This window comes from Cyprinus carpio, chromosome B7 (assembly GCF_018340385.1).
Source record: "Cyprinus carpio isolate SPL01 chromosome B7, ASM1834038v1, whole genome shotgun sequence".
In the NCBI taxonomy this organism is placed as follows: Eukaryota; Metazoa; Chordata; class Actinopteri; order Cypriniformes; family Cyprinidae; genus Cyprinus; species Cyprinus carpio.
Genome location: NC_056603.1, coordinates 4,719,400 through 4,791,488, shown reverse-complemented (window position 1 = coordinate 4,791,488; position 72,089 = coordinate 4,719,400). Strand labels below are relative to the sequence as shown.

Here is a 72,089-nt window from a genome sequence, read left to right as displayed (position 1 = left end):
CAATATGTCCATATATATAAATATATTTATACTTAAATATATTCAGACTTAGTGTAATGGCTGATTTCAGGTCAAAATGTCCACCTTATAGTGTCCACCCTGTTAAGTCAGAAAACAGGCTGGACACATTTAGTGTACACAGTGATAGTGACTGCAATTTATGTTTAAGTAGAAGAAGTCGTGCATTTAAACTTTTTTTAATTTTAAATATTAAATTTGACATATAAGTATTTAAAATTGTTGTTCATTTGTCCCTTACAGAGTGGACATTTTTTGTCCTCCTTCACATTTAATTTGGCTTATAACTGCTTGAATTTATATACCTAAGTTTGTATATACCATATATTTATATATCAAAAATATTTTTGACGTTTTTTTAACTCCCTATCATGATTACACAAGAGTTGATAAAAAAAGGTGTTTTGTTTTTTGAGTGTTATGATGTCAACAAGCTACTGAATATCAGGAATTACCCATATGTTGTTTTTTTTTTTTTTGCAACATATTTTAAATATATTGTTTCTATATACATGATCAACATCTTAAAACCATCTTAATCAAGTATCCATTATTTTTTTCGGAGTGTCTTTTTTCGCCTTGTTGGCAGAGACTATCTACACTGACTCCGCCCACCTCTGATTGGGATAGTCAATATTGCAAAATGGCATACAAATCATCAGTTTCAGTGGCGTAGATGGTAAGATGAGTGATTTTTGACGCAATTGACCAGAGTTTGAATCCGCCTTTTGCCAAACTTTTTTCCCCTCCCTTTTCAAATCTCATATCACATCAGAAAGGCATTTATTTTCAATAAAAAATGTATCTATCGCTAAGAAAATATGCTATTTGCACTTAGTGTAAATATAATCTAATTGCTATTGACACTTAGTGCAATTAGCTGCTGTCTATTTGTTTTTTATTTCTATTACTGTCTATCATTTGCAATGCTTCATGGGATTGTAGTTTTTTCCTTCATTAAAGTTATAGTGATAATTCCCCCAAGAAAAAGATGCCAATTCTGTCATCATTTACTTGTCATTCCAAACCTGTATAGTTTCTTTTTTTCTGTTGAACTTAAAAGAGCGTATTTTGAAGAATATGAGTAACCAAACAGCTGCTTGGTTACAGCTGTTTGGTCACTCATATTCTTTAAAATATGCTCTTTTAAGTTCAACAGAAGAAAGAAACTCATACAGGTTTGGAATGACACAAGGATGAGCGAACGTTTTTTGGGTGAACTTTCCCTTTAACGATCATTTAGCCAACACATTTAGTCTAAATCAGCTTTTCCAGCACAGCCCGTGACCTAAAATACCCCCGTGTTCTAGAAACATCGCCTCACAGAGAGAAATCCTTATCAAAATCAAAATAAAACTCCTTTTCCGGGCCAAACGTCTGCCCGCTGGGCTTCAAAGACGATGCCATAGAAACTGAGAAGTGTTTTCCTGAGTCCAGACCAGCTTGTGTGTGTTTGTGTTTGTGCACTCCTGCATTTATTGTGAGTAATTTTAGCCGGCGCTCACTGTGGTCTTTGGTGACGGGTCACATTGTTTGCTGTTTTCTATAGGGCACTTTAATTTAGTAGACGCTGTGTATGACTGAAATAGTGGCACACTGTAAACAGTCTTCAGGTTTGAGTCATACACTACATCTACAGTTCAACAAAGCCACTTTCTTTCTCATTAATTCCAGACATGTTAACACGAGGAAAAAAGTAGTTTATAAGATTTGAAACTGAGTCCCAAAAAAGAACGAGGTTGATATGAAATCAAAACCGATTATTAGTCTGATTCAAAGGAGAATCCGAAGGCCGAATCCTGTCTGAGCGAGAGGAGGAGCTGGGGATGGAGGAGGGTAATTAGTTATTAAGCAACATGAAAGCAGCTGATAATACTGAAGGAACGTATACGTATATGGGTGCTGAGAAAGGTTTCGGATTGTGTAGACGTGGATCAGCTTAGAGTTAGCTGATGCACACGTGACTCACGGGACCTGCCAAAACTAACACTACGCTACGCTTATTATTATTATTATTATTATTATTATTATTATTATTATTATTATTTTAAGTTTTATGATTATTTAAATCTCTACTATTATTATGATTAAAATATCAAATATTACTTATACCAAAAAAAAAGAATTAACACATAAAAAAAAAATAAAATTATATTATATTATTTTATATATATATATAAAGTGAAATTTTCATCTCTATATAAAGTGATTATCAGATATTTAACTAAAAATGCTCATATATTTGTTATTATATTGTATTAATAAAAAAAAATTAAATAAATAATAAAATATCAACAAACCAAAAAGAAAATGATAATTTTAATTCTAGAAATGATCTACAAACCAAAAAGAAATTACAAGTAAAAATGTAGATTTTTTTTCAAATTTATGAAATTTATTACATAATTGTTAATGTATAATTGAATGTTATAATAATCAGATACACATTAACATAATAATATATTATATATATATATATATATATATATATATATATATATATATATTATATACAATATATATATATATATATATATATATTATTTTTTTTTTTTTTTTTGTGACTTATTGTCATTATGATTAAATAAATAAATAAATACATAAAGCCACATAAGTTTGAATCAATGGGTGCCGCTGGTGTTTTAAACATCCATTTTTCACTATCCAATCGATTCCCAAAGGATAAAAGCAGGTTCCTGAAATGTTTTTAGTTGAATCATCTATTTCACACTGCCTTTACAACTCCACTGATTTCAGATGGCTGGTGATCATCCGTCTAAAGTTGAGATCAATTGAGCTTTGGCTGCGCTGACACTCTGACCTTCACATTTGCTGATTAATGATCATGTCAGAGCTTCAGCTGGGCTTTCAGAAAACCGACTTCATTCCTGCATGATTTCAGACTCTTTTCACTCCTACAAAGCTAATCTGTCGATCACCACTGCTCCAGCAGAGCGCAGATGTCACATTATGGAAATAAAAAGGGCTTCACGTTGATTCAAAATGTGCACAAGCAGCCATTTCGTCTTTTGCACGTCGAGTTAATCTTATTGATATGTTCAAGTGTGTTGGAAAAACAACTGCTTTCTGTTATCAGTTTTAACACGAGTCTACAGACTCTCGTAAGTCATGAAGAAAAGGCACATGGTGGATAGCAGATGTTGTTTTTCAGCACAAATCCTGAGGTCAGTTAAGTGTTATCTTCCGTAAAGGTTCACGTTGTGCAACAGGGAACGGAAGTTCCCATATAACTGCATTAAAGGGGGCCGTAAGACCCTGAATATTTCCCAACATGCTCCTGGACTGACTGAACCCACTGAACTGAGCTCTACACGTGGCTTAGTGCTTTTTGGGGGGGACTTTGCCTGTCGCTATATGGGCTGCAAATGATATCAAAGTTTACCATGATTTGACTACAGTAAGACTAACTGAAACTGCAATTTGAGAAGAAATGTAAATTTAGTGAGTGAGTGATGCCTTGATATTACACCTGGTAGCTGTAAAACTGATAATAGCAACACTTTGGGTTCAGTGTAGATTAATAACCATCTGGATGTGAATGCAATCTGATAGCATGACAAGAATCAAGTTTATAACTGTCTATACTATGGTATTTTATTTTATTTTATTTTTTACCTGACAAAAAAATGGTTCTAATAAAGTGTCTTTTTAAAGAGATTTGAATAATTCTGTACAAATATAGGCTACTCTCCATCAGTAGCTCTTCTGGACTGCCTGAGGCGAGCGTCCACTTTTCCATTCGTTTCTACAAATCACTCGTCGAACCCATTTTGCATATCCTGTGCATTTCTGCCAGAAATTAGAGATTAGTGTATTTATATCTTCTGACGCGGCCCGAATCACACGGAGCTCTTGCTCAAGACTGCGGCGCAGCAGTAACCAGAACCTTGGAATGCGAACGCGTTTTGTTCCACCAGGCGATTCAACAACGGGAGCGAACCATTGCCAAACACAGGGGGAGACGAATTTATAAGAGCGGGCTTTCATCGACATTTAGCGTCTGTTTATCGATATGTTGATCGGTTTGTGGCAGGAATAGATATCGTAACACATCCACCGCACAACAGACCTCAAAACACCTCAGCATCAGCGACTCGAGCTCCATAGCTGATTTTGCGCTCCCCATCCATAACTCCGGTCGACTTATTTGATTGACGGGTCCATATTTTTTTGTACGATTTTTTTCTGTGGCTCCAGAAAGGACAAAAACGGGGTAATACAGACAGAGAGGAAAAGAGGGAGAGAAAATAACAAACGCTGCTGGAAAGAAAGTGCGAGCTCAAGAGCGCTGGGAGCGTCCCAGGGTCAAGACTTTGAAAAATACATATATATTTCACAGACAAAGGAGTGTCGACTTTTGCTCATTTCTATATTTTAGGGAAATTGGGCACGCCGACATCATAATAATTTTGCATAAGAGGTAAGTGCAATTTCTTAAGGCTTTATAACTGCATATATATATATATATATATATATATATATATATATATATATATATATATATATATATATATATATATATATATATATATATATATGCATGCAATATTAAGTTACGCTTGCCTATGTGTCGCATTAATGTTTTTAATGCATGCAACAATGCCTATAACTGCCGGTTGCACAATGGAATAAAACGTAAATATTCATAGACCATAAATGCTGTTAGAGCCGTAAGTATCCGTTTTAAACGACCAACGAGACGTAATCTGTTCCAGCGGGAAACTTGTGAAAATAAAGCAGCATTAAATCCAGCTTGCTTAATATGAGCCATGAATGCATAAAGCCTGTCCTTTAGGTTGCGAGCATTGCAGAACCAGCCCACATTTCTCCAAGAGTTTTTGGTGGATTTATGGGCTGTGAGTGCGCAAACGTTACTTAACACGAGCTACTTAACACGAACTGTCAGTTTACTAGTGGTTTAACTCATGGTGGTCTTTGTTCGTGGATTGTGCAGATCTTGCGCAGGAGACATGCGTACGTGTTGCATTTTGTTGATGTGAAGTTGAATTTTAAATGCAAAGCGCTGGCTCACGTACCGGGCTGCGCCTCCAGCGGTGGGCTTTTCCGCGCTTCTGCAGAGCTCTGTTCATTTACGCGCCGTGGCTGTGGAGAATGTGTGCCAATGTCAAAGAGAGGTGTATGGAGTCAAAACAGGGCCACTTATACTTGCTAAAATAATAGAAGTTTTGCAAACAAAAATAAATAATTGCCAAAGGAAATGAAGTATTATATGTATTATAGAGTCATATAGCCTTTAAAGGGATAGTTTACCCCCCCCCCCAAAAAAAAAATAAATAAATGCAATGTTGCCATTTACTCTTCAAACTATTGAGCTCCAAAACGCACCATAAAACTAGTTTATATGACTATATTCCATGTCTTCTGAAGTCAAATGATAGCATTGTGAGAGTAACGTCAAATTTCACTCATATGTTTGCAGAAAATTTTCACAAGACTTAGTAATTAGTAAGGGTGCTCTAACCTTAAAATTATATATTAAATCTATATATATTAAAATTTTTGTGCCATGCATTGCTATGGCTCAAAGAGTGCTCCCTTTATAATTACTAAAAAGCTGTCATGTAAATTTTAATTAGCATGTTTCATCTCAATGGTAATTGTTTACATAATGACTTGCTCCGCCTCTGAAACAACTTTTCTTTTCAGTTGATGTCATCAATCCCTCTTGTTTTTCAGCCCCTCCCCCCTCCAACTACCTCTCATGCAACATCTGAGTTCTGGACGTAAAAAAACCCATTGATTTTCTCCATCGTGGTAGTGATTTTGAACTTACATAATCACTAAAGACAGACCTACTGTGAGCTACAAGCTTGTAGAAGCGTTTTACTTTTCAGTCTGGTCCTCACACAAAGCTGGCATATGGCTTCGAATGACTTGGAATATAGTGCCTAGTTGTATGGACTACTTTTTTGGTCTTTTTTGTGCTATTTCGAGCTTGACAGTGTGAATCACCTTCCATTTATGTCTCCTTTTATCCTCTGCAGAAAAGCAGAAAGACATACAGGCTTGTAACAACATGAGTGCGAGTAAGTTACATAACTTCACGTTTTAGGTGATCTGTCCCTTTAAAGACACCCAGTCTCTTAACATGAAGTCCCTGCTTTCTTTTAAAACATTTCAGCTGTTCAGACTGATGTACGAGCAGCTGGTCTCAGGACTCTAGCCACCCATTTTGAGTCTGGTATTCTAAGTTGTTTGGGTTCTTTTCATGGGTTGGGCTTGTAAGGTAAAGAGAATTTCAACTCCTCCTTCACAGACGCAGACCACACCAGTGCTGCACTCCAGTGTTGTTCTTGTGGTCTGTGCTGTGTATTGAGTGATTGTACAGCACTCTGTGTACAACACATATTTACTACATGAGCGATGATCAGAAGAAGAGATATTTTTAGACTGACTCAGTATAGTGTAATGACTGTAGGAAAACCATCTATCTGTCAGCAAACTTTCATTTATTACTGGTATTTATAATTTGCTTGTTCTTACTTTCTATCTAACGTTTTATCATTCCAACATTCATTATGTTAATGTCCGATCTATTGTTATTTCTATCTATCTATCTATCTATCTATCTATCTATCTATCTATCTATCTATCTATCTATCTATCTATCTATCTATCTATCTATCTATCTATCTGTAGTTCAATCGTTCAATCTATCTATCTATCTATCTATCTATCTATCTATCTATCTATCTATCTATCTATCTATCTGTCTGTCATCTGTCTGTCTGTTTGTCTGTCATCTGTCTGTCTGTCTGTCTGTCTGTCTGTCTGTCGGTCTGTCTGTCATCTGTCTCTTGGTTTGTCTGTCATCTGTCTGTCTGTCTGTCTGTCGGTCTGTCTGTCATCTGTCTCTTGGTTTGTCTGTCATCTGTCTGTCTGTCTGTCTGTCATCTGTCTGTCGGTCGGTCTGTCATCTATCTGTCTGTCTGTCATCTTTCTGTCTGTCTGTCATCTTTCTGTCTGTCTGTCTGTCATCTGTCTGTCTGTCTGTCTGTCATCTATCTGTCTGTTTGTCATCTGTCTGTCTGTGTCTGTCTGACTGTCATCTGTCTGTCTGTCTGTCAGTCTGTCTGTCTGTCATCTCTCTGTCTGTCATCTGTCTGTCTGTCAGTCTGTTGTCTGTCTGTCTGTCTGTCTGTCGGTCTGTCTGTCATCTGTCTGTCATCTGTCTGTCTGTCTGCCTGTCATCTGTCTCTCGGTTTGTCTGTCGTCTGTCTGTCTGTCATCTGTCTGTCATCTGTCTGTCTATCTGTCTGTCTGTCTGTCATCTGTCTCTCGGTTTGTCTGTCATCTGTCTGTCTGTCTGTCTGTCTGTCTGTCATCTGTCTGTCTGTCTGTCTGTCTGTCAATCTATCTGTCTGTCTGTCATCTTTCTGTCGGTCTGTCTGTCTGTCATCTGTCTGTCTGTCTGTCTGACTGTCTGTCATTGAATATGTGTATAAGAGTATAAAAGCACAAACACAGAATAAGTGTAATATTCCCAGGTGTCATTGCAGTGAGAGTGATGAGAAGAGTATGGGTGCAACAGACAAATGAACAGTCTCTGAGGTGACGCTGCAGACTTGTGTATTTTGTGGCTCTGCTCCTGGTGGTACAAAGCTCCCTCTGTTCCCACACATCCTCCAACCCTTCAACTCCAGCTATTTTTGCTCTCTGTGGGTTTCTCTCCCCATTCATTCACTCACCTCGCTCTGCCCTCTTTAGCTTATACATCTGAATGAAGAGGAGAAATACTGGTTTGTAGGTAGATTTGAACCTAGATTTGTAAGACCAGTATCTTGAGTGGGATGAAATGTTTTGGTATTTGAGATTCGGACTGTGTATTACAGGATATCCATGATATATTTGCTATGTTGTCAACATAAAATTAACAGTCATTGTAAATATCACAATCACTGAAATGGACTTTTAATTTTCCTAATTAGACTGGTTGTGTGATCCTCCCTTGTCTTGTGACTGGTGTCTATACGATTGATAAAGGTAGGGTAGGTGATTTCGGAAGGCTAGCAATAGGAAGCTTGCTTTCAAAGCATAAGATCCCTCCCTCCCTAGCATCTCTGACATAAACTTCAGGAACATAAAAATATATAAAGTTTGAAATTTTCATTAAAGGTGGGGTAAGCAATTTTCCAAAAACGCTTAAGAAAACTGATTCAGGCCAAGTAGCAAAACAAACTTGTAACCAATCAGCAGTAAGGGGCGTGTCTACTCATGATGTGGAGGAGAGAGCGTTCAGTGCACAGGACTGACATTAGCCGAGCCAAGTGACGGAAAGATAGAGATGGTGGATAAAAACAAAAGAGGAAAATGTCTGCGGAACGAAAGAAGGCTTAAGGCAAGAATTAGGACCTGTGTAAATATCGGATCAGCTTTCCAGCGCTGGAGAGAACTCAAGAAATTCTGTAAAAAATGGTCAACGGTAAAAAAAAAATTCAGTTGAGTGGTGCACACTATTACCAGCACCTCTTCTTTTCCACTTCAAGCATTGTTCATATCAATAAAAAAGATTTAGTGCCAGTCTGTGGAAAATATGCTTTGATTTTTACTTTTTTTTTTTTTTTAAATCTAATTGGTCACAATGAAATAAACAACCTGCTAATTGAAAACAGTCACCCATTTGAGCTAATTCAGAGTAAATATTTAATACTGATACACACTGATCAGTGGCTGAAAATAGACTGAAAATGTTATAATACTGTATATATATATATATATATATATATATATATATATATATATATATATATATATATATATATATATATATATATAAAACCCAGCCATATTTGAGAAATATTATGTAAATTAGTTGTCATGGCTTGTTGTAACCAGTCATTAATTAGTGCAACTGACTTAATAATGACAGTTTTGGGGTGATTTGACTCCGCCTACATGTTGCTTTTGGCTGTAGAGTTGTTTTGTGACTGTTATGCTGTGAAAGCAATTCCAAAAAATAATTTTGATGCAGCGTTAGCTTGAAAACACTTGCTTGTTTTGTCTTGCTTCTTGTGGACTGCGTGTTACGTTATGAAACACTGAAGCGATGCAGAATTCTGGGTAAACTGAGGGTTTACATAAGCGAAGGAGTTCGAGGCATTTCAGTGATGTCACATCCTCATGGCTGTGGTCATAGATTACATCTGCATAATAAGATCTGGAGTTTTTCTGTGTCGTGTCCAAATGGTGACGAGCCTCCAGCGTGAAGGTCGTTCCAGGAGTGAGTGTGTTGGTAAAAGAACATCTTGTCTTTCAGTGATGTGGCTCTTTAATGATGCACTTCAGCTACGCAAGGACACTTAATCACGTCGAATGTTTCATTCTTTGTAATGAGCCGAGTCATTGTGCTTTACTGAAGAATCACAAGTACACGCTGAGCCATAATGATAGAGAGAATGCCAGTTATTTGATGAAATTCACCAAGAGTGACGAGAGTGAGATTTCTTCATACTGCTGGAGAAAAAGACATGCATGATACAAATAGATATATGGGTGGATAGATAGATAGATAGATAGATAGATAGATAGATAGATAGATAGATAGATAGATAGATAGATAATAGTGGTTGTAGTGAATCCATCAGAGGTTTGGCTGCTCTTTTCCAGCTGGACTGATGAATGTGGCTCATCGCTGTGGGAAACACACGAGTGAAGGAGCAGCAAAACAACACTGAGCGCTTTGGCGTCTCTCCGCGTCTCCATGGTGGCTCCTGCAGCTCATTCTCTTTTCTTTGTCATTGAAACTTTGAAAATGAACAAACACAAAAACAAAGCCAAGAATAAACGGATAAACACACACACACACACACACCGCCCAGATCTGCTGCGAGCTGCAGCAGATGGGAGGTGATTACTTATTATTAATACTTTCTCATTTCAGGATGTGTCTGTGTTACCAATTCAGTCATGTCAGTGTGTGTGTGTGTGTGTGTTAGTGAGCCATTAAGTATTACAGTCAACACAGGTGCTCAGGTGTTTGTGCTCGATTCTTTACCAAAAACCAAAACTATAATGCACTAATAAATGTATTTGTTAATAGTATTGCATATTTTGCTTTATACAGAGAAGCTTAAAGATTTGAGTCTTTTTTTAAAGTCATAAGTTAAAGTATCTGAAAGTAAACAAAGTTGTGCTCATTTAATCAGAGCTGGAGATCAGAGCATTTCACACTGATGCTTGGTGTAGTTCATGGGGCTCTAAAGTCAGTAGTATCTGGTGTAACTGTGCTGTTTGTCCTCACAGCAGTGTCTAACGGCTCTTGCAGAGGTTTAGTTTAGTCAGCGCTGGTTTGACGATTTCTGCTTCTCATCGTCTGGCAGTGCATCATTAAAACAAGCAGGGCATTTTTAAAGTCAGACCAGTCCAAACTCTATCAGTTATTGAGTCTCTCAGCAGCAGAGAAAGATGATGAAAATGCATTTACAGTCTGGAGCCTATCTCTTTATAGCTCATTCAGAGTCATAGTATGAGCATACTTTCTTGTTTTGTATATATATATATATATATGTGGTCGCTGTGATTTTGCCAAGTCATGTTCCTGGATCAACATTATTGTCCAAAAATATAGACTTAACCCAATCCCTACCCCTAAACCTAACCCTACCCATAATCTATTCCTAAAATCAGTGGGAAATGATAGCTGATTAACAAGAGTGTGGAGCACCTAACCCTTCATGAAAATCCATCACCAAAAACTAAATTATTATAAATACCAATCCATTAACAACAAGTACATTAAGACAAATATCAATTATTAAAATTAATGATCCAGGAACATGTTGTACTTGATGCAATCACACTCGCCATATATATATATTTTTATTCATTAACAATTTTTACACTATTAAATTTTCAATATTTAATTTAACATTAACTTATCATTAATCTATTATATTTTTTTATTCATTAACAATTTTTACACTTTTAAAGGTTTTATTTTATTTTATTTTATTTTTTTTGCATTATTTTATTTAACTTTAAATTATTGTTTTACCTTTGAGGAGGTACCTTTACAGCTTTTTGAGCATTTTTGTCCCTAAAGCAGAGTAAACCCACACAAACATGCACTATTTCTATTGATTGATTGATTGATTGGCTGTACACCACATTAAACTCTAGATTTGACCTCTCCACACAAACTCTTTGCGGGTGTTTTCTGAAGCAGCTCGAGGTCTCTCAGGGCGTCTCAGCCCAACATGGCTGAACTCTTGAAATAGCACTCAGTTAACACACACTTAGCAGTAACGTCACACTACACCGTCCTCAGCTCTGGGTCTCAACAACAACAACGTTCCTCTAAACGCCCATGAGACTAACTGAAGTTGTTTCTCTTTTCTTTACATATAACATGCAATGAAATGCTTTCTTCATTGACAGTACGATGGTTGCATAAAATTGGCATGAAAATGTGATCATCAATCTCTGTCGTATTGTTTTTGTATGTTTTCCAAACATTGCTTGAGGTTTGCATTGGTGCTCGGCAGTCACATGTGGCCTGACATCTTGAGTAAAGTAATCCACACTGATATACAACTGCTGGCCCGAGAATAGCGCGTCGCAACATATCCCAGTGTCCTTTATCCTAACTCCTAAAAATACAGCCCAACCTCTAAACGTGTCCTGCCCTACTACCAAACTGAAACTCAACCTGCTGATTTCTAGAGACACTTGGTACTGTAGGTCTGCAACATGAGTTTCTTCCTCAGTATTTTTGTGTTTTTCAGTAAAATATCTAAACATTTTTCAATCAACATCCATTTTGTTGAGAAGGCATTTCCTGAGGAAGTTTCTGATTCAAATAAGCTTGTTTTCCCTTTGAATTGTGTTTATTTTTCTGACCCCACTGGAAGATATTTTTTTTTTCTTGTTTCAAGCATTCATTTAATTGAGTTTTTTTTTTTTTTTTTAGAAAACAATACTTTATAGCTTGTCATTTTGCTTCTCAGTACAAAAATGATAGATAGTTGGAAATAAAAGAAGGATTTATTGTACGGAGAGCTTAAACACTTTTATGGTGCAAACTGGATAAACAGAATAAAGAAAACATGCATTCAATACTTAAAAAAGAAGAAGAAGAAGAAGAAGAAGAAGAAAGTACAAACGTATTTGTTATTGAGATGCAGCCATTGTAAAATCAAGGTGAAATTGTGTGACCTATTATTAAGCTCTGGTAATTCTCATTTCTCTCTGCGATTATGTATGTAATCAGTGTAAAAACAATACACACCCTGCTCATATCGGTGTAATCCTGTAAATATTAGTTCTGGATACACCGAAGCACACAGCATCCTCAGCTCTTGCTGAATCATTGTTTGGGTCGACGACACACAATCCTCTTCCAGCCTCCTGTGCTCAGCTTTGATTGAAACCCTCAGTATCCGTGCATGCTACAGTCAGCTCCTCGCACCTGTACCCACAGCAAACTCAGAACTAATCTCAGATCAGCACAGAAGGACTGCATCTGATGTCAGTTTGCTTTAGTCATGACATGTCATCTTCTTTAGCTCTGTTTTCTTCACTGGATGTCAACTGTTGACTTGTTAGTGTTTGTTAAGTCAAGCATCTCTGTTAGTATTATATTACTATAATGATTTAATCAAATCCTCTCATTACAAAAGTGATTTCCATCCTCAGTTGCTTTCCAGAATCCAAAGATCTAAACTGTATAAATGAATAAAAAAAATATTAGGACGAAAAAAAAAAAAAAAAAAAGCCTTGTTAAACTATAATTATTATGTAAATGATGATGCACACATAATACTACAAAGTAAAAATTATTGCAAAGTCATTAGCAATTATTACATAAGTCATAATTATGGCAAAAATTCTAAATTTTGGCAATTACGTCATTATGAGATAAAATGTCATAATTACAAAAAAGTTGAGATAAAAGAAAAGAAAAATAAGTGACGTACAAAGCCATTACGAGATTTAAAAAAAGAAAAAAAAATCTAAATTGACAAAAACTCCCATTGTGACAAAAATTCATTATCAAATAAAAAGTCATAATTATGAGATAAAAAGCCTAAATAGGCATAATAAAAACACAAATATCCATTGTTTTTACATTTTTATCTAACTTTTTTTTTATCTCACAACCAATAATTATTATTTAACAAAAAACTAAAACAATCTCATAATTATGATTTATCAAAACATGATATTTTTCTTGCAGTATGTGGCAGAAATTGGCTTTCATACACAAGACGTAAATAATGCAAGATAAGACGCCTTGTTTTCTGAGAAATTGAAACGAGTTTATAATTAAATCAAGCGAAAATATCTGCCAGTAGGGTCAGAAAAATACACTTTTTTCCCTTTGATTTCTGCTGATTTTTCTGACCCTGTTGGCAGATATGTTTTCTTGTGTAAAGCTAAATCTTTAACTTTGCTGTCATGAGCGACGGAAGAGAAACACTTTCCTTTGGCATTCCTGCATTTATTGATGATGTGCTGGCACAAAAATGGAGAGAAAGACATGAAAACAGCAGCGTGCTTGCCAGCAGAGTTGTTTTTGAAGTCTGGCATAAGCAGGCCATGAGAGAGAGACAGTTCAGTAACAGGGCCAGTGATTGTGTAACCGCTAACATCTCCGCATATACCTTTTTTTCTTCCTGTGTGTCTGTGTTATTTCCTCAGCCATGATAAAGTGATTCAAAAATGATTTGCCCTTTTCTAAACTCTAGCATTGATGGTTTGGAGTGAAAATATAAGAGTCTTGAGTTATACAGCCATTCCGATGTTTGGGGTTGATAAGATTTAATGAAGAAGTCTCTTTTGCTTACGCTGCAGAAATACAGTTAAAACAGTAAAACTGTGAAATATTATTATAATTTCAAATAGCAATTTTCTATGTGAATATATGTGATGCACAGCTGTATTTTCAGCATCATTACTCCAGTCTTCAGTGTCACATGATCTTCAGAAATCATTCTAATATTTGCTGCTCAAGAAACATTTCTGATTATTATCAATGTTGAAAACTGCTTCATATTTTATAGCAAATTTAAACTTGAAATTATTTTTCAGGATTCACAGATACTAGAATGTTCAAAAGAACAGCATTTATTTGAAATGGAAATCTTTTTGTAACAGTATAAATGTCTGTTGCTTTTGATATATTTAATGTATCCTTGCTGAATAAAAGTATCAATATCTTAAAAAAAAAAAAAAAAAAATACACCCCAAACATTTGATCAGTTTCAGTCATTACAAGGTTGGCTTACACAGTTTAACTGCACAAACAAGCATTGTTTTTCATTCAACGTGCAGATGTAAATATACTGATATTCACAACTATAACATCTGTGAATGCTGTAAAATAATATTTAGTATGATTGTGCAACATTTCTGTCAAAACAGCAGCTTAGATGTGTGGATTGAAAGGCTTATTTATGTTTGTTCCTGGCACTGTTTTCCTCATCAGTGCTGTTTAATATGGTTTTAACTAACTCAGTCACGTCATTTGGGTCTCATAGGGCTTTGAAACAGAGAAATCTTTGTCAAAATCAAATGTGTTGCACAACTTCCCGCTGCTTTGGCCTGCGCGGTCAAAACCAATGAACTCGCTGTTTGTGCAGATATACTGTATGTGTGTTCTTCTTACATGCATTTAGTGTGATTTTGAAGTCCCATGCTAAATGATTAATTTGAATAGGCTGTTTTGATCAAAAATACACTACATGACAGAAGTAAAACAAGTTGTGGACGCTGTGAATGTCAACTTTTGAAACACTTTCAGCTGTTCACTGTTTTCCAGTCAGATTTCAGCATGAGAAACATTCAGCGTCTTTTACAGTGCAGGGCGTGATTTGAATATAATCTGCACATTCGGAGCGTATTAGAATGTCTGGTTTGCACTGGAGTCAGAAGAGAGACGGGCTGTGTGTCATAACTGAGCGGCTGGAGGCTCGTATCGATCCGTTTGCTCCTGCACATCATCCATTAGAGTCTGTCAATAGACTCGTGGCCTGCTTTCACTTCTCTTTCTCTCTCTAATCAACTCCAGCCGTCTCTTCAGAAGCAAACTGCATTTGGTTGGTGCTGTTTTCGTCACTGCTGATTGGAGTCATGAGACTTTGTGGCTTGGATTTTTAACAGTGTGTGTGTTCATGGAGTTCATTTTAACGGCTTCAAGGGTGAATTTTATTTCACCAAAAAAAAAATTTATAATAATAAAAATAATAATAATAATAATAATAATTAAAAACTACAGAAAAGTAGGAAATCATATTTAGCATTAATATATGAAAATTATTTAAAGTAATAAAATTTATAATATTTAATATTTTACAATTTTTCTGTGATGACTAAACCATTCTACAACTAAACCATTCCCTTATCACTTTTCTTCTTCTTTCCTTATTTCCGTCTTCTTTTTTTTCCTCTCCAATATTCTCAGTGCAATAACAGACTTAAAAAAGTCTTCATTATCGTTGAGCACATATTTTATTTGAATGATTTAAATATGTTCTCGGTTTTTGTGAGATTTATCTCAATCCTCCAGCAGTGCTTATTTTTCTTTAATACTGTTTTAATCATCTCTTGTAATGCTTCAAAGATGTGCAAACATTGCCAAAAATAGACACATTTTTTACAATTTACAAATATTTACAATTTCAAAATTAGAATATTTTATATTTTAAATATATTAATTACTATTTTTCTTTTGATTTAGTCAGAAATGGTGACATGGATTATTAAATTTTTTTTTACTTTTTTTTTTTTTCTAAAATTCATGTCATGCATCCTACGCTCCTTATTTTTTGTTTACTAATGTTTTATTAACTTTTTTATTTTTTTATTTGTTTTAATAATCTTGCCATGCTTTAAAGAAGCTCACTTATTTTCAAACCTTCCTAAAAATAAATTTTCTTTGAACAAAATATTTTATTCATTATTTTTATTCATTAGCTAATTTAAACATTTCAAATAATTTATATTTTAAACTTATTATAATTGTATTATAATTCTTATATTTTTCCTTAGATTTTGTCTCTAGATGTGACCTAGACATGTTTCTGGACAGGCTTTTGTGAGATTCATCTCAATCCTCCTACACTGCTTATTTTTCTTTCACACATTTTCTGTCATTTATTTCCATTCCATCCTCGACATTTCTTTTTCTGTCGTTCAGACTGTCTCCCGCCGGTTTAGCTGTTATGATGTGCTCTGACGTCTAAGAGGCTCATTCTGAGAGCAGCGAGAGACGAGAGGATGACGAGCGCTGAGGAGATGAAGAGAGCTGGATGTTAACGGCTCACATGACTAATGACCTCTCGACTCGTTTATGACACGTCATGCATCTGCGGCAGCGGCCCAAAGCTGATCAATAACACAGCATGATCAATAAATACTGTCTGAAAACATGGCATGAACTCTATTGATGTCTTACAAAAGCATGGTTTCTCAGCTTCGTGAAAAAGAAGGGCACTTCAGCATACTCAATAATATACTTTAAAAATATATACTTATTGCAAACTAAATGCAATGTTTTTGTTTTTTTTTACATTTATGTTATTTATAACCTGTTGTTGTTTAAATGTCATTTAAAAATATTTTTTATTAGTTAATAAAGTTGTTAATAAGTTTTAAAATACAGTTAATATTTTGTCAATGCATGACAAAAGATTAAAACAATGATTTAACGTAATGTAAAACATTTACTTTGACATTATTTAAAATTGTACTCAAGAAACAGTCATGAAAACAGTCTTTTTAAGTATACACTTAAGTAACATTTAATTTCATTAATATTTTATTGTCTGCAAGTAGAGTTTTAAAAAATATATGCAATTTAAAAAGTACTTTTATGTAAAACCTTTGGTTTTGCATTATTTAAAAGTGTGTTTAGAAACAGTAATACAAATTATTTAAACACTTAAGTAATCTATCATTTGGTTAATACTACAATGACTGCGAGTAGTTTTTTTTCTTATTCCTTTTTTGCCTCAGTATACAATTTTAAATGTACTTTAAAGTATGACTTTTATTTTGACTATGTAAAAGTGCTTAATTGTGTTAAGACATTATTTAAAAGTGTACTTAAGTGTTTTAAAACCAATATAAAAAAACAAGTCAGTATAAGTAACATTTTTATTATGTTGTCTGCAAGTAGAGTCTTATACAATTATGATTTAAAATGTACTTTAAAGTAATAAATAAATAAATAAATAAATTGACATTATTTAAGTTTATCTGTGTGTAAAGAAAGTCACAAAAACTTAAGTAACTTATTTCATTAATATTATACTGTCTGCAAGTAGTTTCAAATTATGTTTTAAAATGTGAGTTTTTTTAATGTCAGTTTTTTTAAAATATACTTTTCTTAGATTTAAAATACAAATTTAATAGAATTAAGTACACTTTCTTTGCACATTGTCAGCCTTTTTTGTCTTTTATTTTTATTCATGTTTTATTGTCATAATAAAGCGTATTTTAAGCCATATTTATAGTAGTTGTAAAGTAATTTTTGGGTCACTATTTTTGCAGTCACATTTGGTGACGCTAGAAACATCACTTTGCAGCTTTAACCCCATTACCGTGGTAAAATCACTGTAACATGTCTTGTACTGTATTTTTTCCCAGCGTGGGGTTAATGGATTGTAAAGGATTGTCCTCCTCGGAGACCTTTAATCTGTCACAGTTCTCACAGTTGGCGAATGTCTGTGTTGTGTTTGTGAAGGTTCGCTGGCGAGCGTCGTCCCCCGTCAGGAGTATTTGTATGTTTCTATGAGGACCAAATGTTCTGTTTGACATTAGCCACGAGTCTTGAGTTTGCATTATTACTGCATGTGGTTCATAGGAGTCGTTCCAAATGATTCAGTGAGTCATTAGATTGATTCAAAGTAACAACCCACTTAAAAACCTCCGTATTAATAAATTGTCATAGTCAGATCACCTGCATGCAGTGCAATATCCAGGTTTATCTACAAAATCAGGTTTAACATTTGTGTGGAAGAACTAATCGCTGTATTGGTGTGGTTTTTACAAAGTTTAGGGTTTCAGTGCTTTAAAGGAGGTCAGGGTTAGATTGAAGCAAATAAGTAGATATTTATAAGAACAAGTGTGTTTTGATTTTTTTTTTTCTTTTTTTTTTCACTCTCATTATTTTTGGAAAGTAATTAATTTTACTCAAATCAGTTTACGTACAAACGACTGCAAATAACTTTATGGTGTATTTTTTATTCATTTTTTATTTTAATGTATTGAATTTAGATACAGTGTAAGCACAGTTCACTTGTGTTTTAGGGTTACTTGCTTTACATACTGTATTGCTCAGACGGTCTCTTTCTGTTTCTTCTTGTCCAGAATAATTAACATTAATATTCTTTTCTTCATGCCTTAATCCTTGATGCCTACACCTACACAAACAAAAACAAATATAACAAAAACATAGTTTATCTCTATGTTAATTTGTTAGTGGTTTTCCTGCAGGAGTATTTATTAAAGTCATCTCTCTCTCTCTTTCTCTCTCTCTCTCTATGTTAATTTGTTCTTGCTGTAAATTTGTAATTAAGATGAGTAAAGCCTGGCGGAGTTGTGACGGTTCTGCTGGAATGTGTGTGTTCTCATTGTTAAGAGGTCATCTTTTGTCTCAATGTTTACGATGCATTCTTCTGTTTCAGGACAGTGTAACAGATCACCATGACGACTGAAATGCAGGAGATCGCCATCACGGAGGAGAAGCCTTTACTGCCGGGTCAATCAGACACTGTGAAGGTCATCAAACACACACAGACACACACACACACACACACACACACACACACACACACACACACACACACACACACACACACACACGTTTGTTTCTGTTAATTGAGGGGACATTTCATAGACTTCTATTACTTTTTATACTGACCAAACAATATTTTCTATCCCCTTCCCAACCCTAACCCTACCCCTTACAGAAAACCTGTTTGCATCGTTACACTTTCAGAAAAACATCTTTTACTATTTTTAGTAATTTGTTTGTCCGCAGGTCGGTCCCCACAATGTCAAAAATGTCAGGTTTTACTGTCTTTGGGGGGACATTCGGTCTCCACAATGTAGCATAAACAAGTACACACACACCACATTAACTTATGTTTTGCTGCCACCTGCTGCACATTTGAAGAACTTCAACATACTCATATATGTGTATGTGTATATATATATATATATATATATACTATATATATATATATATATATATATATATATATATATATATATATATGAGACATATGAACTATGATAGTGATTTGTACTGATCACACTGACAGGACAAGCGTCAACCGTAAAAAGCCTCTTGAGATCGGCAGGAATGCACAAAATTTGAGACAGCCTGCAATTAATCTAATGAACTTTATTTATTTGTTAGTGATGTTTGCTAAATCAAGTCACTCTTACTATTTCACATACTTATAATGAGTGATTTGGAATTTAACTCGTGTTTCAGACATGAATGATCGCTCAAGTCAATGTGTGTTGTTGAGGTGTTTTACTATGTGTTTTTTATTTGCCGGACTATATACACATCGGAAGATGTTTTTCACCAGTTTTTTTTCTCTCTCTCTCTCGTGTTTTTACATTATGTTAGTCAGTTTAGCGTTAAAAACAGCACATTTGCTTCAAAGACTGTATTTCATCACATCACTGTTGCCACAGTTTTATAAAAATCAACACAGCGGTGAAGACTGTGATGCTGTGATTTTCCCATGTTTTGTCTGACAGCACTTCTGAAACTGTGGTAAAATCATGTTAATGCACTTCAAGAGACTCTGATTTATTTTATACTTAACTTGAGGTATTTTGTAGACACCCATAGTAAACAGAGATATTCTGATATTGAGATTGTGTGATTGTTTTCATGCAGGATGCAGAGATCGCGGCCCGAATACTGCTGGATCAAGGCCAGGTGAGATAGACATGATTCATATAGCTGACAGGTTCACTGATGGTTTAGATCTAGCTCAGGATGTCAGCTAGTCATTATTACTTTCCATTATCTTGAATTGTATATGCATGAGCATGATTTTATTGAACACTGACCTCTCTCTGTGTGTTTGTGTAGGAACACCGTGTGGAGACACCTCACGGCGTGCTGCATGTGACGGTTCACGGCGCTGGAAACGCACGCAGACCGGCCATACTGACCTTTCATGATGTGGGGATGGACAGTAAGTCACTCTCTCTCACACACACACACACACACACACACACACACACACACACACACACACACACACACGGACAGACAGTAAGACAAGCATGACCATGAGCACAAATAACACAACTCTGGTTTTAAAAGAAGAAAACAACTACACTTTTTAAATGATATAAAAAGAGCTTTAACCTCATATAGAGTAGCCTGAAAAAAAATTGTTGTTCTCTTAATAACACTTGCACAAATATCCTAAATGAAAACAGCAATAAATGGCAGTCATTTCTTCAAACCATCAAACAAAGGTTTCAGGGAAACTTCTAGAAAGTTGATAAAAATGGATGACTTTTGGAATTGATTATTATTATTATTATTTTTTATTATAATTTTTTTTTGATGCCCTAAATATAACGTTCCTTTTGTTCATCAAGGCCAAATTTATTTGAATAAAAATAAGTAATGTTATGAAATAAAGAATATAAATCTTCTGTATCATTGGAAATGCCACTCTATCATTTAATGTCACTTGTCAGTTTATTGCATCCTTGCAGATTAAAAGTGTTAATTTCTTATTTTAAACAAATCTTACCAAACTTTTGTATCAAACATTAATGTTAGAGTATATTAAGCAGCATTATTTAAATAGCAAATCAGTATATTAGAATGATTTCTGAAGATCATGTGACACTGAAGACTGGAGTAATGATGCTGGAAATACAGATGTACATCACAGAAATACATTACAGTTCACAATATACTCAAACAGTAAACAGTTATTTTAAATAATTATGATATCTCACAATAATTTTTTATTTTTTTTTTGCATTTTAATCGAATAAATCCAGCCTTAGTGAGCACAAGAACACTTGTTTCAAAAATATTCAACAATTTAAAAAGTGTAAATGTAAATGTAGAATATAATACAGCAACAGTCAGATCTCATCACAGACCAGTTTACATCAAGCAGTTGTAGAAGGCAATAGAAGTGAAGCATGTCTGACCATAAACACGTCTGCATTTGTTTCGGGTAAACGCTCTTCCTCTAGAGATGAAGTAGAACTAACTATTTCTTCAGGAATCGCTGCCCATCTGTGTACCTGACCATGTCCAGATGGTCCAGTGTAAGCTATTCCTTTGAGGTGAACAGGAACACCGTGGTTTAAATGAATGGACTCGCAAGCGATGATCACGTGAGTGTGTTCGATCTGAAGCTGAACGTCACAGTGTCCGTTTCTCATAATAGTCACTTTGAACGACAAACACTCTGAACTTCCTCTCACTGAGTTCAGAGCGTCTCTGAGGCTTCGTCCTCTGCAGATTTGTACGATGGCATTGATGTGGTTTCTACGCAGGAAAGAGTGGTGCGGCTGTGCTCCACAGAGGCATGCTCTCGTTAGAAAATCAACCCAAGCATTGAAATGATGTTGGGTAATGTATTTGTGAATGAAAACGCCATATGTGTTTAGATCAGAGATTCTCTGACAGGGAGCTGGCCAGTAAGAATGGCTGATCGCTGCTGGAAATGAGAAGCATGAGGAGAAACCCCAATCTCATGCTGAAAACAGACAGATAGACATAGTTAAAAGCAACTAAACTACTTAAACATGGTGTCTGCAGGTCTTTCAAAAAGGTTTTACATTCAGAAAGTCATGCAATAAATGTTGCGTGCAAAAATCAGTATCTTCCTCTGTTTTTTTTTTTCTTGTTTTCCTGAAATCAACATTTGTTTACTTGAAATACAAAATGAAGATACAAAGTCTTGTTTTCTGAGAAATCAAACAAAATTGAGTTTATTCTTAAAAAATTTCAAATATCTGTTGAATGAAAATTTAGCATTTTGATTTTAGGAAAGATTGCTTAAAAGACTTCAAAGATGTGATTCATCCTTATTTATAGCTTTAAAAACATTACCTGAGCCAGTTTTGTCAGCCTGGTCTCGTTGTTTACATGTAGGTATTAATACATAACACTTACAAGCACAAAACATACATTTTTGTAAGTTTTTATTGATGCTAAAACATGCAATTTAGACATATCTCAACATTTAAAATATACAAATCGCTACGTATTTTTAGCTAAAAAATTGCAATATTTACGTATCTTTTATAGCATTAAGATATTTGAATCAATGCAATTTTAATCATTTTATCAATAAGCAATTTAGATTTTTAGACCCCTTAACCTACCCATTTTATTGTGAATATAAAAGGATATAAAATGCAATTGACCGAATATGAAAAAAATAAAGGGTCTCAGTGAAATATGTGCAGTTTCACATGATTAGTGCAAATTGTCACCAGTTGTCATGACCAAAGCAGTTTATTTCCTGTTAGCACCATGAGAAGATGATAAGTGTATCAAAGCTCCAAAACAAAAGGCTAGTAAAGCATGTCAGCATAAAGATATGACAAAGATTTTTGGTCCACATTATCTTTGAGGTGTTTAGTATTAATTTATGAATTCAGTAAACTTAGATACTATATATATAATATTAGACTTTTAATGTTTTGAATGAAGTCTTTTCTGCTCACCAAGGCTGCATTAATTAGATAAAAATAAAAATAAAAAATAAAGAAAAATAGAGTAAAACAGCTGTTTTCTATGTGAATATCTGTTAAACTGTAATTGATTTCTGTGATCAAAGCTGAATTTTCAGCATCATTACTCCAGTCTTCAGTGTATACATTTATACTGTATGCAGATTTACATATTTCTTGGCCTTTTCTGACCTTTTCTTTCTACATTTCTTGGCACTGCGCAAACTCTAGCTGCAGTTTTAGCTGCCCTCGCAAAATTCACATTGTACAACATTAAAAATGATGAAGAAGAAAGATCTGCAGCACTGAAAACAGTGTCTTCTCGACATGAACAACACAATCCAAACTCTTCCAGTCTCAGCTACAACTACATTGTTTGAAGGCAGGGCAAAGTAGACATGTTTGCAGACCATAGACTGCCATACATTGTTACGTAGCTATGTAACGGGAAGTGAGACTGGAATTACTGATGACTCGTTCAAGGCAGTTCTGAATCGATTCTTTCTTTGAGCAGACATTTGATATTCACAAACAGGTATATTACACACTGCATGAAAGGTAATGTTTGAAAAGAGCATAACGCTTTAACCTCTGTAACACTCCGGTCAAGCACTGTATAAATTAAATGATGTTATGGTTCTTTTTCTCTCTCAGGTAAGAGCTGCTTCTCCACCCTGTTTAAGTTTGAGGAGATGCAGGAGATCGTGAAGAACTTCACTGTGGTCCATGTGGACGCTCCGGGACAAGAGGACGGCGCGGCCATTTACCCTGCAGGGTACGTGTGTGTGTGTGTGATTCCTGAGAATTTGTGTGGGTGTTATAAAAAAAAGCGTAAAAAATTAAAATGCATTAAATGGCGTTGACACCTGCTAAAGCGTCTTCAGAAGGTGTTAGTGGTTCTACTTTCTCTGCGTTTGATGCAGACTGTGACTCAGAGACTATTTTTATGCTTTCACATGTGTTTTGTGTTAGATGTGTTAAGAACCCAGAATTTTTTTTTTTTTTTTTTTTTTTCTCTGACAGATACCAGTATGCATCTATGGATCAGGTCTCTGAGATGCTCCCCGCTGTCCTGCAGTACTTTAAGTGAGTCAAAACAAGTTACTGCATGTTTAAATCTTCATTAGTGACACCTGTAAACGACATTGATACATGACATCAGCTCTGGTCTTCACATGACTGAATGCATCACCGTTGATTGTTTTCCTCTCGTTTAGTTTCCGCACAATTATCGGTGTTGGAGTCGGAGCTGGCGCTTACATACTGTCCAAGTTCACTGTGAGTTACACATCTGACCGTCACATGCATTATTATTGTTTCACTTTTTCCTTTTTAATTTAGCATTTATTTAATCGAAGAATAATACACAATTGTATCTATTGTATTTATTTAGATGCACAGACTTCTTAAATAAGAACTATTTTGTTGCTCTCCATATAGTTTGTTTTCATTTCCCCCTTTTTATTGCTTGTCATCAAATAATTTCACTACTTTGTGTACTTAGTGGATGATGTGGCCCTTTTCTTTCTATGCTTCGGGTTAATCTGTGAATTTTGTTACAAATTTGTTTGTTTCCCTTGAACATAAAAATTAACACGTTTTTTAACCTACAACATTATTACATTAAAATACAGCATATATAACACAAGCAGATGTTCAAAGAACGAATGAAGCCATCTGCTGGCCAAAAAATTAAAAATCACATACTGAGGAATTAAATATCATTACACATCAGGACTGTTTAAATACAGTAAAATGAGAAACTCTCAAAATAAACTCCATTAGCCGTCTTCTGTGGAGATTTCACTATGCTTATCACAGAGTTTTGCATTAGATTTCGTCCTTATTTACAAAAGAAAAGCTGCATTGCTGCCTTAGATTGTGGCAGCATAGTTTGCAGTGTTTTGAATGTGAATCCTTCAAATTCTTTAAATATTCACTGAACGCTGCTTGACATCCTCTCTTTTCTCTCTCTCACACAGTTGAGTAACCCTGACGCTGTGGAAGGGCTCGTTCTGATCAACGTTGACACAAACGCACGAGGCTGGATGGACTGGGCCGCGCAGAAGGTCTGTCAGCTGCATATAAAGTCAGTCTGATGAATAATAACAGGCGATATGTACCCCAAAATGACTTCAACAGCTTGTGTTTCTTCTGCAGCTCTCCAATCTGACGTCTTCCCTCCCAGACCAAATCCTGAGTCACCTCTTCAGTCAGGTGTGTGTGTGTGTGTGTGTGATTCTACAACGCAGACATTAGATTAGACTGAGTGTGTGTTTTTCTCTGTTAGACATAAATATGAATCAGAGGGCTTCTAATCAACCTGATTGTTTTTCTGATAATGAATGACTGACTGATAATGTATATTATCATGCTTATAATGCAGCTAAATAAGGCAAGACAACACAGGCCAAAAAACATTTTCTCATGGTCAGTTTTGACATTTTGAGCTATTTCCATAACATATGTTCTTTCAGACTAGTTGATAGATACAGTAGATATTAATAAAAAAAGAATCTTTACTTCTATTATGTTATTGTCCACAACATGAAACAAGACATCTGAACCAAATTCAGAGTTCAGATTTATAATCTGGAAATGTATGCAAAGTAGTGCATATTTAATTAAAAGTATTTAAACATAACCTTTTAGAACACTTGTATACAAAACTATTGTCTTAATATACTGTGATTAATCAGCTGAAGAAGTATGGTGATATCTCATTAATTACATTAAATGACATAAGAAAAGATTCTCTTGAGCAGAACTGGCACAGCTAGTTCTTGAAAATGGAAAATTGTCCATTTCTAGTTTAACATCATTACACAGAAATGTCTGTGTACAGAATGATGTGACTGACCAATCAGAATCAAGTATTCCAGAGAACGGCATAATAATGCCGTCCATTATAAAGATGACGGTGTGTCAAAGGTTAAACACTGATTTGTCGTGTGTGTATTTGTTTGTTTTCAGGAAGAGATGTCGGCAAACACAGAGCTCATTCAAACTCACAGAGAGACAAAAAATAAACAAACAAAACCAACAAACAACTAACCCTTAAGAAATACCTACCATAAATAAAACAAAACAAACACACAAACAATGATTTAACATATCAAACATATACACACATCGCTGCATGCTTCTGGCTGTTGAACTGTTTTATTTGCATTAAAAAGTGATCCATCCATAACTATCTTTTCCATGTAATTAAGATGTGATGCATTGTACATGCTATCAGCAAGCATATTCACACACGTGATACAACACAAGGAAAGAAATGCACTTTTAGCGCACTTTTTCTTTCTGCCTTACAGTCGCAGAGATCTGAACATCGAGAGGAATAACACGTTCAAGTAGGAATGATGAAAAATAAAGCCATTCTCTCTTACAGACGTCTCTCTTTTGGCGTCTCCTCACGTGTCTGTGTGTTTCAGATGTCCTGTGATGTTGGTGGTCGGGGATCAGGCTCCATATGAAGAAGCTGCTGTAAGTCAATCTTAAAAAGGACAAGGCTTATCCACAGAAATCCTGGATTCATCTCACTGTACGTCTGTTTCTGTCCACTAGGTGGAGTGCAACAGCAAACTAGATCCGACTACGACCTCCTTTCTCAAGGTTCAAACTTCACCTGTTTCATGACTGATTTTGTACTTTTATTAGATTTAATTAAAGAAGAGCAAACATAAGCATAACATATTATTAATGGATCATTTAATTTGATTTAATAATCTTAATTTAATAATCTTAAAATTATTATATTGTTAGAAAATGAGACCGGTTTGTCCCAGAAAAAGCAAATGTATTATTTAAAAATTGCTTTTATTCAGATGGCTGATGCCGGCGGGATGCCACAGCTGACTCAGGTAAGTCACATCACATCATTATTTATTAATACAATTCATTAATTCAGATGAAATCTGTTTGGAGTCCAAATGAAATGTGTGTCTCCACAGCCCAGCAAACTGACAGAAGCGTTTAAATACTTCATTCAAGGCATGGGATACAGTAAGTGACCGGAGAGCAGGTTATTGAGAAATATCACAAAAAAGTATGAAATTGTTTGGGGTCAGTAAGATTTATTTTGAAAGAAGTTAGTATGTTTATTCAGTATAAGGATTCATTGAACTGATCGAAAGTGAAGACATTTATGTTACGAAAGATTTCTGTTTTAAATAAATGCTGTTGTTTTGAACTTTCTATTCATCAAAGAATCCTGAACAATAACATATCTGATGGCTTATATGAAAACTACAAGTAATGTTTCTTGAGCAGCAAATCATATTAGAATGATTTCTGAAGATTATGTGACACTGAAGACTGGAGTAATGATGCTGAAAATTTTACAATATATTCAAACAACAAGCAGTGTTTTAAAATTGTAATCATATTTCACAATATTCCTTATTTTACTGTGTTTCTGATCAAATAAATGCAGCCTTGGTGAGCAGAAGAATCTTCTTTAAAGGGATACTCCACCCCAAAATTGAAAATTTTGATGACTTCGTTCGTCTTCAGAAGACAATTTAAGATATTTTGGATGAAAACCTGGAGGCTTGTGACTGTCCCATAGACTGCCAAATAAATAACAGTGTCAAGGTCCAGGAAAGGTATGAAAGTCGTCGTCAGAATACGCCATCTGCCATCAGACGTGTAATCTGAGTTAAATGGAGTGACGGGAAGACTTTTTGTAAGTGAAGAAAACAAAAATAATGACTTTATTCTACAATTCCTTTGTCAACAGTCTCCTCTGTGTCTCTCCATATCACTGTATGCTGTGTATGCTGTTCTGTATCATTCGTGCCACAAGGAGATTTTTGTTTTCTTTGCTCACAAAAAGTGTTCCCGTTGCTTCATATAACTCAGATTGCACGTCTGATGGCAGACGGAGTATTCTGACGATGACTTTCATACCTTTTATGGACCTTGACACTGTTAATTTATTTGGCAGTCTATGGGACAGTCTCAAGCCTCCAGGTTTTCATCCAAAATATCTTAAATTGTGTTCCGAAGACGGACGGAGCTTTTTTACGGGTTTGAAAGTACATGGGGGTAAGTGATTAATGACAAAATTTTCATTTTGGGGTGGAGTATCCCTTTAACAAACATCTTGCCGACCCCAAACTTTTGAACTGTAGTAATAACACAGCAATGTTTAGCTTCTCATTATCAGTAAACAAAATGTTTAACCCTTTCCCAGACAGCAACATAGTGCACATCTGGCACGTGTGAAAAATCCATGTTGCTGTCTGGGTTGGTTTTACCTGTTTGGTGTATTTTTAACCAGATTAACTAGAGCAAGTGGTAACATTTTGTTGAAAAAAATAAAATAAAAATTGCCAACAGAGGTGTCATATTTGTATTTAAGCTGTTGCATTTTAAAAAACAATTCGGAATTTACATCTTGGAATTTTGGCTTTTCCATGGAATTCTGAGTTTATGTCTCACATTAATTTTTTTTTTTTTAGGCCTATTTATTTGTTTGTTTGTGCCTTGTCTTTTGGCTTCTTCTTCTGTTTGTTCTCTGATGTTTGTGCTGCTTCTCTTCTCTCTCAGTGGCGTCGTCCTGCATGACGCGTCTCTCTCGCTCACGCACCACCTCGCTCTCGTCCTCCTTCTCCATGGAGGGCTCGCGCTCCCGATCCCGCACGCTGTCCCAGGGCTCGCAGGGTGGACAGCTCCCACCGAGCCCGTCCCATACCATGGAGGTGTCGTGCTGAGGAGCGCCAGAGCGGGGGAGAGAGATGGACGGATGAAACGCTTCGGTCTTCTGGGTGGTGGAATGTGAGATTCGTGCGTGACGACGGACGGATGATTATGACTCTCTCCCTCCCTTCACCGACCCGTCAGAGGCAGATGATAGAGCCCTTTAACTCTGTGACATGGGCGGGGCCTTTAGTGAGACCCAACTGTAGTGTTAACCAATAGTAATACTTCTAATATGAATATTGATTATTAATATTAATAATGACAAGCGTCATTGAAAAAAAACAAATAAAAAAACTGTGTTTCTCTTAATTACATGTTGAATTTCTAAACAAAAGAATAGAGAAAAGAGTATATAAGCTCATAATGTGTGTCTATCAACTTCTTTGTGAGTATTATTTTTTGGTGTGATTTTTTTTTTTCTTTTCGTTTTTTGTATTCTGTATTATTTTTTTCTGTTATACAATCCTGCTGCTGTGAGAGGGGTGCAGTATTGTCGGAGATGGTGGTGAAAGTTTTAGGCTGAAATACTCGTCTCTGTAGATGACAGCCACCTCATGTCTTCCATTTGACCTTAACGAAAAAGCTATACACATAAAAGCGTGAAAGACAAATGCTGTAATTATATATATATATATACATAATTTTTTTTTTGTTTTTGTTGGGGCCATTGGGGTCTTTTGCTTGTTCTGAAATGCATGCCAGAATTTTCTTGACCACATCAGTCTATACTTTTTATTAATTATTATTATTATTATTATTATTATTATTATTATTATTATTATTACTCTTTTTTTTTTCAGATTTTACGTTCATTTTTATTTCGATTAGAGAGTATGGTCTTAAATAGGAAAGAACAATGAGAAAGTCGCAGGAATCGTTGTTTTGAAGTCAAGTGACATTGAGGTGCACATTTCTATCTGTGATGTGATGTATTTTCATAGAAACCGGACATAAACATTGTACGGGGATTAATCTGTGAGGGACTGATTAGATGCTGAAAAGGTGTCTGTATGATGGTGGTTGGGAATAAAAGAAATCGATGCCGGAAGCTGAAAAGAAATGTTGTTTGAGCAAGTTTGATGAAAGATTACGAAGACTAACATGCACTGATGAATCGCTTATAGTAAGAGCAGAAACACGAATCAAGAAAGTAATAAAGTCAATTTCGTATGAATCTGTACGATATGATTCGTACATACATATACAAGTTACCAAATAGAAGTAAACATACAAGTCCACCTCTAAACTGCCTCTAAAGTGGGCAGATTGTACAAATTCACATAAATTAGCCACCAGTTAACCAAAACATAAAATAGTGACAAACTGACATGAGAGTGTTTTGTGAGTTTTTGGATGTGTGTCTTAGATTAGTGGACACGTACGATGGTATTTTTTTGAAGCACTTTGGAGTAAAATAGCATTTTAGGCTACAATATAAATATGGTAACCACCTAGTAGCTAAGACCTTTAGTCTTGCCACTGATGCCATCACTGTACCATGGTACGGCCACAGTACTCTGTTAGTCCGCTAGTAAGTGTTTGGTTGGAAACGTTGAGGTGGACTCATGGTGATGGTGACGTTTGTCGTTTTAAATGGCTGTTCCTTGAGCTTTAGCTCTGGTTTGAAGTGTACTTAAAGCCATGGTGTGATCTAATGCTGAACCATAGTGACTTGTACACAGAGAAAAACAGTATGTGTGGACATGCCTGAGTGTGCGTGCAGTGCTTTAACTTTAAATCACAATAAGGGAATACGTCCAAGTTTGTTCAGAAGAATGACGCTTCAAAGCGCTCGTGTCAAATTCACTTTGCTGATAAACCAGCCCCTTCACTGCCAACAGGGTTTAGCCATGTTATTAACACATTAGCTCCAAGAGCTCTTCCAATTGGCAAGCCATTGGGATTAGCAGGTTAGCGTAGCTGCAATGTTTAAATAGAAGATTCGATATAGAGCGCTAAAAAAAAAATAAAAATACAGAAATCACTGCTTTTTTTTGCAATTTCTTTTTTTTTAACACGATTGCTAACACTTGCCAATAACAACATAGACCAAAACTTCACAACTGCAAATGCATTGTAACAATCATGTTCAGCAAAACACTGCCCTGAAAATCACAGTAAAATGGAATAGGCTAATCAACGTTAATTGGAGAGTTCACCCAGTGTTCGTAGAGATTCTCAAATCACAATTTTTTTTTTTTTTTGAGAAGTTTTCTGTTGTTCATGACAGAATGTTGGCTTTAATGGGTTGTGTAAGTGGGAAACATGGTGTTTTTCTTCTTTCTTTTTAATGGAAATTTTATGTTGCTATCATTGTTGGAATATTGATATTGTGTTCAGCGTAAAGACTGCAAGATCACCCCAGATTCACTGGAGCCTTTACCAAAAATACAAATAGATGGAATCATTTTTTTTTTTTTTTAATGGGGAAAGGAATGGATAAGGTCATGGTGCGTGTTGGGACGGTGTGAATGTAAATGTGTGTCCATTTACTTTTTTATTTTTAACTCTCCTCAATGAAACACTTTTTAATTTTCTGTGAAGTAGATTTGCGTCTCAATGTCCTCATGGGTTAGATATCAGTGTGCTAGTTCTTGTGTAACTTTTTTAGCGTTAGCACTAAAAAAGGAAATAATGTAATTAACAAAAATAATAATAATAATAACAAATGTTATGAATAACAGAATGCAATCAAAATTAATTGTGTGGCTAATTTCTCTGTGTAAAACTGAACAACTGGAAAAAAGTAATTAAAGGGATCGAAATGACACACTGTTATTTGAGTCTTATTTTCATATGTACTTTTTTCTCATGTAAAATATTTTATGTGGTCTTTGACAATCTATTTTTAATTGGTCACTTATTTTTAATTGAGAATTGTTAAAATGTGACTCATCAGGAATAAAAACATGACATATTTGTGCGTTTAAAATGCATTTGTCATGCTTGTGTAGTGAATGTGCATGTTTTCTTTTTTTGTAATATGTAAATTTTACATTTAAAGCTCTGATATTTTTGAAGATCTTTTTGGGTTCCAGTTCATTTCACGCATTTGTGATTATGGTTATTAGTATACCAAATATTGTTTGCTTACACACACGCATACACACTGTCACAGACAGGCCAGGCTCCAACACTATCCAATCACAGTGCACTCCCTCACCAGAATACTGAGCACACACACCTGCACCTCATCGCACATTAATTAACTGGCACATGTGTACTCTCACACACACAGCCACTGTCTGGTCTTGTTTGGAACTAGGACTTACCTACATGCTTACTTCAAGGACTACCAGCGTTATACTTACCTGTCTCCAGCGATAAGTTGCCTCCAAGTTACCTCCTGTGTTCTTCGTGTGGGTGTATGTGTCGTCATTCTCCTACATCTCAACTTCTCCACTGCCACTTGGATCTTCAGTATCATCATTCTTTCACTTATTCATGATTGCCACTTCAGTTTGACTCACCTATGTTTGCTATTCCCTCTGCTTGTGCCAATAAACAACCTTACATGTGATCTCATGTCTCCAACCCGTCTGTACTGTAACAGAAGACCGGACCAAAACTGCCTGACACAAGTATGAGCCATATAGACCCATTTCAGGACCTCGTGGATGCCTTGCGTCGAACACTCACCATCAATCCACCACCTTCACCACCAACGAGCACTTCCGGTAACAACACCACCACTTCACCTTCAGTGCACACCAGTCCCATGGCCAAACCAGCACCCTTCTCTGGTACGGTGGAGGAATGCAGTGGATTTCTCCTGCAATGCTCGCTGGTCCTGGAGATGCAACCACACTTATACCCCACCAAAAGATCCAAGGTAGTATTTATCATTTCACAGCTACAAGGTAAAGCACTTCAATGGGCCGATTCAATTTGGACCCAGCATAATCCTGTTATTCAGTCGTATTCCAGCTTTGTCGAATACTTCAGAGAAGTCTTCAGAAAACCCGCCTGGGATTTGTCTATTGGTGAGAAACTTTACAATTTAAAACAAGACAAAATGACTGTGAATGATTAAGAGTGGGTGGAACAAGCAAGCTTTACTGACTACATATCGTCAAGGATTGGATCCTTGAGTGTGGTTGCATCTCGCTGCATATATGAGGACACCATTGGGCTTGAACGCTTCATCCAACTCTCCATTCGCTTCGCCACTCACGTGCAGTGGTGTCTCGAAGAGCACCAGGGACAGGCTCAGCACAACATTTCCCTCTGCCGACCAGAATCCGTCAGCCCTCCAGAACCAGCCTACGAACCCATGCAACTGGATTCAACTCGTCTGACAGTTACTGAACGGCAGAGAAGGCTGACCCAGAATCTGTGCTTCTATTGTGGATCTCCGGGGCATGACATCTCCACATGCCCACTACGTCCTATTCGTCCTATGGTGCACGCCATTTCCTTCCATAAATAAAATGAAGCCACTCACCACTGTTGTAACACTTACTGCTGCTGATGTTTCCATTCCAGTCAATGCACTCCTCGATTCTGGGTCAGCAGGCAACTTCATCTCTGGCTCCCTCTGCCATCAGCTCAATCTCAAGACCACGTCAATGCCATCTACCTACCAGATCCACTCAATAACTGGAAAGCCGCTTAGTAGGAGACAGGTTCGCCGTAGTGTCGGTCCACTTCAACTGCAAACTAGTATACTTCACGTGGAGACGATCCATCTGCTGGTTCTGGAGGAATTCACCACTGACGTGATCCTAGGGCGCCCGTGGTTGGAGCAGCACAATCCTGTCATCTCCTAGAGAACTGGCGAAATCCTGAAGTGGAGCAACACTTGTTTCATGGACAGTTTTTCTGGGTTTCCTGTTCCATCCTCTCCAAGTCCTGAACACCTCTCTGTCTGCTCAACATCCATTGAGAGTCTGATTGAAAAACGTTCAGTGGATCTACCATCATGTTACGCCCCTTTCCATGATGTTTTCTGCCCTAAAAGAGCCTCCAAGCTGCCTCCACACCGACCATGGGACTGCGCCTTCAATCTGCTTCCGGGTGAGTCAGTGCCAAGGGGAAGGATCTATCCCCTTTCCATCCCGGAGGAGAAGGCCATGGAAGAATATATTGAGGAGGCTCTGGCTCAAGGCTTCATCCATCCATCAACTTCCCCTGCTGCTTCTAGCTTCTTCTTTGTGGAAAAAAGGACGGAGGCTTGCGGCCATGTATCGACTACCGGTCTCTCAACAACATCACAGTCAAGTTCAGGTATCCACTTCCTCTCATCCCAGCGACCCTGGAACACCTCCGTGGTGCCACCGTCTTCACCAAGTTGGACCTCCGCAGCGCGTATAACCTCATCCGGATATGTGAGGGGGACGAGTGGAAGACAGCATTCATAACACCTACTGGACACTACGAGTACCTCGTGATGCCATATGGCCTGGTCAACGCCCCCTCCATATTCCGGGACTTCATCCATGAGGTGCTCTGGGAGTTTCTCCACAAATTCATCTTGCTGTACAACGATGACATCCTGATTTACTCCCGGAGCATGGCCGAACATCGCCAACACATTGCGGAGGTCCTGAAATGTCTGTGGGAATCACAACTCCTTCCATCAGCCCTCAGTGCAGTTCCATGGCTATAACATCGACATCAGTGGCATCCGGATGGACGAGGGGAAGGTGGATGCCACCAGGAACTGGTCAACACCCACTACCATATAGGAACTCCAACGATTCCTTGGCTTCGCCAATTTCAACCGCCGCTCCATCACCATTCCACTTACAAGCCTCCTCCGACATAAGCCCAAGTCTCTGTCCTGGACCCCAGCTGCCACAGAACCCTTCAACACTCTTAAGGAAGCCTTCACTACCGCTCCTCTCCTGGTCCATCCCGAGCCCGAAAAGCCTTTCATTGTGGAGGTCAACGCCTCCACTATAGGAGTAGGAGTGGTACTTTCGCAAAAGCAGGGGAACCCCAGCAGGCTCCATCCATGTGCCTTTTCCCCCAAGCTCAACCCGGCAGAGGTGAATTATGACATCGGCAACAGAGAACTTCTGGCCATCAAGTTGGCACTTGAAGAGCGGAGGCATTGGTTAGAGGGAGCAAGACATCTGTTTCTGGTACTCACTGACCACAAGAACCTGGAATATCTGCGAGTGGCTAAGAGACTTAACCCCAGACAAGCCCGTTGGGCTTTATTCTTTACCCGCTTTAATTTCACAATTTCCTATCGACCTGGATCCAAAAACATCAAGGCAGACGCGTTATCACGTTGTTACACACCTGAGGAAAGCTCTGAAGAGCCTGAAGCCGTACTCCCAGAGAAACTCATCGTCAGCCCGATCACCTGGTCAATGGAGACCATACCCTCCTCCAATAACTCCACCCATACATGCGAAGATGTAAGGAATGCGCCATCTTGAAGAGTCCACGTCATCTACCATCTGGCAAACTCCTTCCCCTGCCCATTCCCAACCGACCATAGTCACACCTAGGGGTGGATTTCATCACGGACCTACCAGCTTCGAAAGACTGTACCTGTATCTGTGTGGTTGTTGATAGATTTTCTAAATCTTGTCATTTGATTCCTTTAAAGGGACTGCCTACTGCCATGGAGACTGCGGAGCTCATGTTCAACCACATATTCCGGTACTTTGGCATCCTCGAGGACATCGTATCAGACAGAGGACCTCAATTTATATCTCGGGTCTAGAGAGCCTTCCTCTTACTCCTAGGTGTGTCCATCAGCCTATCATCGGGATAACATCCGCAGTTGAACGGGCAGATGGAGAGGAAGATCCAAGAGATCGGTCCCTTCCTCCGTACCTTCTGTCACGGCCACCAGGACTCTTGGAACCAGTACCTGGGGTGGGCCGAGTACGCACAAAACTCACATTCCATGTGTTACTCCTGAATCCTCACCATCCTCCTGTTCCTCTCTCCACAGAGCCTGGCGTAGCCGCAGCCGAAACCCCCCTTCCACTCATCCTGGGTGACGGTGCTGCTTATGAGGTTCTTGAAATCTTGGATTCTCAGCGCCGTGGTGGGCAGCTCAAGTACCTTGTGGACTGGGAAGGTTATAGCCCCTTGGAATGGTCATGGGTTCCACGCAACGACATACTCGACCCAAACCTGCTGGACGCCTGCTGCTCATCCCAACAGACCTGCCCCTCGGGGAAGAGGAAGACCACCATGATGTCGGGGTCCTCGGCCCTCAGGAGTGGGCTGTGGGGTGGGGGGGGGTATGTACTGTCACAGACACGCCAGGCTCCAACACTATCCAATCACAGCGCACTTCCTCACCAGAATACTGAGCACACACACCTGCACCTCATCAGCACCTTAATTAACTGGCACATAAAAGACACAGCCACTGTCCGGTCTCATTCGCAACTAGGACTTACCTACATGCTTACTTCAAGGACTACCAGTGTTATGCTTACCTGTCTCCAAGTTACCTCCTGTGTTCTTCGTGTGTATGTCATCATTCTCCTACATCTTAACTTCTCCAATGCAACTTGGATCTTCACTCTGCCAAAAGACAAAAGACAGTATCATCATTCTTTCACTTTTCATTCATGATTTCCACTTCAGTTTGACTCCCCATTTTCGCTATTCCCTCTGCTTGTGTCAATAAACAACCTTACCTGTGATCTCCTGTCTCTGACATGTCTGTACTGTAACACACACACATATATGCTTAATATCTAAGAGTGTTTTGTAGTGATTGTAGTCTATAGAGCCATAAAAAGTGTTTTCTAACTGATTATTAAAGCGTTTGCATATATTTGGTAATTAATGCATTACTTTAAGTCATTATCAGAAATTGATGTACAAATTTTCTGAAATTTTAAGGTGTATTTAGGATATATTTGTTCAGCTCTTCAATTTGTCTTCACTATAGTTCATATTAAATGCTCATCCCATGTGAACATACCAAAAGTGTTTCATATTAACAACATTTCTCTCTTTAAAATTAATAGATGATAATGCTGATTTTACTCAGTTTTAGCTTTCACATACCTGTTAATCCCTAGTTAAACAAAATGGTACAGTAGAGACAAAAGCAGTAGTCACCTAAACTATTTGAGTAACTGCATAATTGCATTTTTATGGTAGATTTCATTGTACATTTATAAACTTTTATTGTAAGTTTTGTACGTTAAATCTTAATGCAGCCATTTGTAAGAATGTGCCAGGCTTTCAGTTATTTTATCTGTGCAAAAACAGTCTGTTATGCTGTTTAATGTTGCAAACTGTTATTTATTATAAAAAATATTTTTAATTATTTATAAACACCCTGGTTAGTAGCACAAGTAGTTTTCCCCTTTACTGCACTTTGTTTTGGCTATTTATTTATATCAGCTAATAAATCAGAAGTCACATTTACGGAAAATAACTTTCAGTAAGGTGGATATACAATAGCTTTACCAAGGGTGATTACTATGAGTCCAGCTACAGTGCAGTATGATTCAATAATATCTGCAGTAGAAGTAGTAGATCATCAAATCAAACCTTTTTCTGTTCAGTGTGGTGCACGAAATGTTTATTTTCCAAAGGAAGAAGAAGCATTTGAGTATCTTTGCTCTAACTGCTCTCCTGCTCTTCAGTGGATGTCACTGCACCTCCACAATAGCAGCATCTTCAGCGTCTGCAGCATCTGAAGCGGCTCCAGCATCTACAGCGCTTGCCAATCCAGCCGCAAGCACAACCACTGCAGCGGCGGGAGCAACAGCTTCAACAGCGGTCAGCTCTTACCACTTAGACTATTGTAGAAAAATAGTAGGCTATATGAATTTAAATTAGCAGATGTGATTATTTTCTGTGAGTCAAACTTATGTTTAAGTTAAATTGGAAGACTTTTTTTTTTAACTTGTACTTGTTTTACTTAAAGGGATAGTTTACCATAAAATTAAAAAAAATGTCATAATTTACTCACCTTCATGTCGCTCCAAACCTGTATAAGCTTCTTTCTTATGTTAAAAGAAGATACTTTGAAGAATTCTAGTAATCAAACAGCTGATGGTCCCCATTGACTCCCATAGTAGGCAGAGCGGGTTGAGTTGAGGCAGTTTTTACTTACGTGTGTTTAAAGTGAGCATGTGACAGTTCAACCTGATGGTTCAACTTAAATTCCAGGATGTGGTGCATCCCTGGGAATAATCACTTTGGATCTAAAATTGCTTTCAAAATATGTGACCATGGACCACAAAACCAGCCATAAGGGTCAATTTTTTGAAATACAGATTTGTGAACCATCTGAAAGCTGAATAAATAATCTCTCCATTGATGTATGGTTTGTTAGGAGGACAATATTTGTCTGAGAAAATACTATTTGGAAATCTGGAATCTGAGGGTGCAAAAATATCAAAATATTGAGAAAATTACCTTTAAAGTTGTCCAAATGAAGTTCTTAGCAATGTTTTATTATATTTAAAGTAAGACATTTACAAAATAACTTCATGGAACATGATCTTTACTTAATATCCTAATGATTTTTGGCCTAAAAGACAAATCAATAATTTTAACCCATACAATGAATTTTTGGCTTTTGCTACAAGTATACCTGTGCTACTTATGACTGCTCTTGTGCTCCAGGGTCAAGTCAAGTCAAGTCATCTTTATTTATATAGCGCTTTAAACAAAAAAGATTGCGTCAAAGCAACTGAACAACATTAATTAGAAAAACAGTGCGTCAATAATGCAAAATAACAGTTAAAGGCAGTTCATCATTGAATTCAGTGATGTCGTCATGCAGCTCAGTTCAGTTTAAATAGTATCTGTGCAATAATTTGCAATCAAGTCAACAATATCGCTGTAAATGAAGTGTCCCCAACTAAGCAAGCCAGAGGCGACAGTGGCAAGGAACCAAAAGTCCATCAGTGACAGAATGGAGAAAAACACCTTGGGAGAAACCAGGCTCAGTCGGGGGGCCAGTTCTCCTCTGGCCAGACGAAACCAGCAGTTCAATTCCAGGCTGCAGCAAAGTCAGATTGTGCAGAAGAATCATCTGTTTCCTGTGGTCTTGTCCCGGTGGTCGTCTGAGACAAGGTCTTTACAGGGGATCTGTCTCTGGGGCTCTAGTCCTGGTCTCCGCTGTCTTTCAGGGCTGTAGAGGTCCTTTCTAGGTGCTGATCCACCATCTGGGCTGGATACATACTGGATCCGGGTGACTGCAGTGACCCTCTGACTTGGATACAGACTGGATCTGGTGGCTACGGTGACCTCGAAATAAGAGAGAATATACTAATATGAACGTAGATGCCATTCAGCTAATGATGTAGCAAGTATATCGGGTGTTATGGGAAGTGTTCCCGGTTCCAGTTTACCTAATTAATGCAGCCTAAAAATCCTTTAACGGATTTGGATATTAGAAGTGTATAAGTATGTTATGTGTAAGCCAGGTTAAAGAGATGGGTCTTTCATCTAGATTTAAACTGCAAGAGTGTGTCTGCCTCCCGAACAATGTTAGGTAAGTTATTCCAGAGTTTGGGCGCTAAATAGGAGAAGGATCTGCCGCCCGCAGTTGACTTTGATATTCTAGGTATTATCAAATTGCCAGAGTTTTGAGAACGGAGCGGACGTGGAGGACTATAATGTAACAAGAGCTCGTTCAAATACGGAGGTGCTAAACCATTCAGGGCTTTATAAGTAATAAGCAAGATTTTAAAATCTATACGATGTTTGATAGGGAGCCAGTGCAGTGTTGACAGGACCGGGCTAATATGATCATACTCCCTGGTTCTAGTAAGAACTCTAGCTGCTGCATTTTGGACTAATTGGAGTTTGTTTACTAAGCGTGGAGAACAACCACCCAATAGAGCATTACAATAGTCTAACCTTGAGGTCTTAAACGCATGGATTAACATTTCTGCATTTGACATTGAGAGCATAGGCCATAATTTAGATATATTTTTGAGATGGAAAAATGCAGTTTTACAAATGCTAGAAACGTGGCATTCTAAGGAAAGGCTGCTATCAAATAGCACACCTAGGTTCCTAACTGATGATGAAGAATTGACAGACCAGCCATCAAGGCTTAGACAGCGTTCTAGGTCATTACATGCAGAGCTTTTAGGCCCTATAATTAACACCTCTGTTTTCTCAGAATTTAGCAGTAAGAAATTACTCGTCATCCAGTTTTTTATATCGACTATGCATTCCGTTAGTGTTTCAAATTGGTATGTTTCACCGGGCCGCGAAGAAATATAGAGCTGAGTATCATCAGCATAACAGTGAAAGCTAACACCGTGTTTCCTGATGATATCTCCCAAGGGTAACATGTAAAGCATGAAGAGTAATGGCCCTAGTACTGAGCCTTGAGGTACTCCATACTGCACTTGTGATCAATATGATACCTCTTCATTCACTGCTACGAATTGATGGCGGTCATATAAGTACGATTTAAACCATGCTAATGCACTTCCATTAATGCCAACAAAGTGTTCTAGTCTATGCAAAAGAATAGTGTGGTCAATAGTGTTGAACACATCACTAAGATCCAATAGCACTAATAGAGAGATACAACCACGATCAGATGATAAGAGCAGGTCATTTGTAACTCTAAGGAGAGCAGTCTCAGTACTATGATACGGTCTAAATCCTGACTGGAAATCCTCACAGATGCCATTTTTCTCTAAGAAGGAATATAATTGTGAGGATACTACATTTTCTAGTATCTTGGACAGAAAAGGGAGATTCGAGATCGGTCTATAATTAACTAGTTCTTTGGGGTCAAGTTGTGGTTTTTTTGATGAAAGGCTTAATAACAGCCAGTTTGAAGGTTTTGGGGACATACCCTAATAACAATGAGGAATTAATAATAGTCAAAAGAGGATCTATGACTTCTGGAAGCACCTCTTTTAGGAGCTTAGATGGAATAGGGTCTAACATACATGTTGTTGGTTTAGATGATTAAACAAGTTTATACAATTCTTTCTCTCCTATAGTAGAGAATGAGTGGAACTGTTCCTCAGGGGATCTATAGTCATTACTGCTGTGATGTTGAGAAATGTCAACACTTGTTGATGCTTTATTTTTCGTTAATTTAGCCACTGTATTGAATAAATACATGGGGCTATGTTTGTTTTCTTCTAAAAGAGACGAAAAGTAATCAGATTTAGCAGTTTTTAATGCTTTTCTGTAAGATAGGTTACTTTCCCTCCAGGCAATACGAAATACCTCTAGTTTTGTTTTCCTCCAGCTGCGCTCCATTTTCCGAGCTGCTCTCTTTAGGGTGCGAGTGTGCTCATTACACCACGGTGTCAGACTGTTTTCCTTAACCTTCCTTAAGCGTAAAGGAGCAACTGTATTTAAAATGCTAGAAAAGAGAGAGTCCATAGTTTCTGTTACATCATCAAGTTGTTCAGAGGTAATGGATATGCTAAGGAATTGGGATACATCAGGAAGATTACTTACAAAGCAGTCTTTTGTGGTAGAAGTGATAGTTCTACCATACTTGTAACAAGAAGTAGAATTTACAGTTTTAACTATATGAAGTTTGCAAAAAACTAAATAATGATCTGAGATATCATCGCTTGGCTGCATAATTTCAACACCATCAACATCAATTCCATGTGACAGTATTAAATCTAGAGTATGATTTCGACAATGAGTAGGTCCTGAGACGTGTTGTCTAACCCCAATAGAGTTCAGAATGTCTATAAATGCTGATCCCAATGCATCTTTTTCATTATCAACTTGGATATTTTAAAATCACCAACAATTAAAACTTTATCTGCAGCCAGCACTAACTCGGATGTAAAATCAGCAAACTCTTTAATAAAGTCTGTATGGTGCCCTGGTGGCCTGTATACAGTAGCCAGCACAAACATCACAGGGGATTTATCATCATTTGTTTCTCTGGATAATGTTATATGAAGCACCAATACTTCAAACGAGTTATACTTGAAGCCGTTCCCTCTGAGAAATCCTGAAAACATTGTTATAAATTGAAGCAACACCTCCCCCTTTACCTTTTGGACGTGGCTCATGTTTATAACAGTAATCTTGGGGTGTAGACTCATTTAAAATAATGTAATCATCATGTTTTACCCAGGTTTCTGTCAAACAGAGTGCATCTAGATTATGATCAGTGATCATATTATTTACAAAAAGTGCTTTCGTAGAAAGGGACCTGATATTCAATAAGCCAAGCTTTATCATTTGTTTATCCGTATTGCATCTGTTTTTTATTTGTTGAACCTCAATTAAATTGTTGCTCTTAAATTGGTTTGGACGTTTTTTGTATTTTCTAGCCCAGGGAACAGACACAGTCTCTATAGTGTGATATCTAGGTGAAAGAGTCTCTATGTGCTGAGAATTAACTGACTTCTGTGACAGGGTCACATATGGCTTTCCAAAAAAAAAAGAAAAAAAAATTGTCTCTTGGCTCAACTTGCCCCAGTGAGGAGTATATTGAGCCTAGGGGGAGGGTAAGTTGAGCCACATGGAGTTAAACTGTAAAACTTTTTCACCTCATACTATATCAAAGGAAGATAAATTCAATAAAAAAAGTTCTTGAAACTTGTTTTTACAGTAGGCCTGTGCAGGGTTGTGGAACACTGTCTGAAGTGAGGATGGGTCAACAAAAAGCAAATGAGGGGAATATCAGCACATGATATTTCCTACTTTGTGGCCTGATTATAAACACATCAGTGACAGTCAACAGTAAGATATGTGGATACATACACAAATATAGAGGAAGTAGCATGTAAAAAAAAAAAAACACATTTAAATGAGGGCACCACACTACAGTTTGTACCTTTGTAATATCAGGTATGCATCTTTTACTCTTTATTATTGAGAGAAAGTACGATTATGATTAAACAAACTCCTTGCATCATTTCACTTCATTTCACCACTGATTGGCAGATGGGACAACAATACACTCTCAAACCCTTATTGACTTCCATTGTATGGACAAGAAATACTAATTAAAGTAAATGGAACCTGAAACAGTCAGAATATTGCCTTTGTGTTCTGCAGAATAAATTAAGTCATACAGGCTTGGAAGGACACAAGGGGGCGTAAAATATGACATCATTTTCTTTTTTGGTTGAACTATGCATTTAAACTCTGTTCTTGTCATTACATTGTGTATATTTCATAATTTATAATTTCACATTTTCAATTATTTAATGTTTCTGTATTTAAATCAATTTCACAATATTTCCTCCTATTTTAACTCATGTTAAAACACGTTCAACAAATGACAGCAAAAATGACTAATACATAGAAAAACGTGGACATGCATAAACAAGGAAGAAAAAATAAAAAGGGCTTTTGTTTTAGAGTAATAAACAAATGATGTGACGTTTTGAATGAGTAATGAGAGCAGTTCAAATAATCACATAGTTTCAAGCTTCAGACAGAAACATCAGACTCGGGACAGAAACACACAACCTCTAAAGTAAGAATAATTCAATATTCTCATTCTTTTACTGGAAATAAACTTTGAGATGTAAATATTATCTGAATAAATGCAAGCTGATTCATTCATTCATTCATTTTTACATCACATTTTACTTATTCGTTCTTCCTCAGAAATGGAGCAAACTCTGTATTTCATTCTTCTTCTCATTGGTGAGTGTGTTTATGGTTTTATTTATGGTTTCTAGTTTCATTAGGTTTGATCCTGTTATGAAAAGCATTAAAGCAGCGCCTCTCTTTCACAGCTCTCTGCTCCGTATCTGAATGTGTTCAGCGTCAGTATCACTTTATAAACGAGAGGAAGACCTGGACTGAAGCTCAGAGATACTGCAGAGAGAATTACACAGATCTGGCCACCGCTGACAACATGAACGACATGAACGAGCTGAAGAAGAGTGTGAATGATGGAAGTGTTCAGTATGTCTGGATTGGGCTGAAGAGGGCGAGTCGTGAAAAATGGCAGTGGTCTTCAGGTGAACCTGTGCTCTATCTGAACTGGGCTCCTGGACAACCAGACGGCAGTGATTATTGTGTTGTGATGTTAAATGCACAATGGTATGATTGGCCATGTAGCGCAACCCAACCTTTCATCTGCAACAACAGTGAGTCCATTTATAGATGCACCACATACCAAGTTTTAATGCAGTATTACACTATTACTTTTTAATTTGATAGTGAAAATAGAAGAAAATGTGGATATTTGTTTCACTTTCAGTGTTGAGTTTTTTTGTATAGACAATATTTGCAAAAAGAAAAGACATTCTCTGAACACACTTTGATCTTTCGTTGTCACACAATGTTGTAATTTGTCACAATAGGATGTTGCAATTAAAAAGCCTAAAACATCACTAGCAAGGACACTATATACTATACAGTCCCTAGCGTCAGTTGCTTGTGTGCCTCTTGAGATCAGGGGAGTAATGTTTTCCCACACAGCTCTTACCAGCTGGCCTCTGTTACATACAGCAGTGACTAGTGCCTTCAGTATCTCAACACAGACTTGTAAGGGCTTCATTTTTTTCATATGTAGATAAACTTAAGTCTGGTCCATGTAGGAATGATAGTCAATTCCAACATAAATCCTTGTTGCTGAGAAATGTAAGGTATAGCGATTCAACAGTGAAGTAATGGCACAGGGTTGACATCAAGTTTCTGTGCTTCCATTTTATTTTTTTAATTTTTTAATGTGCACTACTGACTGTCTGTTTGACCGTGTTTTAATTATTGCTTTAAATGCAGACATTCCAGCCAATCAGAATCAAGAATTTAGACAGACCATTGTATAACTTGAAAATATCTTGAATATATTGTGAATATTAAATATATTATCTTCTGTAGAAGCAGCTCAAGTCTTTGAATAATGTGTTTCTGATGTTTCCACCGCTGCTCCTATTCACAGCCAAACCATAAAGCAGCATAAGAATAATGAACAAACTGATTGATGAATCTGTTTTCATCTGTTTTCTTAAAGTGAACACAGGACTCATCTTTATCAATCAGATGATGAACTGGAGAGACGCTCAGAGTTACTGCAGACAGAATCACACTGATCTGGTCAGTGTGAGAAACCAGGATGAGAATCAACAGGTTCAGAAGATCATTAGTGATAATCATTTATCTGGATCACATGTCTGGATCGGTCTGTTCAGAGACTCATGGCAGTGGTCAGATCAGAGTGACTCCTCATTCAGAGACTGGAAGTCTGGTCAACCTGATAATAGTGGAGGTGGTGAAAACTGTACAGCTGTTGAACTGAACGCTCAGGGAAAATGGCATGACGTCCCTTGCAGCACACCGTTTCCTTTTGTGTGTCATGAAGGTGAGTAGATCCTCACAAAACACACTCACTCCATCATCACCTCCAGATCTCTTAAAGTTCACTCTACATGTCTGACATGACAAATTCATCCCCCAGTGTTTGTTCTGCATGTTGTTTTTGATCAGTCTCTCTCTAGTTTGTGCTTGTGCTTTGTTTGGTTTCCAGATAAACTGATTGTGATCAGAGAGAATCTGACGTGGTCTGAAGCTCTGAGATACTGCAGACAGAATCATGTGGATCTGGTCTCGGTTCATTCAGAAGAGATTCAGCGTCGTGTGATGAACGTGGTTAAACGAGCGTCTACTGCGGAGGTGTGGTTGGGTTTACACAACTACTGCATCATGAACATGTGGCTCTGGGTGAGTGGAGAGACTGTGTGCTATCAGAACTGGGCTCCAGGGAACGGTACAAAACAGGAAAACTGCAGACTTGAGAAGAGAAAAGGAGCAGTTCAGTCTGGAGGAGATCAGCGCTGGATCAGCCTTCCTGAAACTCACAAACTCAACTTCATCTGCATAAAAAAAGTGTGAATGTTTTTGTTTACTTGCATTCACTGTTCTAATACTTCATTATTTTTCTGATTTACTATTAGACATTTGATATTTGATTACTTACATTATTTAGTAAGTTCTGAAAGAATCTGCTGATTGTACTTTAAAAGTTGCCAAAAGTCAGTTTTACTTCTGTATTTTAATTATAAAAATATAGCGTGCTCTTAACACAAATTTTTAAATATTCTTTAGATTGTATAATTTACTAACATAATATATGTGTGTTTTAGAAAACTCTTTGTAGATCTGGTTATCTCAAAACCATGAGATAAACACAAGACCAGATAAACAGAACATCAGCTCAAATAAACTTATCTACAGCCAGTATTCTCGTCTATTGACTATTTTTATATTTCCTCTGACATGACAATGAACCGAAAATTATATTAACTTACACTACATGGCCACCCTGCTCCTGAGCAGGTATTATTCTGGGTTAGAGATTGCAAACCCAAACTGGACCAATCAGCTGTGAGCAAAGTGACATATATCTGATTCAATGAAACCACTCCCTTGTATCTCTCACTCCAAATTAAAGGAGTCATAATATGCTGCTAAAAAGAACATTATTTTGTGTATTTGGTGTAATGCAATGTGTTTATGTGGTTTAAGGTTCAAAAAACACATTATTTTCCATATAATGTACATTATAGTTTCTCCTCTATGCCCCGCCTTTCTGAAATGCGTCGATTTTTACAAAGCTCATCGGTCTGAAAAGCGAGGTGTGCTCTGATTGGCCAGCTATTCAGTGCGTTGTGATTGGCCAAATGCATCAAGTGTGTGACGGAAATGTTACGCCCCTTAACACACGGTGATGCCTTCTCCCAGGCCAGCAGCACAAGACTCAGTCCAGCAGCTCTGCTCGTGTACATCCCATCATCGGTTCTCTTTTAGCAGTTCAGTCAATGTACTGTTAGGAGTAACTGAATAATTTGGGATACTGGTTTATTTCGCGTCTGAGGGAGTGTAAGGCACGTTTATAAACAGAATAACAAGTTATTTGTGGATTAGTGCGTACTGGAGACGTGAACCGTTTCAAACGATTCAGTTCGATTTGGTGAACTGGTTTGTTTTGTTATTAGCATAATAATCTGACATAACCTGCCAAAACTCGTATACTTCAAACACATGTGTATGTGTGTGAGAGTGAGAGAAACTGGGTCACATCACACAGTCAGCTGTCTTAACAGTCCATGGCTTGTATACTGCAAACACATACAAGCTTCATCACTGTGTCTAAATGTTTGACTTCTTTTTTATATATTGGATTTTTTTTTTTTTTATCTTATTAGAATCAAAAATAGAATATAGCCATTTATGTATCAAAGTATTCTACTATTATAATCATGTATTTGCCTGTGTGTGTAGAGGCCTGCATTAGAATGGAATGTGCAGACATACATTTTGTGCTGAAGCTGCACATCCTGTTTTGACGTTAGAAAAAAATATATGATGGGGCCTCTTCCTAAATGTAAATGGAGGCCTCTTGTCTGCTTCCTGAAAGCAGACTGGAGGCACAGCCAAAAAATGTAAACAATAACGATTATATAGGAAATGCATTGAACGCGCCTTGGGGAAAAACTGTATAAAAGAATGAGCAGACACAGACTAGAAAGATACTCTGCAAAGCCTCTCAGCTCTATTTCAAATCATAAGACTGCGCTAAATAATCCTCATCCATCATTTTGACTGAATGGGCTGCAAATTTGCATTCATGCTTTATTTTCAGAAGTCAGGAGAATAACGTAGGCTACATCTATAGAATTGCTGTTTTTTACTCATTATTTTAATTTTTTACTTTGTATTCAGCTTTAACTACACTGTAAAATCCAAGTTGTTCTGAGAAACGATCTTTAGTTAACTTTACATTCACCCGGTTTCACAGACAAGGCTTAAGCTTAGTCCCAGACTAAAGTGTAAGTCTGAGCTGTTTTAACTGAAATAAACTTGCACTGACAGATCAGTGCCTTTGTTTTGTCTCAAGATGCACACCATTAATGTTTTTTTTTCTAAGGCATGTTAATAAAAATTACTTAAATGTCCTAACTGAACTATGGCCTAATCCTGGTTTAGTCTAAGCCCTGTCCGTGAAACCGCGCCTTAATGTCTTAACTTAATTTGTCAAAGTCTAGTAATCTTTACTATTCACATACTATTTCTTGGTTACTCAGAAAACCCAAGTTAAGATTAATTGATTGGCTTAAGTGCCATTTTGTCAAGGAAAAAAAAGAGAGAGAGAGAGAGAGAGAGAGAGAGAGATAGAGAGAGAGAAAGAGAGAGAGAGAGAGAGAGAGAGAGAGAGAGAGAGAGAGAGATTTCGAGGTGGGGGAAATCTTAAGTTTACTCATTTCCTCCACCTTTTTCTCTAGTTGTATTCACTCATTTCCCAAAATCATCCTGAAAGTTGAATTGTCAATACAACTGAAAAAATTAAGGTAACACCACATAAACTGACTTCAAATTTATTTTTTCTAAAATCTTTTGTTTGAACCTCACAGTTATTTGGTTTCAAGGGAAGAGATGTAATAAATAGAGGCAGTCATGGCCTAATGGACTTGAAACCCAAAGTATCGGTACCATTGTAGGTGGAAGGAGTGAATGACCAGCACTTTCTTCCACCTTCAATACCACGACTAATGAGACCCTTAAGCAAGGCAACAACTGCTCCCCGGGTGCCGCAGAAACAATTGCTGCCCACTACTCCGGCTGTGTATTCATGGTGTGTGTGTGTGCACTTGGATGGGTGAAATGCAGAGCACAATTCAGAGTATGGGACACTACACTTGGCCACATGTGCTTTCCTTTCCTTATTTGTGGCAATATCTTGAAATTGACCATGCTTAAGTCACACTCACATCAAAAACACCTCGCAAAACACAACAATGGTAACAAGTCAATTTTATTTAATTTTACTAATTGTGACATTACCGATTTTCTTTGCTATTTTTGTTGTGCTACTACAAGACAGCAAATAAAATGGGCAAAAAAACAACAACAACAACAAAAAAATAAAGAAAGAAAGAAAACAAAAGCAAAGCTGTAAAATAGCAAGTGTATAATTTATCTATGTCACAACTGGGAGTCAGTAATTCTGAATAGCTAGGCTATATTAATTCAAGAGTAAATCAAAAGTAAATTATCAAGTAATCCCTACAGTGCTTTTTAGTTACTAGAACTCTAGTGTAAGTGAACTATACTAACTAAGCATTGGTCAGTACAACATACTATTCCTTTTTCACTTTACTTATTTTATTTTATTTTATTTTATTTATTTTTTATTTTTTGCTTTAATTTGCCATGATGGTAGATGACAACATCCAGGATCCACGTACTGCATGGCAAGATTAAATTAATTTACTTTTAACTGAGTTTAATATGGAGTGACGCTGAAATGTAGACCTTTGTTTATGTGTTTTTGACCTACAATTTACATGACAGAACAGTTCGCTATTTAGGTTTAAACGTTAGCATGGACTCATTAACTTTAACATTTTTTCTTTCTTTTTTTTAATTGTTGTTTAATTGATAATTTATTTTTACAGTGTGAGAACCACTTATACTGTGTAGAATAGATCATTGATTAAAGTTTAAAGTTTTTAAATTTGAAAAAAAAAAAAAAAAAAGGTAATCTTTCTTAAACTGGTGTTTCAAGGTATCTGGCAGAGTATTACTGTATGTGTTTGTAAGAGATGTACATCGTCACTCGGGGGAGGACCACTGATATTTATCTTGGTAGATTTAGGCTAAGAGTTCAATGGGGAAGAATAAATTTTATATGCTAGCTTGTATATTGTACAAGCTCTACATTATATCTATAATTATTTGCATTACAGTTATTACTATCCATCTCTATTTGTTTACAATACACAGTTACACAAGATACATTATAATTCTTAAATATGTGAATAATCACCAAAAGGAAACTAAGCAGAAATGAATTAAATAATATTTTCATTGTTAAGCAGAATTATAAAGAAATTTCAGGCAATGCATTTAGAATCAGAATTAACATCTTTAACAAAAGTACATTTAGTGAAACAAAGACAGTCTTGATTTCCAGTATGTTATTTTCCATTGCCACAGTAACCTGTAAATAAAATATTTGCTTATTACATCTCATAACAAGTTTAGAATCATTCCTACTTGGGCAGCTTATTTCATGTCTTATTGTAGAGTTTTGAGAACAGACTCACTTTTACCAGCATTCACCTTCTGGATCACCTGCTTAGGGGTCTGAGACCAACGTAGAGTCACGTTTGTGAGTCCTCTATCAGCCAGAGCTGATCCCAGCTGAAAATAACAATGTAACAACACACTCAAATCTTCACGTTTCATAGAAACGTTGATCATACCACTGTAAACCCTAATTTAAACAAAGATATTATATTCCTCAAGAAGCAGCTCTGGAGCAATATCAACTTATTAATAATTATTTGGTGAATTTTCTGAAATAACATTGATTTTTGATCACAGAAAACTCGGGACGAAGGTTTCATGTACATCTCCAAATGCACAACAATCCTTAAAAAGTCCACAAAGACATTTAAGGGTTTCATTGAATTTCAAGTGCATCTCAACTTCAGGGCTATGAGGTCTGTTTTTAACAAGAGGGAAACCAGATGCTGCTAATTAACAGTAATCATGTCAGTTGAATGTTTTTTTTCTTTCTCTTACCTGTTTAAGAACATTTTCTCTCACCGAAGGGTCAGTTAAATCAACTCTGGAGTTAAACTGCATCTTTACAAATGATCTTTTTAAAACGAGAACTAAACAAATAAACATATAATATGAATTAGTAGAGGTTGCTTGCTCATTAAAAACGTATTAATGCTCCTCACTGTTTTGTTGACAAAAACATGTGACATTGTCAAACCTTCTCCATAGACCTCCACCTCACACAGAATGAGTGTCTTCACGTCTCCAGGAATGATCAGATTCAGGTAACGTCCCTCCATCCCACCGCACGAGTAGCTGTAGGACTCACCTGCTGGAATAGCAGGAATAACAGCACATCTAGAGAGAGAGAGAGAGAGAGAGAGAATATATAAAATACTGTCGTATCTGAATTTATCCTTCACATCTGTTCTTTCAAACTTAATGGTCCCACATGGGATTGTTGTTGCCGTTGATCTCCAAAGAGTTCCCGATGTGAATCTCCGCTCCGTTTATTTGTTCTGCACAGCAGTCGTTTCTGTTAGTGATGACCACTTCACTAATTTTGTAGACATCACGCAGATCCAGCCTCCACCACGGGTTAGTCTCATCAAGGGTTGACGAGCATGACGTATTCTGCTGGAGACCTCGATTACTGTCAATGGCCTTTTCAGCAAACCAGCTTGTAAATGTTGATGACTGTGTAGTGGCTCCATCCACTGCCAGATTTCCTAATTAAATTTATGTAAAAGAAAAAAAAAAAGTTTAAAAGTTTCACTGTTTCACTGTTGAAAAGTGCTCTTCAACAATGAATTACCTGCCAAATACCCATAAACGCCAACTTCACTAAGACTAAGAATCTTCTTATATCCAGGAATATGAACAATCATATAACGTCCCTCCATCCCACCGCATGAGAAAGTGGCTGTAGCACCGTCCGCTAGAGTAGAAATTACAGCACATCTACAGACAGAAAGATCATCTGTTATACATTTCTGTTCATCTGCAGTCATATTAACCAAGAAAAAAATTTCCTCACATGGTGTTGCTGTAAATGTCAAGGAAGTTCCCGATACGAATCACCGCTCCGTTAATCCTCAAGCCATGGTTCGGTCTATTAGTGATGATGACCCTGTTCACTCTGTACACCTTCAGTAGATCCACTCTCCACCACGGGTCGGTCTCTTCGTTAGTGTGGCTAAAGGTGCTTAACACTCCATCAAGAGCCAATTCAGGGCTACAGGTTAAAGTTGAAGACTGACTAGATTTGCCCCATAGTGCTGCGTTCTCTGGAAAATGTTTCAGAGATAAAGGCCAGTAAGAATCACCATCTTTTTATTGTCATTAAGTGTTAGATTTTGCAGAGGACTTTTACCAAATTCATCTTCATTACTCATCATCTACAACATACCACTGGGGCAGAAAATTAAGGGTCCCAAACAAATGCCAGACATTTACAATGAAGGGGCATTAGAATGATCCTACAGTGCACGTCATTTATTTTATCAGACAGGACAAAAAATTAAAGTTGCATGAACTGGAAGTAACATCTCTTTTCTCTTGTGATGAACATTTGAGTGAAGCAGACTATTGAAAAAAAATCATGTAGGGTACGATGCATTAGATGTTGATTTGATCTTTACTAAACATGTACAGTAGGTGGCCAACCAGAGTGTTCTTTCTACCGCCGCACGTACCGCCGCCACCGCGTCTGCATAATGCATTTGCAGATTTTGACCACTGAGTGGTGCTTTAACCACAAGTTATCAAACAAACGCATCAAAGCACATTTTCACAAATAGCCATCAGATTTGCCTTGCTGGTGTGTTACCTTTGACGCCAGCAGTCAGAAGAAAATGAAAGAAAATCACTGTAGTTAAAATATTTAATATTCACAGATGAAAGTTTAGTAGCCTACTTAATAAGTTTTATTAGTTTCTTAGAACAAATAAAACAGAATAAAACACGCACATACTTTGTTATTCGTTACCTGTCCTTTATTTTGACAGATAACTAGGGGAAAAGGTACCTGTCTATACACTGATTAAAAAATGTTGCCTGTTTTATCAATTATTTCCATTATTTTTGTAGCCTAAGACTATCCCATGTTTTGAAATTAACTTACTGTAAATTTTCTAATGGTTTTTAAGTATGTTACAATGTTATATTATAATGTTATTGTTGTTTTATTTCATCGTTTCATCTCTGTTTACAAACCAAAATTTTACAATTACAGTCAGTTTGCAACCCATGCCTTTGTGCCACCTGACGGTAGTTTCCCAAATAACTTTAACACACGACACACGCGACCCTAAGTAAAATGTCAGTGCACAAATTATTGGAGAATCATACACACGGTACATCACCAGAGAGAAGAAGTCTGTTGTTTCACCAGAAGAACCATGACAAGGTCAGAAAAAGAAAGAAAGAAAGAAAGAAATAAGGTCTTGGATATGTCATCTTAAGTAATATTGTCATTCATGAAAGTTTTTTTTTTTAAATCATATAAATCTAATTAATAAATAAATAACAAAAGAATTAATGGAGTTATTCTGAAATATCAGTTTTTCAGGGGCAAAATTGCCTGCAAATAAATAAATAAATAAATAAAACAAAGAACGCTATATATTATATATATATATATATATATATATATATATATATATATATATATATACATATATAATAAATACAAATAAATATTTTTTCTGACTAAAAAAAATAGACATCAAATTGCAACAGAGTTTTACAGAAGGTCTAAATTTCCAAGTACTTTTATATGTGCCAGTTCAAGCAGACAAAACAGAACAAATGTGTCACTAAACTGGAGAATTCTTACCTTCTTGTCCGTTCGTCATAACCTCAATCCATAAAACCCCTGTGGAAACAAGTGATTCACTAAACATCACTAAACATTGATTTGTGTCAGAGGAAACTACTGACACATTAAAAATCTGCAGTTAGCTGAATCTTTGAAATCAAACTCAAATTGAAATGGGATTTACTTCAGAAACCTGTTCACATTACATACAAAATAATCCAGGCACATTTGGTCATGCCATTTGGCATCGCACCCTAATTGAAAAATTCTGGAAACACATACAGTCAATTACTCCTTGTGATGCTAACTACTGCTAAGAAAACTGTCCTAGTGAACTGGAAATCAAGGAAAACCAGACATATTGTGTCTTGGAAAAACTTACTACATTGAAATGTCCATTTCTGTCCAAAATGACATGCTAGACTTGCACATGTCTTGGTCATATTTTATTTATTTATTTTTTTAAACCAACCACAACTCATCCAACTCCTCCTTCGCAACTCCAGTCCACATATGATGGGGTGGAGGTGGGGAGGCAGAGAGATTGGGAAGAGGTGACAACACACTGATTCTTAAGACATGGGACAAAACATGTCCAGCAATTGTAACTCCTATTAGGTTTAAAAAAGAAAATGTTTTCAATTGTAAATGCTATAGGGGATTAATAATATAATGTATTTAACACAATTATCCCCTTCAGTTTAAATCAAATCTATGACAAATATTGTCTTCTCACTACATCTAAAACATTTATAATCATTTACATGCTATAAAATGGATAAAAAAAAAAAAAGTTTTAAAATGATGAAAAAGAGCTTGTTTTTATCAAAAGCAACACTTAGTAATATCTCATATCAAAGCAAAGTTGTTTTTCAGTGACACACGTGTTTCATAAGGTTTCATAGCTGTGTCCCCACTTTTTATCAACACTGTCAGACATTCATTAAAATGTGAAAATAAATAAATAAAAATAAATAAATAAAATCAAATAAAAATCAGGGAATATCAGGGGCAGCTGTCACTCTAAAGGACCCCCTTGCCACATTCCACCTCTGTAGAGTACATCAATGGCAGACAGGCTCTGATCAGTTTTATAGTTTTAGAATATTTAAAATCTTAATGTCAGTATTTCCTGTGTCACAACCATGGTATGTCAACACTATCTGAGGTTCAGAGTATGTGACCTGACAGCATATATTGCTTCTGTGGATTGATAGTGATCACATCTAGCAGAGTTAGGGTTGAGGAAACATAACACTGGATAAAACAAATCTATACATAATACAGTTTGTTGGTGTTCTGATCATTTTTGGATCATTTGTTAAGATGTTTAAATATGAATATTAAGATCCTGGTGAATGTAAATAGATAGAGGTAACAACAAATTGGTAACAACAACAAAGTTTTATTTGTTCATTTGTTCAAGTTACCGTGTTACAGATGCACAGCAGGCTGTTCTGAGCTGAGAGAAAAATAGATAATTTGTGTTCCGAAGATATATCAAAATATGTCAGAGTCTTGTATAAAAGCTTTATAAACAATAAAATACTCACTGTTTGTTGTTTGTTTTAATACAGTAATTGATTTATTCAATGTATTTGATAGTTAAAATTACTACAAATTCAGTTTTTTGTCTTTACCGTCAGATTTGTCAACTCTGTCAGATGAATATTTTGCTAATATTTCATTAGGACATTTTATATTTGTTGAGGAATTGTTGGTCAGATGTGAAATTGTAATCTGTGTGCTAACATGAGAATGTGTTTTGAAATGTTAAAAACATATTGACTGCTGTTAAAGATAAAGTTAAAATTATATTACACAGTCCAAGGTAAAGAGTACATTTTGATAACAGAGAAAAGTTGGGAGGTTGCATCAAAGCCAACCCGGTCTCATAAAAGTACGTACCTCTGTGCATTTTTTGTGAAATGAAAAAAGTTAATGCTCTATCATGTTGGAAATATGCCCTACACCAAACCCAACCCTAAACCTATCCGATAGTGTTAGCAAAACTAATATAAAAAAACATTTGTTGACGCAACCATGCTATTTGAACTTCCATATATGCAGATTTTAACTGCTTTGTCAAAACATAGTTACACAGGTTTTAAACTGGAGCTCCTCGCCTCTCCAGTACGTCTCTGTACTCCGTGAGCTACCGAAACAAACCTACCATCTATGAAAACCCATAGATATGAAGCTGGATATGTGTGATGCTAAAATTCAAAAGCACCACTTTTCAAATCTCTCAGTATATTAATATTGTTTTGAAGTCATAACATGATATTCTTCAAGTAATTGTGCGAAAATTACGAATTATTAATCAAAACTGTAAATTTATGTGAAAAGGAATAAAAGGGGTTAGAATTTTACTGCCTCTAGTGTTCTTTTATTTTGGAAACTGCAGTGATATGTACTTAGTGGTACACACACACACATATACAAACCCGATTCCAAAAAAGTTGGGACACTGTACAAATTAAAAAAAAAAACAAAAATCAATAATTTTCAAATTTCAAATTTCAATTCATAAAACAACAAAAAAAAAAAAACAAAATAACAAAATAGAAAATGTGTAATTTTAAGGGAAAAATAAGTTGATTTTAAATTTCATGGCATCAACACATCTCAAAAAAGTTGGGACAAGCCAATGTTTACCACTGTGTGGCATCCCCTCTTCTTTTTACAACAGTCTGCAAATGTCTGGGGACTGAGGAGACAAGTTGCTCAAGTTTAGGAATAGGAATGTTGTCCCATTCTTGTCTAATACAGGCTTCTAGTTGCTCAACTGTCTTAAGTCTTCTTTGTCACATCTTCCTCTTTATGATGCACCAAATGTTTTCTATGGGTGAAAGATCTGGACTGCAGGCTGGCCATTTCAGTACCCGGATCCTTCTTCAACGCAGCCATGATGTTGTAATTGATGCAGTATGTGGTCTGGCATTGTCATGTTGGAAAATGCAAGGTCTTCCCTGAAAGAGACGACGTCTGGATGGGAGCATATGTTGTTCTAGAACTTGGATATACCTTTCAGCATTGATGGTGCCTTTCCAGATGTGTAAGCTGCCCATGCCACACGTACTCATGCAACCCCATACCATCAGAGATGCAGGCTTCTGAACTGAGCGCTGATAACAACTTGGGTTGTCCTTGTCCTCTTTAGTCCGGATGACATGGCAACCCAGTTTTCCAAAAAGAACTTCAAATTTTGATTCGTCTGACCACAGAACAGTTTTCCACTTTGCCACAGTCCATTGTAATTGAGCCTTGTCCCAGAGAAAACGCCTGCACTTCTGGATCATGTTTAGATATGGCTTCTTTTTTGACCTATAGAGTTTTAGCCGGCAACGGCGAATGGCACGGTGGATTGTGTTCACTATAATGTTTTCTGGAAGTATTCCTGAGCCCATGTTGTGATTTCCATTACTGTAGCATTCCTGTACTGCAGTGCCGTCTAAGCGCCCGAAGATCACGGGCATCCAGTATGGTTTTCCAGCCTTGACCCTTACGCACAGAGATTGTTCCAGATTCTCTGAATCTTTGGATGATATTATGCACTGTAGATGATGATAACTTCAAACTCTTTGCAATTTTTCTCTGAGAAACTCCTTTCTGATATTACTCCACTATTTTTCGCCGCAGCATTGGGGGAATTGGTGATCCTCTGCCCATCTTGACTTCTGAGAGACACTGCCACTATGAGAGGCTCTTTTTATACCCAATCATGTTGCCAGTTGACCAAATAAGTTGCAAATTGGTCTCCCAGCTGTTCCTTATATATACATTTAACTTTTCTGGCCTCTTATTGCTACCTGTCCAAACTTTTTTGGAATGTGTAGCTCTCATGAAATCCAAAATGAGCCAATATTTGGTATGCCATTTCAAAATGTCTCACTTTCAACATTTGATACGTTATCTATATTCTATTGTGAATAAAATATAAGTTCATGAGATTTGTAAATTATTCCATTCCTTTTTTACTCACAATTTGTACAGTGTCCCAACTTTTTGGGAATCGGGTTTGTATATATATATATATATATATATATATATATATATATATATATATATATATATATATATATATATATATATATATATATACAGAAATACACATTATACAGTATAAATGTTAGAAATTGATTTGCATTTCAGTGAGTGAAATAAGTATTTGATCCTCTACCAACAAGCGAGAATTCTGGCTCCCACAGATTGGTTTTGTGCCCATGTGGAACACAGATTTAAGAAGTTTAAGAAGTTACTCCTAATGTCGGCTCATTAGGTGTATAAGACACCTGTCCACACAATCTGTATCTTCCATTCCAACCTCTCCATCACCATGAGCAAGACCAAAGAGCTGTCATAGGATGTCAGAGACAAGATTGTAGAACTGCAAAAGGCTTGAATATGCTACAAGACCATCAGCAAGAAGCTTGTTGAGAAGGAGACAACAGGAGGTGGAAACATTATGCTTTGGGGCTGTTTTACTGCTAAGGGTATGCTTTCTGCTAACCTCATTGAGGGGCAAATGAACAGGGCCATGTACTGTAAAATCTTGGATGATAAACTCCTTCCCTCAGCCAGAACACTGAAGATGGGTCATGGATGATGTTTCTTCCAGCATGACAGTGACCCGAAACATAACGCCAAGGCAAAAAAGGAGTGGCTCAAGAAGAAGCACATTAAGGTCATGGAGTGGCAGAGCCAGTCTCCAGACCTCAATCCTATAGAAAATCTGTGGAGGGAGCTGAAACTTCCAGTTGCCAAACAACAGCCAAGAAACCTTAAGGATTTAGAGAGGATCTGTAAAGAGGAATGGAACAAAATCCCTCCTGAGATGTGTGCAAACCCGGCGACCAACTACAAAAAAATTTCTTACCTCTGTGTTTGCCAACAAGGGTTTCTGCACCAAGTACTAAGTCATGTTTTGCTTGGGGATCAAATACTTATTTCACTCACTGAAATGCAAATCAATTTCTAACCTTTATATAATGTTTTTTTATTATTATTATTATTATTATTTATTTTTATTTTTTTGGTATTCTGTCTCTATACATTAAAATAAACCTACCATAAAATTGCAGACCCTTCATTTCTTTGTAAGTTGGCAAACTTACAAAATCAGCAGGCGATCAAATAAATATTTCCCCCACTGCACGCATTCTTGCTCTTGTGTTGTTTTGATTGCTTCTATTGCCCTCATTTGTAAGTTGCTTTGGATAAAAGCATCTGCTAAACGATTAAATTAAAATGTAATGTAAATATGTGTTTGATGTCCTGGGGGTGGGGGGGGGGGGGGGTCTTGGCCTTTATTATTACTCTCATTATAGTCATTGTGTTGTTTCTACTGTTGCTATATCCTTTAAACTTTTTTTTTTTTTTTTTTTAGAAATAGAATCAGATGAGGACATATTTCTGTGGAATCCCTCAAAGACAAAAAGACAGACAAACCATTTACATACAGAAAAGAGCACCTGTTTAACATGAACTTTGATAAATAAAGTAGATGTAAAAATACATAGAGAAAAACTATGCCAGAGAAAAGCAAATTCCTGCACAACCTCTTACTGTTCAAAAGATTGGGCTCAGTAATTTTTTTAACAACTTGATACTTTTATTCATCACACATTAAATCATGCATTAAATACTGCATTAATTGGTCAACATTGGCAGTAAAGACATTTTTAATGTTATAAAAATATTTCAATTAAATGCTACTTAAATGCTTTAAACATTTTTTTATTATTTTATTTTTTCTCAACATTGCTTATAATTAGACATGTTTCTTGAGAAAACAAATCATCATTTTAGGATGATTTCTGAAGGATCACATGACTGAAGACTGGAGTAATGGTCACAGCAATGAATTACATTTTATAATGTATTCTCATAAAAACAGCTATTTCAAAATGTATTAGTATTTCACTGTTTTTACTGTATTTTTGATCAATTGCATGCAGGCTTGTTAAAAAGAAATAATCTTTCAAGAATATGAAAATCTTATTAACCTCAGACTTCTGAATGATATTGTTTATATGTATACATATTGTACTTTACCCAGCAAGATCCACAGGCACTTGAACTGCTTCATCACTGAAGGCATCCGTATAGCTTTTTAGGATGATGAGTTTGAGCTTTGTACATTTTATGGAGGAAAACTCATTTAAATGTGCATCATGTGACACATTGTCTCTCCTCCCTTCCATCTATATCAAACTCACCCATCTCTCTCTTCACTGCACCTGCTGCATTTTGTGCACATTTCTTTATTGTCATGTACACTGTGCAAAAGCCTAATGTTGATATTTGCCTGTAATAAGCATGCAGTAACATTGTGTGCTGTTTTTTCTACCTGGTCTCATGGCAAAAACGTACCTGGGGGCACTTTTTAGTGAGACGCGAAATATGTACCAATAAGTACATATCACTGCAGTTTGCAAAGGAAGTGAACACTAGAGGCAGTAAAACTCCAACACCTTTTATTCCTTTTCACACAAATTTACAGTTTTTCGATTAATAAACTGTAATTTTCACACAATTACTTGAAGGATATTATGTTATGACTTCAAAACAATTTTAATATGATTTGAAAATTTGAAAATTAGATTTTAGATTTGAAAACTGATGCTTTTGAACATTAGCATCACACATATCCAGCTTCATATCTATGGGTTTTCATAGATGGTAGGTTTGTTCGGTAGCTCACACAGACATACTTGAGAGGTGAGGAGCTCTGGATCATATCCCATGTAACTACGGTTAGACAAAGCAGTTCAAATCTGCATATAAGGAAGTTCAAATAGCACGTTTGCATCAACAAATGCGTTTTTATAAGTAAATAACATTACGTGAATCATGACTATTCCCAAGCTGATTTATTTACGGTATAGGCTAATGCTTGGAAATTATGTTTAAAGTTTTCAAGTCAATTATTTGTAGCACACAAGCCACTCAATAATCGCAGCTTTGTGCTTTGTTACCACAAAGTCTCAGCCTTCTGTACAATTGTATAACAAAATACAAACAATAAACATCTTTATATGCTCTTTAATTGTTTTAGTTGTTGGTGATTTTAATATCCATGTTGGTAATAAAAAAGATGCATTGGGATCAGCATTAATAAGAAAGGAAAACAGACTGACACCGTGGTATAATGAGCACACTCGCACCCTAAAGAGAGCAGCCTGGAAAATGTAGTGCAGTTGGAGGAAAACAAAACTATAGGTATTTCGTATTGCTTGACGGGAAAGTATCCTATCCTACAGAAAAGCATTAAAAACTGTTAGCGCTGATTATTTTTTGACTCTTTTAGAAGACAACAAACATAATCCCAGGAATTTATTCAATACAGTGGCTAAATTAATGAAAAATAAAGCATCAACAAGTGTTGACATTTCCCAACATTACAGCAGTAATGACTTTATGAACTACTTTACTTCTAAGATTGATACTATTAGAGTTACAATTGTAACGATGCAGCTGTCAGCTATAGTATCGCATCAGATAGTGTGCTATAGATCCCCTGAGGAACAATTCCACTCCTTCTCTACTATTGGAGAGGAAGAATTGTATAAACTTGTTAAATCATCTAAGCCATGAACATGTATGCTAGACCTTGTTCCATCTAAGCTCCTAAAAGAAGTGCTCCTAAAAGAGAGTCATAGATCCTTTTCTGACTATTATTAATTTATCATTGTCATTAGGATATGTCCCCAAAACCTTCAAACTGGCTGTTATTAAGCCTCTCATCAAAAAAAAAAAAAAAAAAAAAACACAACTTGACCCCAAAGAACTAGTTAATTACAGACCGATCTCGAATCTCCCTTTTCTGTCCAAGATACTAGAATTGGTAGTATCCTCACAATTATATTCCTTCTAAGAGAAAAATGCTATCTGTGAGGATTTCCAGTCAGGATTTAGACCGTATCATAGTACTGAGACTGCTCTAATTAGAGTTACAAATGACCTGCTCTTATGATCTGATCATGGTTGTATCTCTCCATTAGTGCTATTGGATCTTAGTGCTGCGTTCGACACTATTGACCACAACATTCTTTTACATAGACTAGAAAACTTTGTTGGCATTAGTGGAAGTGCATTAGCATGGTTCAAATTGTACTTATATGACCGCCATCAATTTGTAGCAGTGAATAAAGAGGTATCATATCGATCACAAGCACAGTATGGAGTACCTCAAGGCTTAGTACTAGGGTCGTTACTCTTCACACTTAACATGTTACCCTTGCAAGATATCATCAGGAAACATGGTGTTAGCTTTCACTGTTATGCTGATGATACTCAGCTCTATATTTCTTTGTGGCCCGGCGAAACATACCAATTTGAAAAACTAGTGGAATGCATAGTTGATATACAGAACTGGATGACGAGTAATTTCTTACTGCTAAATTCTGAAAAAAAAAAAACAGAGGTGTTAATTATAGGACCTAAAAACTCTGCATGTAATAACCTAGAACGCTGTCTAAGACTTGATGGCTGCTTTGTCAATTCTTCGTCATCAGTTAGGAACCTAGGTGTGCTATTTGATAGCAATCTTTCCTTAGAAAGTCACGTTTCTAGCATTTGTAAAACTGCATTTTTCCATCTCAAAAAATATATCTAAATTATGACCTATGCTCTCAATGTCAAATGTAGAAACGTTAATCCATGCGTTTATGAACTCAAGGTTAGATTATTGTAATGCTTTATTGGGTGGTTGTTCTGCACACTTAATAAACAAACTCCAGTTAGTCCAAAGTGCAGCAGCTAGAGTTCTTACTAGAACCAGGAAGTATGACCATATTAGTCCGGTTCTGTTAACACTGCACTGGCTTCCTATTGAACATCGTATAGATTTTGAAATCTGGTTTATTATTTATAAAGCCCTGAATGGTTTAGCACCTCAGTATTTGAATGAGCTCTTATTACATTATAGTCCTCCATATCCGCTGCATTCTCAAAACTCTAGCAGTTTGGTAATAACTAGAATATCAAAATCAACTGCAGGCGGCAGATCCTTTTCCTATTTAGTGCCTAAACTCTGGAATAACCTACCTAACATTGTTCGGGAGGCAGACACACTCTGTCAGTTTAAATCTAGATTAAAGACCCATCTCTTCAACCTGGCTTACACATAACACACTAATACGCTTCTGATATTCAAATCATTTAAAGGATTTTTAGGCTGCATTAATTAGGTAAACCAGAATCGGGAACACTTCCCATAACACTCAATGTACTTGCTACATCGTTAGAAGAATGGCATCTACACTAATATTAGTCTGTTTTTCTCTAATTCCAAGGTCACTGTAGCCACCAGATCCAGTCAGTATCCAGATCAGATGGTCACTGCAGTCACCCTGATACAGTACATATCCAGACCAGATGGTGGATCAGCACCTGAACCCCAGAGACAGATCCCCTGTAAAGATCTTGTCTCAGATGACCACCAGGACAAGACCACATGAACCAGTTGAGTCCTCTGCACAATGTGACTTTGCTGCAGCCTGGAATTGAACTGCTGGTTTCGTCTGGCCAGAGGAGTACTGGCCCCACAGCTGAGCCTGGTTTCTCCCAAGGTTTTTTCCCAAGCCTCTGGCTTTCTTAGTTGGGAACACTTAATTTCCAGCGTTATCGTTGACTTGATTGCAAATGATTGCACAGATACTATTTAAACTGAACTGAGCTGGTTGATGACGTCACTGAATTCAATGACGAACTGCCTTTAACTGGAAAATTGGTGTTTACTATTGTCATTTTGCATTATTGGCATACTGTTTTCCTAATTAATGTTCTTCAGTTGCTTTGACACAATCTGTGTTGTTAAAAGCGCTATATAAATAAAGGTGACTTGACTTGACTTGACTTTAATTTGTAGTGATATAATTTGCCTGAGTTCAAGCTGCATATGAATCAATGATATTTTCCTCTTAAATTTTTGCAGCACGAATCTCATGATGTCTCATGAATTGATCAATCAGAGTTTAAAAAAATACTGCCGTATAGACAACTGAATGCAAACACAATTTTGGCACAGCGGCCAAAAAAACAAACAAAAAAAGTAAAAAATAGTGAGGAGATATTTTAATTATTTGTTAATAAACTAATATTTTCTGAGACAATGTTGCATAAATGAATTTGATGTACCTAACTCTCCTCATTGGACGTGCCTTTAGAGAAAAAAAAAATGGATCTTTATGGATTACATAATGAGAGTTTTTGTTTTCGATTTGAATTATTTAATTTAAAAACACTAATTTAAAGTGACATATATATATATATATATATATATATATATATATATATATATATATATATATATATATATATATACATAAATGTCGGTGAAGCACTCCTGCTCAAGACCAAGATGACAGAAAGTGCATCCTGTTTGTTTTCCTTATTTTACAAAAGCACAAGGTTTTGTTAATATTGTGAGTGCACACAAATACAAGTAGCCCCTTTGCATTACCGAATGACGTGTACTCTTACCTTCGTGAGCAAAAATTACAGCATATTTTTAAGTTAAGTTAAATTAATACTTTAAGTTAAATGAATACTGTGAAATGTAGTGAAGTGATGAAGTGTTTTATGTCTGTTTATTTTAGGCAAGCTGTGTTGGTTTGAGAAGGATAAATTGATCAAACATAATGTATACGGCTGCCGCTTGGTCGTTCCTTTAAAAAACAAAAACTTGAATTTAACAAACATAAAATTAACTTAAACATAAACATTTTTCTAAATTAACTTAATAAAGAAAGAAAAATAAATATGCCCACTTTGCCATTAAAAACCAAAACAGAACAATTTTAATAGCTGTGTAATGGGGAAGAGAGAGAGAAAAAAAGTATCCAGTTGGACTAGGGGCAGAGAATTCTCATAAGCTGTTGGACAAGGGCCGGGCCCATGGAGGGCTCTGTTTGTTCCCTCATTTCAATTAAAAGTTCCCCCAGCTCGGCTGGCCCCCAAACTGCCTGGGTCCATATGCACCTGCATAGACTCTATGCCACTGAACACGTTTAATTGATTACGTTAATTGATTACATTCTGCGTCATCCGCCGAAATGGCTTCTGTGTATAACAGATACCAGAAGTGAGAGAAAAGTGTTTATGATGTTTGAAATGTGGATATTTTTCTTACAAAACTGTATGGATTCACTACAGGAGGCCTTTACTCACCCCCCGGAGCCGTGTGAGGGATTTTTTATTATGGATGCACTCGCCTTATTTGACAACTTGTGGACTGTTCAACTGCAACACCCACTGACTGCAATGATAGAGCTTGGAATAGCCAGGGCAATTTTTAACATAACTCCGACTGGATTCGTCTGAAAGAAGAAAGTCATATACACTTGCCTCGAGGGTGAGTGAAACACAAACTAATTTTATATTTTGGGTGAAGTAACTCTTTAACTTTTAGCGAAAATACCCAGATATTTTAATTCTGAACAGCTGCAATACGTACCTGAAGCAACATAATAACATAATAAAAACACAGCAATACGTACCTATATCAATGTAATAAAAACTTGCCAGGGTTTACATATTGAACCCGTGTTTTAGCGCCACTCAGTGGACATCTCTCTTTGAAACTGCGGCGAAACATGCAGGAAGGTACGTAAAAACAGTGTTGCAGAAAAGTACCCGGAGGTATGTATTTTTATGAGACCAGGTTGTGTTTTTTTTGTATATTTGCATATACAAAGCAGAGGATATTTCAGTAAATCAGTTTTACATGTACCCTAGGTACTAAGGAACTAATAAGGAAAAATAAGGTGTACACTAGGGTGACCAAACGTGCCATTTTCCCAGGACACGTCGTGGCCAGGATTTCTATATTGCCTAAAATATCCACGTTTTTTTTATTTTTTATTTTTTATTTTTTATCCACGATCATTACCTTCATTAAGTATGAAAACAGGAAACCAAAGCCAAAACCTGGATATTTTAAGCAATATAGAAATCCTGGCCAGAACGTGTCCTGGGAAAATGGCACGTTTGGTCACCCTAGTGTACCTCTTATACCGTTTTGTAGGGAAGTGATAGATCTGTTTGTTCATTTCAGAAACCCACATTTGTGAATTCATTGATGTTCACAAAAATAAATAAATAAATAAATAAATAAATAAATAAATAAATAAATAAAAATCTTAATTTGCTGAATCAAAAATCAAAATTAGGGCTCCAGGTCACAAACGGGCCCCAACCCAAACGCTCTCATTAACTTAGTCTGACATAAAGCTTTCAAAAGCGAAAGTAATAGAGTGCAAGTATGATGTCAAAACATGGACAACTAATTAGCTGTTGGTTCCTACAAGATTTCCCTATGGAGTTTTATAAGCCTGTGGTAAACAAAAATTAACAATACTTTGACGTTTGGTTCTACAGCATAACCTGCCCACACTCAAACTCTAAACTGTGTCATCTAGTTATTTATTAGAAACTTACTTTTTCAAAAATAAACAGAACTGGTTCAAAAAAAAATAAATAAAAAATGTATGAGTATGTGCAGTAAAAAAAAAAAAAAACATTCAAACACACATCAAAGTACTGTTTTACTCAGGTCTAGAATGTCCGCATGGTGCGTACATATTTACGGCAAGTTTATATTTTATAAATCCAGATACATGTGTGGAAAATTGCATATACATATTTCTATGCCAATTTTGTGAGTATGCAACATTTATAAATGAGACCCCTGGGCCATATGTCCAGGAGGGAAGGAGGGGGCTTAAGGATCGGTGAGGGAACAGTTGAACAAATCATAGATCTTCTCTTCAGATTAGAAAGTTTATTGTTTTGTTGCATGGCATGTTTTCTTCCTGACGTTTTGGCTTCATGAGGAAATCAAAGTACATACATAGATTTGGTCTAACATGTTTTCATCACTTTTAGGGAAATTAACATATGTTGGAAGCACATTTGGTAAATTACAATGGTTGAAGTTACATGTGGTTGTAAATATAGCGTTTGAATATGTGATTTGTTGTGCATTGATAGAATCAAACAGGCCATCCCAGCTTCACAATGTACATCACATCCCTTCAATGCTTGCACAGGTAACTGATGCTTTCAGCTTCATTTTATTGAAGAAATGTAACCATAATATTATATGTGCTGATATATTGTATGTGCTTGAGAAAGTGTAAATTTAATACAGAGTGTTTTGCTGATACTGATACTGACTGACTGACATCAAAAAGCAAATGAGGGGAATACCGGCACATGATATTTCCAACTTTGAGGCCTGATTATAAACACACCAGTAAGATATGTGGATAAATACACAAATATAGAGGAAGTAATATTTAAAAAGTTTTTTATTTTATATTTATATATATTTATTATTATTATTATTATTATTATTATTATTATTAATTAAGAAAATACACAAATGATGTGTAAATCTCCACACTATGTATCCTTCTAATGTCAGGTATGTTTATTTGACTCTTTATTGTTGTTTAGATGATTATGTTTATGCTTGGGGAAGTCGTAGCCTAATGGTTAGAGAGTCGGACTCATAATCTAAAGGTTGTGAGCTGGAGTCTCGTACCGGCAAGAATTGTCGTGGTGGGAGTGAATGTACAGCGCTCTCTCCACCCTCAATACCATGACTGAGGTGCCCTTGAGCAAGGCACCGAACCCCCAGCTGCTCCCTGGGCGCCGCAGCATAAATGGCTGCCCACTGCTCCGGGTGTGTATTCACAGTGTGTGTGTGTGTTCACTGCTGTGTGTGTGCACTTTGGATGGGTTAAATGCAGAGCATGAATTCCGAGTATGGGTCACCATACTTGGCTGTATGTCATGTCCCTTTCAAGTCTGATTATGATTAAAAAAACTCCTGGACATCTTGCATCATTTCACTTCATTTCACCACTGGCTGATGGTACAGAAATACAGTCTCAAACCCTCATTGACTTCTAAAATATGGACAAGAAATACTATACCTGAACACTCGACGAAACAAGACAGAGTGAATGATGAGATCATTTTCTTCTTTGGGTGAACTATCCCTTTAAACTCTGCTGTTGTCATTACAGTGTGTATGTTTCATAATTTATAATTTCACAATTTTTATTTTTTAATGTTTCTGTATTTAAATTAGTTTCACATTATGTCCTGGTATTTTAACTGATGTTAAGACACACTTTCAACAAATTAAAGCAAACATAGAGAAGATGTGGACATACACATGAATGAGGAAGAAAAATTAAAAAGGGCTTTTGTTTTAGAGTCATAAACAAATTATATGACGTGTTGAATGACAGAAGAGAGCAGATATAATAATCACATTGTTTAAAGCTGCAGACAGAAACATCAGACTCAGGACAGAAACACAAAACCTCTGAAGTAAGAACAACTCACATTTTCATTATTTAACTAAAATTGAGATGTTAATATTATCTGAATGAATGCAAATTCCACTCTGCTATTATTTTTTTTTTTTTTTTAATTTTATTATTATTATTATTATTATTATAATTTAATTATGTCATGTTGTAGTGTCTTATTTTTTTTCTTCCTCAGAAATGGACCAAACTCTATATTTCATTCTTCTTCTCATTGGTGAGTGTGTTTGTGGTTTTATTTATGGTTTATAGTTTCATTAGGTTTGATCCTGTTATGAAAAGCATTAAAGCAGCGTCTCTCTTTCACAGCTCTCTGCTCCGTATCTGAATGTGTTCAGCATCAGTATCAGAAGACCTGGACTGAAGCTCAGAGATACTGCAGAGAGAATTACACAGATCTGGCCACCGCTGACAACATGAACGACATGAACTTTTTATTTTTTTATTTAACCTTTATTTTACCAGGTAGGCCGATTGAGAACAAATTCTCATTTACAACGGCGACCTGGCCAAGATAAGGCGAAACATGTGCAAGACAACATAATGTTACATAATAAATACACAGAACACAGGAGTGCAAATTTATAAAATTACAGTAAAACACAATAAGGCAATACCAGGTATCAAAAACAGGATAAGATATATGTGAGTCTGTTAAGCAACATAATTAAGACATATTATGACATAGCGAAAATATTTTAAGATTAAAAAACAAATAAATAATTTTACTGAATATATAAGGTGTATCTTATTAAAAATCCATCTAACCAATATATCATTTAAGAGCATGGATTGTATGACCGCAATTATGGAGAGGAGCATTTGAAGACAATTAACAAGTACAAAGATCGGTCAGATGCTCAGAAAGGAGTAGTTTAAAAAGCAACTGGTGATATGAGTGTTTCAAGTTTTAAGGTTTTTTGTAATCCATTCCAGTCATTGGCGGCTGCAAACTGGAAGGATTGGCGGCCGAATGTTGTGCAGACTTTCGGGGTGACTAAGGCAATATACCTACTAGATCGTAGACTGCGAGTAGGTACAGCAATAGTAACTAGACAACTTAAATACAGCGGGACTTTACCAAGCAAAGACTTGTAAATAAGTTGGTACCAATGAGTTAAACGCCGCATAGTTAATGACGGCCAACCAACTAATGCATAGAGCTCGCAGTGGTGGGTGTTGTAAGGAGCATTTGTAACAAAACGTATGACACTATGATAGATCACGTCCAAACCATTTTCAGCAGAAAATTTGGGGCAGTTCTATAAATAACATCACCAAAGTCAAACATTGGAATGATAGTCATTTTCACCAAAGCCAGTTTGGCAGCATAAGTAAAAGAGGCCCTGTTACGGAAAAGAAAACCAATTCTCGATTTAATTTTAGATCTTAGTTTGTTAATGTGTTGCTGGAAGGAGAGAGAACTGTCTAACAAGACACCTAGATATTTATATGTATCAACATATTCTAACTCAGACCCATCCAGCGTGGTGATGTTAGGTAGACAAGCAGGTATTGGCAACGAACGATTGAAAAGCATACACTTAGTTTTACCAGAATTTAATAATAACTGAAGATTTTGAAAGGAATATTGAATAGAATTGAAACTCTCCTGAAGATTTTTAAGCACGGTATCTAACGAAGGGCCTGACGTGTACAGGATGGTATCATCTGCATAAAGATGAATCTGAGAGTCACCAGCAGCAAGAGCCACATCATTGATGTAGAGGGAGAATAGAGTCGGCCCGAGAATCGAGCCCTGTGGTACCCCCATAGAGACAGGCATGGGTCCCGACAACAAGCCCTCCGATTTAACACGCTGGACCCTGTCGGAGAGATAGTTGGAAAACCAGGCAAGGCAATCATGGGAGAAGCCCAGGCTATTGAGCCGGCTGATGAGAACACAGTGATTAACCGAATCAAAAGCCTTGGACAGGTCGATGTAAACGGCTGCGCAGTATTGCTTTTTATCAATGGCGGCTATGATGTCATTCAGAACCTTTAGGGTAGCCGTGGGGCAGCCATGACCAGCACGGAAACCAGACTGCATAGCAGAAAGAGTACGATGGGATTCCAGATGACTGACAATTTGTTTATTGACCAATTTCTCAAAAACTTTGGAAAGACAGGTAAGATGGATATTGGTCTATAGCAGTTAGGGTCGAGGGTGTCTCCCCCTTTAAACAGAGGAATGACTGCAGCGGATTTCCAATCTCTCGGGATTTCAGAAGATAAGAGAGAGAGGTTAAATAGACTGGTGATGGGGGCAGCAATAATGTTTGCAGATAATTTAAAAAAAAATGGGTCCAGATTATCCAGCCCAGCTAATTTGTAAGGGTCCAGCATTTGCAGTTCTTTCAATACATCGGCTATCTGGATAGGAGTAAAGGAAAAACGTGTGGAAAAATGTGTGAAGGGAGCTGAGCACAGGGGTGTTGTGACTGTAGGGCAGCTAGCTTGAGGGGCGAGTATTTCGATGAAAAGCATGGCCGGCTTCAGTGAAATGCTTATTAAAATTCTCTTGAAAAGTAATATCTTAACCTTATCTATAGTAACAATATTATCAAATTTTAGAGCTGTAGGAAGTTGGGAGGGGATAACTTTGTTGTTCTCCAGAATTTTAACAGTGTCCCAAAACTTTTTAGAGTTGGTGTGACAGTCAGCAAACTTCTTTTTAAAGAAGTGGGCCTTTATTTCCCTAACTACCTGAGTATATCGGTTTCTGGCTTCTTTAAAAAGTTGCATGTCGCGGGGCTTGTTTGAGGCTAGCGCGGTACGCCACAGAGTGTTTTTGTGTTGATTGAGGGAGGTCAGTTCTGTGGAGAACCACGGACTATATCTATCTTTCGTTCGGAACTTTTTAAAAGGGGCATGCATATTTAGGACAAAGAGAAATTCACTTTTGAAGTACAGCCAAGCGTCCTTGAACGAGCTGAAGAAGAGTGTGAATGATGGAAGTGTTCAGTATCTCTGGATTGGGCTGCAGAAGACGGGTCGTGATGAATGGCAGTGGTCTTCAGGTGAACCTGTGCTCTATCTGAACTGGGCTCCTGGACAACCAGAAGGCAGAGATTATTGTGCTGTTATGTTAAATGGAGAATGGCATGATTTGGCATGCAGTGATACCCGACATTTCATCTGCAACAACAGTGAGTTCATTTATGCATTTACAATATACCAAATTTTATTTTAATTAAGATGACCATATTTTATTTTTCCAAAAAGAGGAATCAAGCCATGGCAACAGTTTGAAAGCACAATTCCACCAAAAAAAAAAAAAAAAAAAAAAACACAGACTTGACAACCCTGCATCCAAGACGAGCTGTAGAAGTCAGATTTGACTGATCAGAGAGGAGAGATGGCTGACAGACCATGCTGGAGGATTTGCTGCTCAACAAATCCTGAGCTCATTGCCAAATATCATATCTTACTTAGAGTGGGCATGATGAAAGTGAACAGCGAGCGCTCATTCAAAAGAGATTATATTCTCTGCATATTTGATAGCGGCCCCCTGATGCGCAAAAATTATATGCAGCAATAGAATGTTTGCGGGAGTGGGTGGGACTGGACACAGTCTTCTTCAGGGCTCTAAAACAATCTGAATTTTTTCTTATTTGTTTTTCTTAAAGCGAATACAGGACTCGTCTTTATCAATCAGATGATGAACTGGAGAGATGCTCAGAGTTACTGCAGACAGAATAGAAACCATAATGAGAATCAACAGGCTGAGCAGTTAATTAATAACAAGGTCGGAAAAACCAAATCACCTAAATCACAAGTGTGGATCAATCTGTTCAGAGTCAGAGACTCATGGCAGTGGTCAGATCAGAGTAACTCCTCATTTAGAGACTGGAGCCCTGGTCAGCCTGATGATAGTGGAGGAGTCGAAAACTGTGCAGTGATCGAACATGGCTCTCAGAGACGATGGAATGACATCTCTTGCATCAATCAATATCCCTTTGTGTGTCATGAAGGTGAGTAGATGCTCACAAAACACACACAATCCATCATCACCTCCAGATCTCTTAAAGTTCACTCAACATGTCTGACATGACAAATTCATCCCCAGTGTTTGTTCTGCAAAAAAGAAAAAAACATTTGAATGTTTGTGTATACTTACATTAATGGTTGTCATACTTTATATGTTATTCTTTATTGTTATTTTCATTTATGTTTAATTTGTTCTTTATTAAGTCCTGAATATATCTGCTTGTTGTGTGATGGCAAAAAAAAAAAAGGCAAAAATCTGTTGTGTTTCTGTATTTTAATTATCATGACATAATGTGCTCTTAAAACCATTTTCTGGAGAGACTTTGGGACTGTTAGGTTCTGATCAGGTAATGGATGAGTAAACCCCCCTGGGTGCCGGTCAGAGGAGACAGGTGATTAGCGTTTGATGGTGTATTAGTAGAGAAAAGGAAGGGCCACAGATGTACAATCAAAGGTGTAGATAGTCATCAAAAATAAGTACAATAAAGAAATTAATAAACTAAACATATATATACACACAATAGTAACATTTACTTTTACATAATGAAACCAATGCATTCATAATTCACATAATTGTAATTTCTCTACTGAACATACAGTTAAATGAAGGGAGACAAGATATTTTACAGAAAACTACAAGTCATGAGTGATCATTTGTCTCTATGAACATAAATCTACCATATATGGATATAATCGTGGTGCATATGAGTAACATTTACATAAACAGAATGCTAATCACTCGTTTGGTATTGTAGCAGCTTAACAGAACAACATCACGTCGTTAAGACATCATAACACTGATTTACATCTTGATAAAGAATAAATAATTACAAGTTGAATCATATTCCCGATCTGAACACTAAAGAACGATTGTTACAGGACATGTCTAAGCGTGTTCATATGGTACAAACGCATATAACACTGTAGCGATCAGTGCTAACACAAATATAAATGAAATAGGCTTACTTTGTGGTCAGTGACTTACACCTTGATATTAAATCTGCAACAATCCCCATGAACAAACTGGAAGCATCATCCTTGCAGCTGATGGCTCGGAC

At 36.7% G+C, this 72,089-nt stretch overlaps 3 protein-coding genes across 3 annotated transcripts; 2 read left to right on the top strand and 1 right to left on the bottom strand.

Moving 5' to 3' along the window:
• Nucleotides 1–3,950: 3,950 nt before the first annotated feature.
• LOC109056888 (protein NDRG2) lies at nt 3,951–31,220 on the top strand. The gene is made up of 16 exons (XM_042726814.1): nt 3,951–4,459; nt 18,687–18,780; nt 19,919–19,960; nt 20,117–20,222; nt 23,398–23,518; nt 23,767–23,829; nt 23,961–24,021; nt 24,726–24,812; nt 24,904–24,960; nt 25,717–25,768; nt 26,012–26,099; nt 26,181–26,232; nt 26,314–26,361; nt 26,574–26,609; nt 26,700–26,751; nt 28,300–31,220. Exons 2-16 carry the CDS (start codon nt 18,706–18,708, stop codon nt 28,461–28,463), a joined length of 1,104 nt encoding a protein of 367 aa, XP_042582748.1. The 5' UTR covers nt 3,951–4,459; nt 18,687–18,705; the 3' UTR covers nt 28,464–31,220.
• Nucleotides 31,221–42,781: 11,561 nt separating this feature from the next.
• On the top strand, nt 42,782–45,535 carry LOC109088282 (macrophage mannose receptor 1-like). The gene is made up of 5 exons (XM_042726786.1): nt 42,782–42,829; nt 42,964–43,002; nt 43,095–43,451; nt 44,321–44,668; nt 44,834–45,535. The coding sequence occupies exons 2-5, from the start codon at nt 42,966–42,968 to the stop codon at nt 45,196–45,198; spliced, it is 1,107 nt and encodes a 368-aa protein (XP_042582720.1). The 5' UTR covers nt 42,782–42,829; nt 42,964–42,965; the 3' UTR covers nt 45,199–45,535.
• A 3,748-nt stretch (nt 45,536–49,283) lies between these two features.
• Nucleotides 49,284–69,091, bottom strand: LOC109088250. Its single transcript, XM_042726715.1, has 9 exons — nt 68,682–69,091; nt 68,320–68,387; nt 50,912–51,203; nt 50,690–50,835; nt 50,327–50,603; nt 50,093–50,232; nt 49,894–49,985; nt 49,413–49,509; nt 49,284–49,306 (listed from the first exon to the last, which is right to left on the bottom strand). The coding sequence occupies exons 1-9, from the start codon at nt 69,089–69,091 to the stop codon at nt 49,284–49,286; spliced, it is 1,545 nt and encodes a 514-aa protein (XP_042582649.1).
• Between the last annotated feature and the right edge of the window lie 2,998 nt (nt 69,092–72,089).

What these genes read in the sequence shown, in the direction of transcription:
- LOC109088250 (XM_042726715.1), bottom strand. Translation starts at nt 69,091, where the DNA reads ATGCAGTCTGGTTTCCGTGCTGGTCATGGCTGCCCCACGGCTACCCTA. An exon ending in CTGTACACGTCAGGCCCTTC is followed by an intron (nt 68,388 to 68,681) that starts GTTAGATACCGT and finishes TTTCCGTAACAG; the next exon opens with GGCCTCTTTTACTTATGCTG. An exon ending in CGTTTATGGGTATTTGGCAG is followed by an intron (nt 50,604 to 50,689) that starts GTAATTCATTGT and finishes AAATTTAATTAG; the next exon opens with GAAATCTGGCAGTGGATGGA.
- LOC109056888 (XM_042726814.1), top strand. Translation starts at nt 18,706, where the DNA reads ATGACGACTGAAATGCAGGAGATCGCCATCACGGAGGAGAAGCCTTTA. An exon ending in TCATGATGTGGGGATGGACA is followed by an intron (nt 20,223 to 23,397) that starts GTAAGTCACTCT and finishes TTTCTCTCTCAG; the next exon opens with GTAAGAGCTGCTTCTCCACC. An exon ending in GCTGTCCTGCAGTACTTTAA is followed by an intron (nt 23,830 to 23,960) that starts GTGAGTCAAAAC and finishes CCTCTCGTTTAG; the next exon opens with TTTCCGCACAATTATCGGTG.
- LOC109088282 (XM_042726786.1), top strand. Translation starts at nt 42,966, where the DNA reads ATGGAGCAAACTCTGTATTTCATTCTTCTTCTCATTG. An exon ending in TTTCATTCTTCTTCTCATTG is followed by an intron (nt 43,003 to 43,094) that starts GTGAGTGTGTTT and finishes TCTCTTTCACAG; the next exon opens with CTCTCTGCTCCGTATCTGAA. An exon ending in TCCTTTTGTGTGTCATGAAG is followed by an intron (nt 44,669 to 44,833) that starts GTGAGTAGATCC and finishes TTTGGTTTCCAG; the next exon opens with ATAAACTGATTGTGATCAGA.